The 72,089-nt window shown below is 38.9% G+C and overlaps 1 protein-coding gene across 1 annotated transcript; it reads right to left on the minus strand.

The window, feature by feature from the left end:
- Positions 1–6,429: 6,429 nt before the first annotated feature.
- On the minus strand, positions 6,430–10,503 carry LOC147613729 (uncharacterized). Its single transcript, XM_086781702.1, has 2 exons — positions 7,403–10,503; positions 6,430–7,175 (listed from the first exon to the last, which is right to left on the minus strand). The coding sequence occupies exons 1-2, from the start codon at positions 10,113–10,115 to the stop codon at positions 6,838–6,840; spliced, it is 3,051 nt and encodes a 1,016-aa protein (XP_086637828.1). The 5' UTR covers positions 10,116–10,503; the 3' UTR covers positions 6,430–6,837.
- Positions 10,504–72,089: the final 61,586 nt, after the last annotated feature.

Here is a 72,089-nt window from a genome sequence, read left to right on the forward strand (position 1 = left end):
ATTATGATGCAGCCTGCCACTCCATGGTCTATCAACTGAACCACTAGATGAGGACTCTCCTGGTCTACTCAAAGACTGTGATTACTGACTTGCATTTTGTGCAACCACATTTCCACACACATCAGCCGCAATAGCTTCTTTTTCAGCAGCATACCAGCTGCTCATCTCATAAAAAACAACATCCCTGCTTACCCTCAACTCACGTGTAGCAGGGTTATAACACTTGTATCCCTTTTGCTCAAGGGAATATCCAATAAACACACATTTTTCAGCTTTTGGATCCAGCTTAGTTCTCAGCTCATCTAGCACATGCAACACAATGCATCCAAAAACTTTTAGATGAGACAAATTAGGTTTTCTGCCAGTAAACCTCTCCTCTGGAGTTACATCATGTATAGCTGCAGTTGGAGTCCTGTTCATGATGTAAACTGCTGTAGAAACAGCCTCAGCCCAATAGCTATGCGGCATATTCTTCTCTTCCATCAATGCTCGCGCAATCTCAGCAATGTGCCTGTTTTTTCGCTCAGCAACTCCATTTTGCTGTGGATTGTCTCCGAATACCATTTTTCTTTAAAAATTCAGAGAACTCATTGGAGAAGTACTCTCCCCCTCCATATGACCTTAGGCGCTTTACATATTTCCCTGTTTGCTTTTCAACCATAACTCTGAAATTCTGAAAGTGAGTGAACACCTCACTCTTCATGAAGTATACCCACATTTTCCTTGTGTGGTCGTCAATAAATGTCACATAATACCTGCAGCCTCCCATAGACATGGTCTTCGTAGGACCCCATACATCTGAATGCACAACATCTAGTGCATTTCTGCTCACATTTCTGTTACGTGGAAATACATGCTTTGTTTGCTTTCCAAATTGGCATGCTTCACATATTCTCTACATACCTTCAACTTTAAACTTTGGCAACCCTGTCACAATTCCTTTAGTCTGCATAGACTTTATTCTCTGCACATTCACATGTCCAATTCTTTTATGCCAAATGTCTGTGTCTGCAACAATTCCTGAACCATTTGCAAACATTGTAGCACTCACTTTAAGCATGTTTACATTCAATGTAAACATTCTGCCCACTCTATTGCCTTTTGCAACCAACCTACACTTGTCTTTAAAGTCTTCAACATAACAACCATCAGGATTAAACCAAACCTGCAAACCCTGCTCAATCATCTGGCCAACTGAAACCAGATTCTTTGTTATGTTCGGAACATGAAGTACATCTGCAAGGTACTTCACTTTGCCATCTTGCATAGACAATGGCACATCTCCAACATGGACAATTGGATGAGCAGTGTCATCCCTTGTTTCCACAAAACCTGGTCTTTCAAGGTTCTTCATCTCCTTGAACCACTCCCTATGACTTGTCATGTGGTTCGAAGCACCTGAATCAATGTACCATACATCATCTTTATGTGCTGCTTCAATATTTTCAGACATGGCATTAACGACATGCTGCATAATAAACAACCTTTCATTATCCTCATTGTTTCTGCTCGAGGATGTATAGTTGTTTTGCTGTAATTTTCCATTTTGCATGTCAGCCTGCTTCTTATAACAATATGCCTGCACATGTCTAGGCTTACCACAATAAAAGCATCCACGTGTATCATTATACTACCTTTGCCAATTTCCACGACCTCTTTGACTCCCCCTGCCTCTGAATTGGCCTCTTCTGCCTGCCTGTTGTTGTTGTTGTTGTGAATTCTGGGACTGTTGTTGTTGTTGCTGGCCATAATTCTGATTACCTGTTTGGCCGCATCCACGGCCTCCTCTACCTCGTTCTCTTCCTGAACTTGTGTAGAAGGCTTGTTGCTCTGAACTGTTTTTGTTTTATGAAGACTGTTGGTCTTCACCCAAGCTCTTCTCTTCTATTATCAACATAGATACCAAATTTGTAAAATTGGGAATATTTTTCCGAGTCTAAATAAACGTCTTGAACGCCTTGTATTGTGGTCCGAGACCACGTAGACAGACTTCCACCTTCTCATCATCATCTACTGAAATAGCAATAGATGCAAGGGATTCCACAATACCCTTTATCTTCAATGCATAGTCATTCACAGACATACTCTTTTTCTCCACAGTATGAAGTTCATTCTTCAAATGTATCTTTCGTGCCTTGGTATTTGTTTCATAGAGTTTTACCAAGGTGTCCCATGCCTCCTTGGGGGACTTGGCATCCTGTATGTGCCCAATCATGGTGTCCTGTATACTGATAGTGTATACTGATAGAGAGCCAATACATAACTTTTTTGGCTCCTTGATTCCAATCCTTGAACTCTTTCACATCTGCAGCAGTCGGATTGATGTCCGGTATCTCCGGTGCCTCTTCATGCTCACCTTCTATATAGTCCCAGTAGCCCTTTCCAATCACTGAACCTCCATGCATGGAAGTTATTCTTATCAAGCTTCTCAGCAACAATTTGGTTTATGCCATCATTTGACATCTTGCTAGACACACAAATTTACTAGAAACAGCACTCTGGTTTGTCCTGCACAAACTATTATATTTTTTGCAGCGATACTGTAGTACACTCAAATGTCACAAACCAGTGACCTCAATGTGCATACATACACCCAATGGCAACTTGCATAGCCAATCTGTCTTCCTGCAGTTCTTAAAACAGAGTTCTACAAAGAATCGATGACTTACCCGCCGCAGTGCTTGAAATCGCGTGCTTTCTGAAAAACGGAGGTCCTGACGTGCCCGAAATGCATTTTCGGCCAAAAAATGCCGTTCGATAAGACAATATAGTTGCCCTATAGCTTTACTCCCGCGAAGAAAGCTCCTTAATCAAAGATCGTTTCCTGGTGCCTCCCGTAGAGCTCCCGACGACAAGGGTGTAATCGCCAACACAAATAGGAAAGAGTAGTTGAAGCTCTTACCCTTGTACCGTTTCCTGTGCTTCTCTTGCTTGCAACTCAGCCCTTAGCATGAACCAGGCTCTCATACCATGAAAAGATGCAGGGGAGAAGAGAGCATGAGCTCTTGAAAGCACACACACTTACAAAACCCTAATAGAGAATACATAAGGTGAGAGGCTGAAAATCTTCTTCTTCTTCACTTAACACTCAACACTCCATATACAAAGATAAGAGTACACACCATATGAAAGATACTCAACCAAATATATACTAGGGTTCTCTATAGACTGAACCCAACTACATGAGCTGGCGCTATAACTATGCCAGTCTCCAGAATGGCTGTCACATAGCCTGTCATCCCACTGTGGCCGCATATCACCCATGATCTCACCAACCATGCCAGTGCTGTAAGTGTGGGGCCTATCCCCCAGGCGGGTCATCAGTGTCCACCGCCTCACTAGATGAGCTCGATATCTCAACACTAACAATCTACACTTACTGGCAGTTTGGTGTAGAATTTGGTGCTTTTGACATCACCATTGTGTCCAGAGTGGTCAAAAACCCCTAAAAGAACTTTTGAATCACTTAAATATCGGACACTTGGAGAGACCTCCACGACCAAAAGAAGGGGAGAAGAGGCTCATGCAATTTGGTGCACATAGAGGCCTCCATTTGGCATGGAGGCCTCTATGCGTGCCAAATTGCATGAGCCTCTTCTCCCCTTCTTTTGGTCGTGGAGGCCTCTCCAGGTGTCCGATTTAAGTGATTCAAAAGTCATTTTTGAGAGTTTTTAGCCGCTCTGGATGCAATGGTGATGTCAAAAGTACCAAATTCTACATCAAAATACCATCAGAAGAAATGTATAGACTCAAGTGTCTACAAAGTTTAGCTTCGAAGTGCTTTTTCTTATCCAATGATGACGTAAGCCGTATTTAATAAAGTAACTCTACCTCATTTGAAAAAGATACCTGCATTGAATGTGTACTCAATCATTTTTTAAAAAGATGCCCTCATTGAATGTAAACGTGACTATTTTTTGAAATTTTTCAATGAATTAAGCTATTTTTTAACTTTACGTTTGCTCCTTCCTTATTGGTTGCGCTCTATTTCTCTCCTCTAAAAGGCCCTCCAAATGACCTTTGAAATTTCCTAATGCTTTAGGATTTCTTGAGTAAATCCATAAAATCAAACCTAATGAAACTTTTACATCAATCAATAAACTAACAATTATATAGTTTATGTTTTACAAAATTAGTATACATGTAAAATGCTTCAGTTTCCTCTTCTCCTACCGTGCTTAGTGTTTTATTTGTCACTTCAAAAAAAGTGTAGAATTAAGTAAAAGCCTTCCTCCACATTATTATCATCAGTATAATCTTTGAAGCATTTGAAGGTTTTATAAAGAGTTCACTACCATATCAAGGGGTAGGAGTGGTATGGGTTACCAAGGCCCATCATTTTTTCCCAAAAATATACTAGCTATATTTGGAGGAGTGCTTCACTAAGAGACTTAAAGAATGTGGAAAGAATGATGCCGACAATTGTGAGTAGAATATTGAATGATTTTCTTAACTAAAGCTATGTACTTCAAACCTAATGAGAATTAAATCTAATTGTTATAGCTATCATCTTTTGTAAAATTTTAAGTGTGCAATGCTTTAGGTTCATTTTCTAATACTCATACTCAATATTGTACCTTTACATTTCACTTCAATAATTTTAGTGACATTGAGGGAGAACCCTTACAACCTATAACCTTGGTGTTATCGTTTGTAACAACATTGCATGGCAATAATGATGTGTGCTATATCTCAACTACAAGAATAGTTATAGGTTTGGAGATAAATGTTATGAGCTCAAGGGATTTTGAAATTGTTGCAAATGTAGATGCCAACAACTTGTCTCATTTTGAATAAATTTCTTAATTAAAGTCATAAATCCAATCCAATGATGAAGCTTTTACATCAATTATCAATGTCTATTGCAATGTTATTATAAATGTAAAGTACTTTAACATCTTCTACTCATGCCTTGTGCATTGTACTCCAGTCTCACTTCAACACTTTTGTAGTACTGAATAATTTGCCTTGCAAATCTATGGTCTTGGTGCCACCCTCAATAATAGCCAAGTAGTAAACTAGTGTAACATTCAAAGTCTTTCACGGTTTTTATCTAAAGAACTACCATGGGTTTTTTGAGAGTCGGGGAGTGGGCAAGGGTAATAAAGACCATCTTTCCCCAAGTTTATTCTGATGTGAGCTTTGCCAACAAGAGACTTAACAAACATGGACAAAATGATGCCAACAATTGCAAGGCACATTTTGAATGATGTACTTGAACAAAACCATGTACTTTTAAAACGAAACTAGACCATGAATCATATCATCTACTTCAAACCTAGCAAAATTAAGACATGAACCAAATATAATCGTTGTATTTAATGTCTGATTTTTTTAAATATTATTTAATGTCTATTTTTTTAAAAATATTCAAAGTACTTCAATAATACTCAATATTATACCTTTGCGTTTCACTTCAATACTTTATTGCTATAGTGTAAAAACCCTTGCTACCTAGAGCCTCAGCAAAGTTACCCTTGGTGATAAGACCAACATTATACTTTTAATTATTCTGAAATTTTATTTGTGATTTTTATTGCAATTCTAATTATGTGTAAATACCAAGGCCCCACGTTTTCCCAAAATTGGCTTTCATCAAACCCTTGGAATAACAAATGAGAAGTGTACATGCTACGAAGACACTTGTTATAGTGCTTTAAGTTAACAAATAGTGATTTATCTCACTAATATTTTAGATTGAAGGTGTTGTCTAAAAATTGCTACGTTGAACCCAAGGTACCAACACCATGCCCTAGAAGCAAGCAAGAGAGCATGAGCATGTTCACCCACCAAAGGTCACAAGCACTAAAAACTACACACATTCCAACATTGAGAGGATTTACACATCTAAAGAGATGGAACCAAATTTTAGGTAAGAAATCCACTGACACAAAGAAAGAAGATTCCACCCACCTGCGTCTCATGCCAAGGAACTACCTCACAAGTGTGCAACATCAAACGACTGAAGAGGGTGGAATTTTTGGACCCAAAAAGCCCTCGAGCAAAGAGATGGATAGAGGAGACTCCATGTCCATGACTCTAGGTGGGCAAGATGGAGCAAAAACATCAAGATTCCTACCACTCTTTATGGTTCACACAATGATCTACAAAGGCTTTGAGCTTGTCCACTTAAATCACTCCGGACTTGTATAAGTTCTACAACTATAAAAAGTGTGTTGGAAGAATCACATGAATGTCACTGGAGCATACAACAGTCTTTTAGGTTGTAACTTGTCCCTCATAATATGACCTTATCACATGGCAAGGCCTTTTTTTCAACATAGTGGGTTCTAAAAGTTGTGGTAGGGGTGGTTACATTGTCGTAAGCTTTAAAAAAAAGTACCGGAAGGTGCTAAAAATCAAAAGAAAACTTGAAAGGTCTAAGGTCGGTCACCTTTGAAAAAAGATGTATGGCGGTTAGAAAATCGATTTTTCTAGAAGGGGGACGGCATTATATTAATGATGCAAAAGGTGTAAACCTTTTGTTTGACAAAGTACTAAGCCAATTGAAGAGAGTCCTAGCAAGAAATGTAAGGCAAACTACTTTACAGAAGGCTTGAAAGCGAGGGGCACACATGATACAATGGAAGCGTCTATATTTAAATAAATAAATAAAAACTCGATATGGTTAATTTTCGAATTTACTATAGTAAAAAGAGTAGATTCCTGTGGTGAAAGGACAGGAAATTTTGGTCAAAATGGGCTCAGCTTTAGGTACATACATGAGAGGGGCCTTTTTTATAATTTACAAAACATGTTAATAAATATAAGCAATATAGCCCAAAAAGAAAGGGGAAAAAAGGCCTCCATCATTTCATGCGATAATATAATTATCTCTCAATTCACGAGGACCTGCAGCGCCCCGTCAGTATCTGCGGCGCTGCGTCGCTGGCGGCGCCGCAAGTCCTCCAGCACGCGTAGCACCTTCCGCATGTGGGATAATTTCGACGGCGACGGCGGACCGCACAGACTAACGGCCAAATGCAGCGCCGCCTCCGCCACCTCTCCCGCCGTCAACCTGTCGTCGATCACGACCCTGCCGTTCCCGCCCGTCTCGCCTAGCTCCACTACGTCACCAGAAACCAGCTCCGTCGCCGGCCGCCCCGTCACCAGCTCCAGCAGAAGCACACCGAAGGCATGTACATCGACGGAAAACGGACTAGCCTCTCGTGCATCTGCATGTATACAGTTGCTCATTAACCATGTCTTCATTGCTATGCTCATCACATATATGTTACAGTGATCACAATCATTGTTAAACGGGATGTAACTGTACATATCAAGCAAGGGTACATATCATTTAATTATCGTGGTAGTTAAAGCTCAAACTAGGAGTGGATTTAATCTGCACATGAATTAACAGAACGTGCAATCAATAATCATGGATTAAAAAGAAATTTACCTTTGCATTTGCTGTGGTTGACAAGGTGGGCGCTCGCTGTGCTAGGAGGCAGTAAACGAGCAGTATATCCAGTAGACACCATGACATTATTGGAGCAGATACTCCCATGTAGAATTGGAGGTGAACAAAAGCTATGTAAATTCACTATGGCTTTGGCAATCCCTACGGCAATATTTAGCCTTTTGTCCCAGTCCAATGAACCCCCATGGAAACCGTGAAGCAAGCTGCTCAGCCTGGACCCTTCCACCAGCTCAAACACCATGATGGAGCTAGCCACACCACAGCATATCCCATAAACATTCAAGATATTAGGGTGCCTTACTCTCCCCATTGCTGCAAGTACAGACTCCAATCCATCATCTTTGCCGTTATTAACACTAATGGCATCATTCTTACCATAGCTTGTCATCAATTCCATGGCTGCAAACGGCACCCCCCTCTTGGTTGAGCTCTTGTACACTATAGAAGGGCCCCTTTTCTCCACAACATTCTCTTCCTGCATGGCTTCCAAGATCTCTTCTACAGTGGGCTTTACTGCTTGGAATAACTTAAGATCCCACTCCCCCCATTCTTTGCTCTTCATGGACCTCAGCTTCATCAAGCTTTTGGCCCCCCACTCTCCATGCTTGAGTTTCCAAATCACATTGCATAGACCCATCATTGCCATCACCAACCCTATCAAAAACAATACTTCAGTTACCCTTGCCTTCACTGACCCAGAGAAACTTGTTGAGCTGATGCAGGGCCTCAAGCTCCCACCGCAAAGCCCTGGGTTTCCCTCAATTGAGCTCACATTGATATCTATAAAAGCACCGGAAAGGGGGACTTCGCCAGAAAGATGATTAAATGACAGATTGACATACACCAGAGACTCCATTTCCCCTAGCTGTGGAGGTATTATGCCAGAGAGCTGATTATGGGACAAATCAAGTGTGCTCAGCATTGACATATTTGCCAACTCAGAGGGAATGGGTCCACTTAGCTGATTATTGCTCAAATCTAGGGAAACCAGCTTTTTGCACATCAAGAACCCATCTTTTTGAATTACCCCAGACAACATATTCCCATTCAAACGCAGCTGGCCCAGCTGAGGCAATGAACCATGCTCAAACGGAATATTTCCAACCAAAGCATTTTGAGAGAGATCAAGGTTCACAAGGCATTTAGAGTTCCCAATGGAAGAGGGAATGGTTCCAGTGAAGCGATTGCTTTGCAAGTGTAGAACTTGAAGGGCAGGCATATTCCAAGTGAAATAATCAAGTTCTCCACTGAAATTGTTGGAAGAGAGATCCAAATAGTAAACATAAGTAAGATTTCCAAGAGCTTGGGGCAAGGTCCCTGAGAAGAGATTTCCTTCTAAACGGACCCTCTGAAGGCTATGGCAATTTGCCAAGCTTTCTGGAATATGGCCAGACATGGAGTTTGTGAACAAGATGAGTTTATTAAGGTTTCCAGAAGCACAGATACCCTCAGGAATAGGGCCTGTCAAATGATTACTGGAGAGGTCTAACAGTGTGAGATTGTTTCCCATACCCAACCTTGCAGGGACACCTCCTGACAGCTCATTCATCCACAGGGCCAGCACCTGCAGGTTTGGCATCTCTGCAATGCTATCAGGGATTTCTCCTGTGAAGTTATTAGCGAAGAGATTGAGAATCTGGAGCTGTTGCAGGTTAGAAATGCCACTGGGAATGCTGCCCAACATCATGTTGCTGCTCAAGTCAAGAGAATATAGCTGGGTGAGGTTAGCTATGGCTGGTGGAATTGTCCCAGAGAGCTGATTATCAAAGAGAAATAAATACTGCAAGTTGGTTAGATTTGTGAGAGACCAAGGAAATTGTCCTGAAAGATTGTTATGGACCAAATCAAGGTGCTTAAGGCTGGTAATCTCTCCTAGCCCATGAGGTATACTACCAGTGAGCTGATTATACCCTAAGTAAATCCACTCTAATTTCTTCAAAAGCTTGAGCGAGGATGGGATCTCACCGCTAAGTTCATTACCAGCTAGTGTTAAGTGGACCAAATTACTAAGGTTGCCAATTGCATGTGGGATTTCTCCTTCTAAGTAGCTACCTCCTAAGTCAAGGTGCTGAAGCTTGGAGCAAAGCACGATGTCTTTTGGGATAGGGCCAATGAAAGAGTTTGTCCAAAGGCTAATGCTTTCAAGGTTGGTGAGCTTAGAGAAGCCAGTGGGGATTTCACCAGTGAAGTTATTGTTGGAGAGGTCAATGGTTCTCAAGCTTGCGCAACCCATAATCTGAACTGGGAGGGAGCCTGTGAACATGTTGTTAGCCAGGTCCAAGGTTTGAAGGGACATCAGAGAGCCTACTGCAGGAGATAGAGAGCCAGAGAGGTTCTTATTAGAGAGATTAATACCAGTAATTAGAGTATGCGAGGTATCACAAGTGACCCCATACCAATCAGTGCATAGCTTAGCAGCTCTCTCTTGTGTCCAGCTCTTCAAAGAGCCCGTAGGATCCATGATAAGAGCTTTGAGTTCAAGCAAAATCAGGGCATTATCTTCAAGAGAAGCTGGAGTAGCAATCCCTAGCATAATAAGAAGCAACATGATCACCATGCCCAAGATTGTGGTCAAGCTGGAGGCCATCTTACAAGAGCCTGAGGATGCAAGAGTTGAGAAAAACAAGCCTATAAGGTGGGAGAGGATTCTATGGATTATTGTTATATAAGTGGTAAGTAAGGAGAAGCCCATATAAAAGGACTCGGGAGGAGGTTTTTTAGTCCTGCACCATGGCCAGAGCTTTGGTCAGATATTGAAAAATGGTTGCAATGGGGACGACAGTGACAACAAGCCTAGACTCTACCCCTCAACAAAGAGGGGCAGAGCGAGATAGATAGATAGAGAGAGAGAGAGAGAGAGAGAGAGAGAGGGGCACAGTGTGTGCACTGTCTATGTGTGTGTGTGAGAGAGAGAGAGAGAGAGAGAGAGTGTGTGTGTGCGCGCGCGCGCGCCTTGCTTTGATTGTGAAAGCTCAAGCACTTGGTTGCTTGTTGCACAGAGCATGAGGAAATCGTAGAGAGAGGAAAAGAGAGTGTGAGGCTCCTGCCAAAAAAAAGTTGTTGGTAGTGGTCCACTACCATGGAAAGTAGAAAATTAAGAAGTCCGACGACCCCTGGCCTAGTCAATGCAAGTAAGTGGAATGAGGCAGGAAGAGTCAAAATTATGCTTTGGGTCACCGTGGGTATATGGTGAAAGATGGAAAGACCACAATGCATGATGATGAATACAACAAGGCTTTTTGGAATACAACAAGGCTTTCATATTTTAAAGGTAGTGACCTCGTGCATGCAGCATAAGTAAGGTGCCAATTCCATGTTTTCGTTAGGTGAGGTTTTAGGTGGAGATTGTTTCACACTACTTGTTGTTAAACATTGATGGATTTCTAGCTTTGTCTCAACCACCTACTAACATCCAATTCACCAAAAGCCATATCCATGCCTGGCCAGTACTGGCCATATTCTTTTCTCTTCTCTTCTCTATCTCTATATTATCTTAAGGAAGAGTTTCACAAAGCTTCCACGTGGCAAGAATTTGGAGGTTCGAGAAGGGGAGGAGGAGGTTTGGGTAGAATTTGATTTTGGAAGCCTCAAAAGACGTGCGAAGCACGGGTTCCCAACTAGTGTAATGTCACCTCTTGCCATATCGCCATGTTATTTTTGGCCCAACCTTTGTTGATGTAGCCATTCAAGCAACCAAGGGTTTGCTTGTTAGAATAGCTACGAGTTCACTACGCGAGCTCACTCACAACGATTTGTTTGTACGTGGGTGCACATTCTGGGTTTCTTTGAGCATGGAGAAGCGAAGTATACACCAAAGGTAGGAAGCCTTTTCATATGTGGCAAAGAAGGGAATGCACTTTAAGGGTTCTCACATATAAGAGGGTAGAGAACCTCCACAAATAAATAAGAGGGTCCTAGAGAAGCTCCAAACTTGTAACGTATACAAGGGTATATCTCAAGAGGTCATGGAGTGTCTTTTATTTGTACTAAATGAATCCCCCATTGCCAATACAGTAGCTCAAACTCATGGCCAAACTCCATGGTGAGAGCACATAAAATTGCAAAAAGAGTTGTGTGTAGTGCATTTGTTGTGGAATTTCTTTGAAATCTGACATGTCAAAACATTGCAATCGTCATATTACTACTCATGGGACTATCCTTTCATGTCATACTTAAACTCGTGATAGCATCCTAACTCAAATAGGATCACTTTTTCTTGTGTGAACAAAAGCACATGCACACAGAGGTCAAAAGTGCCACACTCCTTGCCATGCATGAAGAGGCTATAAAGTGCTTTTGTTAAAATGGATTGCATTCTTTGTGAAACACCAATGATATTGCTCAAAACTATCTTTGTGAAACACCACTGATATTGTTCAAAACTATTATTAGAAATAACTAATTGGCAAGGATTGCTACCCATCAAGAAGCCTCCCCTCTCCTACAAAAGATTTCCATTTGCAATTGTAGCTTTTACAAACACATGTGTGTAAGGAGTGCATGCATGCACACACACACACACATGTGTGTGCACTAGGGGGAAGGGGAATAGAGAGAGAGAGAGAGAGAGAGAGAGAGAGAGAGAGAATGGAGAGAAATTTAACTTATAAGGGACGTACATAGGGTTCCTATGTGGTCTCTACCAATATGCATACATGCATGCACCACACACACACATACGTGTGTGCACACACGTATCATACGTGTGTGCACCAGGGGGAAGGGGAGAGAGAGAGAGAGAGAGAGAGAGAGGGATTTAACTTATAAGGGATATACATAGGGTGCCTATGTGGTCTCTACCACTATGTATACATGCATACACACCCTTGCATATGCACCACACGCACACATACAAAACATAGAGGACATATGTGTATGTGTCTATTTACACATGTGCCAAACATACATGCAGAGAGAGAGAGAGAGAGAGAGAGAGAGAGAGAGAGAGAGAGAGAGAGAGGATGCACTCACCTCTACTTTCACCTCCAACCTAAAAGCACCTCTTTTGCATTGCCTCCTTGCATCTAACCTTAGGCCACTTCATCTTACCTTCTTGCAAAATGCAAGCTCTTAAGCATATTTGAGAGATATACTCACATCTTCGCTTCAACATTCCACCTAGAACACCTCTTTTACATCACATCTTTGCATTTATTGCATCCCACTTCCTCTTATCTTGCAAAATGCCACTTGTGAACAACATAGATAAACACCACCAAAAGAGAAAAATTCAATACTTTCTTGGACAATTCGAGCATGAGAGAGAGAGAGAGAGAGAGAGAGAGAGGCCTTTGTTTAGGATTTTATTAAAGGAGGAAGAGGGGTGGTGAGATATTATTTATTTGATTGCAAACAACATAGTGTGATGGGCAAACATGGTGGCATATCCATAAAAACCTACCAATGAATATCCTTAGAGGGGAGGCCTCTTTTAGACACTGTTCTCTAAATAACTTTTATTACAAAATATTTCTTCAAATATCCTTAGAGGGGAGTCCTCTTCTAGACACTGTTCTCTAAAATTGTTTTATTACAAAGTATTGGTAGTATATTAATGTTACTAAGAAACAATCTAATGCATAAGAAGAAAAGTGATGATCTAGTTACAACATAGACCCAATTTATAGCTTCAAATATATACCAATTATTGAGGAGCATAAAGGTTTAAGTAATAGGGTTTTGATCAAGAAGAAAAATGGGTGATTTCTATGTTTAGTTGAAGATACTTCTAGCTTACAAGGTAAGCGTTGAAGCTCCCAATTTATCAATAGCCTTTTACACTCGTTAAATCCAAAGGTAGCCAAAGGAAAAATGATGGTAGTATATTAATGTTGCTAAGAAACAATCTAATGCATAAGAAGAGAAGTGATGATCTACTTACAACATAGACCCAACATAGCTTCAAATATATGCCAATTAGTGATGAGGAGCATGAAGTTTTAACTAATAGGCACTTGATCAAGAAGCTAAATGGGTGCTTTCCATGTTCAATTGAAGATACTTCTAGTTTATAAGGTAAGTGTTGAAACTCCCAATTTATCAAAAGCATTTTACACTCGTTAAGTCCAAATATAGCCAAGTGTTAAATAAGTGTCTTATTTAGGAGCTCACCTCTTTTTCAACAACTAGATATATTAAGAGTCATGATCTTCTCTTTAATTTAGGGCATCATGTGACAAGCCAACCACTACCCACTTGAGATTCCGATTTCAACGATTGCTTAAAATATATCTTGCTTATCCTTTGCCATGGAAGTACCTTTCATTCATACCTAAAAACTTGGAATATTCTCCATGACACAACTAAGAGAACATGCATTATTTATCGTAATGTTTGGGACATGCCATACTTTATACTAATAAAGGTGGTAGGTTGCACATCCAAAGCTAAAATTTGAATATACTTGACTCTAAACATTTTGAAAGGATTAGACATTTCATTAAGTTGCACATCCCAAAGATGAAATGTGAATGTACAAATTGACCCTAATTTTAAAAAAAGGATTAGACTTTTAATAAGATGCACATCCCAAAGCTAAAATGTGAATGTACAAATTTACCCTTTGAAAGGGTTAGACTTTTAAGACATTCCAATTTATTATTACTTAAGTTTAATAGCATAATAAATAATTTATTATTACTTAAGTTTAATAGCATAATAAAGAATTTTAAAAAAAGGATTAGACTTTTAATAAGATGCACATCCCAAAGCTAAAATGTGAATGTACAAATTTACCCTTTGAAAGGGTTAGACTTTTAAGACATTCCAATTTATTATTACTTAAGTTTAATAGCATAAGTAAGTCATAATTTGCAAGTAGAAAAATCAAGACCAATCTCTCCCTCAATTTAGGTCACACATGACTTGACAAGCTAGCAGTTACTATGTGCATAAAATCCTCATTTTAATGGTTTCTAAAACACTATCTTGCTTACATTTTTACATGGGCATGCAAAAATGTAAGCAAGATATAGATATGCCTCTTATTCATAGCTCACATGTAGAATATTAGATTGGTTACAACTAAGAGAGTGTGCATTACTTATCTTAGTGTTTGAAGCACATCATAGGAGTTAAAACGTCAACAAAGTAAGTAGTTCATAGTATCAATTAAAAACATATAGAATGTCACTTTAGTGTAGACAAGACTATTTTTAAATGGGTCCACTAAGAGTGCTTATAGTTATAAGAGATGTAATTTTTATTAGTGTTAACATATTTGAATTATTAGTATCAAGTATAAACAATTGACCTTACAAGTATGTATACTTGGATAAAATGGCATGCACAGAGACACATGTGCATGCACGCCACACACACACATACAACCTTTTTTGTTATTAAACATGTACCCATATGTGATACGGATGTTTGTTCAAATTTATGATGGAGTTAATCTCAAATCGTCCTCCTCTACCCTTTCTCTCTTCTTGCTTGAGTAGTCCCATGCACATATCCACTTGAATTCTTTCCATTAGTATAATGGTATTTTCCCCCCAAAGAATAACTCCTTTATCAAAGCTTTGCTTCTATTAATCCTTGGTTTTGCTATTTAAGGATGTATCCAAGAAATATTTTCATAACTCCATTTTATGGGGTCATTTATTGACTTTATTTTTATTTTATAATATCATATTTTCCTTTTATTGTCATAGAGCTGAAACATATATGCCACCTTTCTTTTTATATCGATTACAATAAGTGGAGATTTTTTATCAAGGACTAATAGATCTTTGAGCATGATGGCTATGGTAGATCAAATTAATCCCTTAGTAAATAATTTTGAATGGGATGCAAATTTCTATTCAATTTGTCAACAAACCATTAGCCGGTTCAATGTTTGTAGCTATAATAAGCCTCCCTTTTTTGGTGCTAATATATTGACAATGCAAACTCTGTACAAATTTAAATGTTTATGTGTTGATTTTGTTGACCAACAATTGATACCTCTAACTTTATAACCTAGTAATTACATTTATGGAAGAAGACATTGAAAACATTTTTTTAAAATAATGCACAAGCAAGATTTGGCGAGCCATGATAATAATATAAAAGTTGTAATGTATTTTAAATTAGCTAGCCCCCTTTTAGAAGATAAATAATTGCTTAACAAATACCCTAGACTAAGTGGTCTCAAAGAAAACCCCCTTCCATAAGATGGAAACTCTTATTATAAACATATGCTATTTCATTTGTTCATTTTAGTGTGGTCATTACAAAGGCAATGCCAATTTTAAAGCTATGCTTGAGAATGAAGTTGAATGAAAGCTTCCATCTAGTATCACCTTATAACTATTTTAATGGTGACTGTAACTAGCAATGTTTTAAAAGCTCCCAACGACTAATATGATGCACATATATTTTAATATATTTTGAAAGAAATATTCCTCAAAAGGAAGTGTGGCTTATTATTATTTTTGTGTACAAAATGACTCAGCATTTCAAGATAATTTCATGAGTCACATGTCACTCCTTTATAAAGTCAAAATGTGTAGGTATGAAAGTCTAAATTACCTTTTTCCAAAATAAACATTCACTTGCCTTTATGTTGTGTCCGTAAAAAGAGCCTGAATCCATGGTCAATATGCAAAAAAAATCATTATCATATGAGATACAAACTTGTCAAACTATCTTTGTGACATTCTAAATTAATGCCAAGTATGATTACAACATAGCATGCTTAACATAACAACAATACTTTCAAGGTAGTAACCACAAGAAAAAGCACTTTCTCAACATTTACTGTAATAATGTACATTGAAAAAGAACCTCCTCAAACTTCCATAGAAAGGTCCAATCCCACGTTCTATTTTTGGGAGCTAACAATTTCAATATGGTATTTTTGACAAGTTCATCTCTTTTCTTTTTTGTAGTCCACTTGTCATGATATGGACTTGCTATCAAAACAAATAGAATTGAAATCCCTTAGTAATTTTCAATGAACCATACATGTCATTATCAAGATGTAATATATCACACTCTTACTTAGTAAACAACCTCTTAAGGATAGAAAGGTGTGCTACATCACAATCTTACTTATTAAAAGACCTCTTAAGGTGGAAAGGGCAGTCTAAAGTGCATCATGAATCCCTCAAATTTAAAACATTGAAGTTCAAAAGGTAGCTTCAAGGTTCTATAAACTCTTTCCATGGGCACCAAAATGTGTAATACTTTATTGACTTCCCCTTGTAAAGTTAAAATAGAGTGCTCATCAATGATTCAGTTCCAGTAGCACCCCCAACTTTCAAGGCTCTCTCTCTCTTAATTCCAAAGTTATGCGCATGAATGGTTGGAACATCACCCTAATAATAAATTGTGATCCTTGAAAATATTTTACCTTTTTCAAGTGCCTATCATCATTCTCAAAGGCTCCTAAAATGCCACAAAAAGACAACTAATTCCCACATATGATGGAAATATTGGGGAAAGAATGGAACTTTTCTTATGTGCCCATCTAATGTTGATTAAAGCAAGAATGACTAGGGGAAGAGGCATTATCGAGGTTGTTCATACAAACCCAAGAGTAATAGTATAGCCACACGGGGCTCCAATGGGCAACCAAGGATGGGGTTGTTCACATACAAAAGAAAACATGTGCGTGGTGCTAAACATTGATCACTATGAATGGATAGTCAAATTCTTGTTTGTATTAGGTAACCATCAACGGGTTGACATTGCAAATTGCCTAGAAACTCATGTGAATCTAGCTCATAACTTGCAAAATTAGCAAAACAATCTATAAAACTACCAAACATTTTTTATAATAGCTTCTCATTGTGATTTAATGAGGATTTAATACACGGCAAGTAAAGCTTCTGTAGAGGAGTATTTGATCATGTGAATTTTAAACTCAACCTACTAGCCACTAAAAATGTTGCAATCAAGGGCTCATGTGAATAGGTTTTATGGTGCCTAAACCATCACTCTTGCAACATGTGCAAGTGTGGTTCAAGATGTGTAAAATTCTTGACCAAAATTGGAATAACAAAACACAAGATACAATCCACCTCATATAAATATTTCACATGCCTCCCACTATAAGTTGAATGCACTAGTAGTTAATAAATAGGATAACTCTTCTAAATGTAAACATTGCAAATGTACATTCTTAAAATATGGTCTCATGTGCCCACACATGATATTATACAATTTTTTCGAAGAAACCCCTAGATTAAATTTGTAGCTTGGTTAGGAGCTATTCACACGAGCATACTGGTGGTGATGTTAAATTGATTGCCATTCGACTAGTTCACATGGTCTAATGCAATCTAGATGACCAACTAGTTCACACGGTGGTCTCATGCAATCTAGATGACCAATACCACCATTATGGCAACCAATTGCCATTATATTAGTTCACATAGTCTAATGCAATCTAGATGACCAACATCATTCAATATAATGGCAACCAATTGCCATTATATTAGTTCACATAGTTCACATAGTCTAATGCAATCTAGATGACCAACATCATTCAATATTGTCCCAGTATGAGTGATGGGATAGGTGAAATTGATTTCAAGTAGTTTTACCTCCTTGTTTTGATTCATAGGGCAATGGTCTGATGATTTTGTAGGGCTCTTTACTCATTTTTAAAGCATAAGGTATTTTCTTGCTTGTGGTCACTATGAGGTTGGGGTGGGCATTAGGTGTTCGTATAAGGTATTTTCTTGCTTATGGCCACTATGAGATTGGGATGGGCATTAGGTTCTAACATGTTCATATAGGTCAACCCTATACCAAGGGGATCAGGGGAATGTTGCAAGTTTGGGGACCTAGGAGGAGGTCTTCATAGATGCCTCATGCCCCTTCCCAATATTGAGCAAACTGGAAGGGAAGGGGTTTCATGAAGCTTGAGAATATAGCCCTAGATCTCCCACTCCTCATCCTACTTGTAAGCGGATATTCTATTTTTGCATGCCTCGGTTAGATGCATGTAATAAACTCTCTAGACAAGCAAGTGTTTTGTTTTCTCCCATTGTTATTATTATTGTTTTAATTTAACTAATTAAACCCATACACAATATTCAATGGGATTTCTCACCTACCTCTATGAACCCCTACTCCGAGCGTCTTCTTTTCCTTAGTTGGGAAGTGGTAGCAATAATACTACCCTTCGCTATAGGTGCGGGCTCTTATTCACACATTTTTATGTTTATATGGTAAATATCAAAGATGAACTGTGGTCAATGAACAAGATACCATGCATGTGGTGGCCAAGATGTCAAACCAAATTGTCAACCAACAGAGCACCATCATGGCTTTGGTTAAATTGATTTCTAGTAGCCATATGAATCACAAGAGCGATTGGGGTGGCCATATCAAAGATGAAATCTGGTCAGTGAACAACATGCCATGCTGAGGCCCATGCATGTGGTGGCGAAGATGTCAAACCACAATGCCAACCCCAATCGAGCACCATCATGGCTTCGCCTAAAGGGCAATCTCACAACCAAGTTCACATGGCGAGAGAGCGTTGACCGAGGCCTGAGGTTTGCAATCTCGAGCAAAATTGCTAATGTAATGATGACAAAAATGGTCAATTTTTGAGAGGGAAAATGTAATCGTGGGGCGAGATTATCGTTAACTTGGCCAGTAGAAACTGAATAATCTCGCATGGAAAGGCCACTTTAGAACACTCGTGGGCAATGCATGTGAATGGTCCTTTGGGTCCCTCTCAAGATGAGGCCACTTAATCTTGTGCCTTGTCATGTGCCTTAGTAGTAAACATGATCATGCAATGAAGATTCACATTAAAATTCTTTTAAAAAAATCCACGTCAGGCAAGGGGGGGAAGAGGCCGCCCAAAGAGATGACGACCGCCCATTTTCTTCTTCTCGGGCAATTGGTAGGTTTTTGTACCCTGTGGTATGTACTCCCATTTTGTACATGGAGAATCAAATGCATATGTTTCTGTGGACACAACTTGAGTGGGTACTGGACACAACAGGGCAAGCACAGTACTCATTCATGATGTACTACTACTATACTACTCTACTGGTTGCCTATCAGAAAAAACACACACACACACACACCCACACCCACACATGTATAATATAGATTATTATATTTATATGTAAGATAAAGTTCAATTGAGGAAATTCTCCCAACTGTCCGCATTTGCACCATTGCCAAAGCTTGTTTTCATCATCATGCTGTTGCATGGAAATGCCAGATCTGGTCCCCCCCTTGCTATCATAGTTCAATTCACACATATATAGTGAAGGTTTAATGATTGCTAGGTTTCCATATCCTTGCATCATTTCACCACCCCCCCCATTGGAATTATCCAAATCTTTTTTTTTTTCAAAAAAAGCAGGGATTTTGTATTAGAAAGAGAAAAGGGACTGACGATTATCCAAATCTTTTAAATATATATATATATATAATATTTGTACCTTGCTAATTAGTGATTATCGATGTTAAGTGGGTTGTTTTCACCAAGCATTCAATGCAAATCCTCTTAAAAGGCCTCGCTAGTCAAGTCCTCAATCTGGTTTCCATTAAGCATTTAATGTAAATCCTCTTGAGAGGCCTAAGGAGTCAAGGTTAATCATTGCAAGAATCTCTGCTGAGTACTGCAGCTCCACGGGTCTCAAGAAAAGCATGGATAAATGTACACTCTCCTCTTCATAAATTACACGAGTAAGCATAGTCTGCTGGCAAGAGTACAATGATTTAACAATTAAGTATAGGATTTCACCTGTCGACCTCACATTGAAAACCGACGATTTATCGAGCCACCTTCCAGAACTCGAGAAATTCACCACCTGCGTGTGATCTTCTTAAGGCTTGACCAGCTCGAAATCAGGGAATAAATGCATTAAAAACAGTTGAAAAAAACCCCAATTTAATTGTTTTAAATCCATTAAAAACAATTAAAATAAACTCCAATCTATCATTTCGCTCTTACACGTGAATTCTGCTAACCTACATTCCCCCATGCCAGCCTTGAATCCGGGATTCTTGATTAAACTAATGGTTTAAAGCTGTATCTCACGCAGACCATGGGCATCATAAAACAACAGGATGAGAAAAAGGCTGTTGGTAAAATGGTCAAACATTTTGAGTGGGTGCACCGTGTGATGGGGAACCGTCCCAAGACATCCCGAGAAAGCTTTCCAAAGAAGTTGGTAGGGCCTTAACTTGATCTAATAACTTCAAAGCTCAAGCCTCAGCTCTCTCTCTCTCTCTCTCTCTCTCTCTCACACACTCACACACACACATCTCTCTCTCACACACACACACACAGCTCTCTCTCTCTCTCTCTCTCTCTCTCTCCCAGTATCAACAATTGAAAATTTTTAAGTCACTCCATGCCACATGCCACAAGGATTAACGAGCCCTAAATCCTAAGCATTTAACACCATTATATCCTTTTGAATGGGCAACCTTGCCTACTACGATGGAATTGGATTTGCAATTGTTTTCTAGTTTAACACTAATCTTTTACAATAATTAAAAAAAATTTTACAGTTAAAGATGTCCGAAATGCTAAAAAAGGGGACATGAAGTGTGTCCAAATGCATCCTTTTATCATACCCTATAGGCATCAAGCAAATTTTTTTAATGTAAAAATTTCCACAAGTACATTTCAATGCTACTGAAGAAAAAAAACAAAGGTTTAATGCCGCACGAAATGGAAGTCTTTGAGAATTGACCTTGAAAAATAATTCTTTTTTAGTTTAACACTAATTTTTGATAGGCAATGCAAAAAATTCGACACTTGAAGACATTTGAAATGCTCAAAAGAGGGCATGAAACGTGTCCAAATGCACCCCTTGTGAGTCATATCCTATCGTATAGGCATCAAGCATAATTTTTGTATGGAAGAATTTCCACAAGTACCTTTCAATGCTAGTGACATGAGTCTCTAAGGAAAAAAACAAAGGTTTAACACCACACGAAATGGAGGTCTTTAAGAATTGCCCTTGAAACACTAATTTTTGACACGTAATGAAATAATTTTAATAGTTCTTTTATGTTTGAAATGCTCAAAAGAGGGCATGAAGTGTGTCTAAATGTATCCTTGGCGCTAAATGCATCCTTGGCACTAAATGCATCCTTGGCGAGTCAAAAGAGGGCATGAAGTGTGTCTAAATACATCCTTGGCGAGTCATATCCTATCATATATGAATTAAGTAGAATTTTTGTGTGGAAGAATTTCCACAAGTACCTTTCAGTGCTAGTAATATGAGTCTCTAAGAAAAAAAATGAAGGTTTAATGCCACACAAAATGGAGGTTTTGGAGAATTGACCTTGAAAAATTAAAAGACAAGGTTTTCACAAATTGTAAATTTTAGGGGTACAATTTTTTTTGACCAATAAGAAAAAAACAAACATTTTTTTCATCTGATATTGAAAGCATGCAAAAAGTTTCAAATTTTAGGAAATAGGTGACACAAGTTTAGGTAGGTTTTCTCATAATTATGAGTATTTAGAACTAGCTATATATTTTTTCTTTCAAATAGTTTACTTACTACATTTTTCATTTTTTTAACATACATACCTATTTCCATTCCATATTTATGAATGGGAAAAATAAAAAAGTATAACAAGCCTTCTAGAAGTGTGGCATGTTGAAATAGGAGAAGAGATATACAATCATAGAGAAACAAAAGGCAAGAAAATAATCTTTTATAATAAATTTTATATGTGCCCAAAAGGTTCCTCACGAGGTTGTCTTGAGGATCTGGCGGCTTAACCTAAATTTAGTAGTCTACAGTGGACTAATCCATGTACATAAACTCTCAAGTATTCCAAAAAAAAGTTTGGGGTTGAAATGAAACAACATATGAGCTTATGGTTCCAAGAAAGTACACGTAAATTAAACAATTGATGCTATTTAATGTGTTCACAAATTTATTCCAAAGTACTTTGCATATAAAGGAAATGCAAACCATATTCATATATTCTGCTTATGTAAAAGACTTTATGGACGATTTGTTGAGATACCAACCTCAACTAGTGTGAATATTCATGACGTGCCAAGATGATAGCTCCACACTTATGCTAAGATGATAGCTCCACACTTATGCCACTGGCATGAATGGTGAGATTATCATTGATATGTCGCCAATGGGTTACATGATGTGTGACAACTAATTTGGCTTACTAGATTTACATCATAGTTACATTGCCCACATATATAGTCGGGTTTACACTATGAACTCTTATCTTTATGTTATGGTTGTAGAGAAGAAAGAAGATAGAAAAAAATTTAGACATCCACTTCTCTCTTGTGTGCTTATCTACACTTGTGCGAAGAAAATTGCTTACAGGAACGCAAGCTCACCCTCTCCCCCACATTCTTCTCATGGTATTAGAGTGACAGTTCTCATAAACAAGCTCAAGAGGCAATCAAGAAAAGTGGTACACCGATAAGGCAAATTCCAACCCTTTCCCTTTGATTCCCTAGGAAATCTTTACATTTGGCTCATAGTGGTAGTAGAGTAGTCACACCAGGAGGAGGCACTATCATACCTTGGGGAGCCCTCTTCGGTGAAGAAAGAGCACAGTGTATGGTATGCATAAAGAGGAGAGGGCTTTAAGTATGTGAAAAATCATTTTGAGTCCTTTTGGGCCCCATTAAAGGCGTGCACGGTTTTCGTAGACACTCTGTGGAAGTGTCGACAATGTGACTGTTTTAGCTTGTGTAGTGCTTTAATGATTGTTACGCACAAACAATTGGGCATTCTCGTTGATGTAAAGTACCTCTATAGATTTTGGGATCTCCATATGTATGGTTCATGTATGTTGATGTGACTGGTTCACATAGAATGCCTCTATAAAAGGTGTACAGTACCGTAGGTGATTGTGTATGGCTGGGAGCTTTTACATGCTACTAGTCCTACTAGTCCTCTAGAGTTAATGTGATACCATACCTACCATGCAACTCATACACACCATAGAAATTGGGGGCTAAACTAAACCTTAGACTAACATGTATGCACTTTAAATAAAGTGAACTAATAGAAGGTGCACGACTCTAGTTTTGCATAAAATATTTACCATAAACCATCTGTAAAATACCATGCCACCACATACCAACCCAATCCACCTTGGTTTTGCCTAAACCATAATTTTTCAAACCTCAAAAAATTTACCCTTAACTAATTTAATTAATGTGCACACACACATAGTGGTGCATATTAATTTATTTTACCAAGGGATAATCTTGTAATTAAATAATCTGATATTTTAATCAATCATTACACTTTTTCTAGTTGTTTATTTTCTTTTTCCCCATTGAAATGTATTATCTTTCCTTTTTTATCTAATTTAATTTGCAAGTGTGTGCATACTAATGTGCACATGTGTACCCAAGGATCTTCCCAATGTAGACCTTAAAAATTTATTTTAAAAATGATTTAATATATTTATTTACACATTTTTCTCAAAACAATGTACACATACAATTTTTTATAATCAATTAAAAATTTCTACTTAGTAGAGCATCTTACATTCTCTTCCACTTGAAAATCAGAGATGTCCTCATCCTGGCGAATTGGGGATAATCTCTTACTATATAAGACCATATTAGAGAATTTGAAAAAATCCCAATACTTTGGGAATTTTATTTTCAATCTACTTTTTGGTATATCTTGAGTATAAAAACTTCAAAGTTGTTGGAGAATGTGTACTTAGAACCTACTTCTCAAGAGCTTTTCAATGATATGTCACATGAGGGGGTTTTGAGACAAAATCTTGAAAGGGTTCACCATACTCCCATTGTAAGGTCTTTGCAAAATGGGAATTGGGATTTTCCCAAATTCCCTAATATGGTGTTATATCTTCTTTCTTTAACCAGGTAGCATCTTCAACTAAGAAGAACTTCCATTTAATTAGATATTCCTTTAAATAAAATTTAATTTTTGAGGGGATTTTGTTTGACGTCTAAAACCGCTTCTAGTTTCCGAGAGAGGCAACATGCTCACCATCTAATATATGACTTAGATCTGGAACATATTACGTCTTCAATAAGCTCACATAAAAGACATTTTGGATCTTTGAGTATGGAGGAAATAAAAGCTCATAATCTTGATCACCAATTCTTCATGTAATTACATAGGGTCCACAATATATACCTTTGTGTACTTTTCCAAGGATAGTGAACATCTCGTGGGTTGCACATGAAGAAAGACTATATCACGTTCTTATAATTCTTTGAAAGTATGCTTATTCTTATAATTCTCTAAAAGTATGCTTATTTTCGGCATATTGCTTTTGTCTATCCTAAGTAGCTTTGATATCTTTCTTTAGTAACTGCTTTGATATCTTTCTTTAGTAACTGCATTTGATGATCTATTTCATCTAATATTTTATTTCACTCTGATGAGTGGGTAAGACTAATTCAAAGGCATTACATAATCTTGTCCGTAAAGTGTCTTAAATGAACTCATTCCTATGCTTCAATGAGACGAGATGCATTATAAGCAGACTCTATTAAACGAAGATAGTTTATCCATCTTTTGGGTTCTCATCTACAAAGTGCTCAAATGATATCTTTAATCACTTGGTTCACTCTCTCTGTCTATCCATCTATCTCTAGGTGATAAGTAACACTGAGATCTTGAGAGGTTCTCACATCTGCAAAGAATGCAATCTAAAAATGGGATGTAAATTTTGTATCTTAATCACTAACAATCCTTATGTGCAATCCATGGAGTCTGAAACTTATTTCCTTAAAAAAGACTTTAGTAACGTTAAGGGTTATATAAATCTTCTTTATTGGAACTAGATGAGTGACCTTTATCAATATCAATCAGTCTACCACAGCTAAGTAAAGGCAATCTAGTAATAAAGTCCATTCTTATGCACTCCCACTTCACCTACAAATATCTAAGGGATGCAACTTTCTTGGAATTTTTATCATTTTTGTCATTACCTTCTAGAAGACTAAGCATTGATGAACATGCTACAATATATCTCTTAAGTCTAGGCTAAAAGAAACTCTTCTTTATAGCTATAAAAGTCTTCTTTATAGCTATAAAAGTCTTCTTTATAGCTATAAAACTCTTCTTTATAGCTATAAAAGTCTTCATATAGCTAGGGTGTTTTACTATAAGGCTATCATGAGCTTCATTTAAAATTATTTTGTTAACATCTCAATCTTCAGGAACACACAATCGATTATTGAAGTACAAGCATTCACTTTGAATCTGAATCCTTGAATTTTTTGAATTTCTTAATTAGTCTTACTCTCTTGCTTAAGCAATGTGGTGATTAATAGGGGTGAAAATTTAATTTGATCCGATCTTCTTCTTGCTCTCAATCTCAAATAAGGCTAAGCATGTCTGTGACTACATTCTTCTTGCTTGATCTATACTTGTTCTCAAAATTAAACTCTTGAAGAGTTTGTATCCACCTTCTTTGCCCCATGTTAAGATCATTGTGGGTGAAAATCCACTTTAAACTCTCTTGAGCTGTAACCAAGGTAAACTTATGCTTGAGAAGATAGTGTCACCAAAGCTTCAAGGCGTGCACTACTGCAAGTAACTCAAGATCATGAACATCATATTAGTATACACTCAATGCCCACCTCTCAGCATGTATCTCACTTTGATATATAATGCACATTTGTTAGGCCCCCATTATGGAGGAGTAGCCATGGTGCATATGTCTTTAGTGCGAACCTCAGCTTAGATGTTGATGGGGTCATTATTCTGACCATTGATGATGGTTAGGAGATGGTCAAGGGTACGAGCGTTAGCTGGAGTCTGGGAATATTCCCTAGAATATGAGGAATATTTTCTCGGATACTAGGTCCATCATTAGTGGGCGGTGGTTGGTGGTTGGTGGGCCGTGTTCTTGATACGTGGGCGGTGACCACGTCTATGTAGTGTAACCGCCCTCATTGTATACGTGCCTACCACACCGCTCTATAGTACTATATATGGGCATGGTTGCCATAAGGTAAGGTATCCAATGCTTGTGAGTATCCACCCCCTTCTACACCTCGTACATACTTTATCCAGAGTCTGTCTAGATCACCATCTAAGCTCTACTTGAGAGTGCATGGGTGGATAGCACCATCACTTGTACCTCTTTGGTATAATCAGAATTTTAAATTCTCTCCATTGTGTATCTATTGCATTGTCTATTGTGCTTTGTCTTGCTATCTCTTTCCACTATGCCATATTCTTATACATCCTTTTATGGAATCTTAATTTTTGAGACTCATAAGCTATGGGACATCCTTCCTACATTAGTTTTCCTCCAGTAGCAAATCACTAACATCGGTAAGAACTTTGAAGGGCTTTCCAAACTCTGATAATTTTATCACTAGATCAGTCATCACCAAAGAAATAGCCAATTGGCAAAGGAAATGGCCCCTTTGTGAGAATGAATATTGGCAGTGTGGTCAAACCACCATTTATGTCAGAGCTTTTCAACGATCATGCCATGTAGAGAAATTTTGTCATATTTAGTCTAAAGTCTGAATCTAAGTTATGATCTAAGACTAGGCTGCTAGGAAAGGAATAGTGCTTTGAAATGTCTTCATGAAAATATACCAAGTGCGGTGCTCTCATAGAACCGCAACAAGTGGCTAAGAATCTTTGAGATCTTTTGCGTTGTCGTGCCATGGCACGCCTATGGTGTGAAACCATGCATGTGAGGTCATTAAATGCAAATCCAGATGCATGGGATTGAGTGCCATGACTTGAGTCATTTTATGATGCACAAGTATATATGTTCATATTGTGAATGAGGAACAATAAGCAGAGCTGAGGCTGAGCCAGGTCTCGAAGCCTCTGACAGTGTGGTGTGAATCGTGGAGTTTTTATGCTTATGGAGAATTTTGGAGATAGCAGAAACCCTGTGCCTTGATAGGACTGGATTATGCTTGTGGGTTTGACTGTTTTTACTGATTCCATGAAATGGTGAAATGCTCATAAGCCGTGTCTATCATGGTTGAGTTGATATTAACACTGAGACAGAAAACTTTTATGGTATATAATGGTCGTGGTCATGATCATATGCTTCTGATGGCAAGGTCATATGTGTAATAAGGATGCCAAATGAAGCTTCTTTTGATGTGGCGTGGGAAACACCCTTAGCAAAGTTGTGGTGTGAAGGAGTTTGATTTTTTTTATGGTTATCACTCTAAAATAGATGTAGGGAATGGTAGGCGCAGCGTGGAATTTCAAAATGGAATAAACGTGTTTTCAGCTGCAAAAGGTGGTGGGGGCGCCGATTCCCTTGCGAGAAAATGAGGAAAAACCAGAGATGTGAAGGGGGGGTGCATATCAGAGAGCCGTCTGCAGAAAAAAATAAAGACCAGAGGCGCCTTCGACCAGAGAGTTTAATTCCAGGCTGGCGGCGATTGTCCATGGCATGTAGGGGTTACAATTGAAGAGCAAGAAAAGTACTACCTAATGATATGCTTCATCATAAACTTGTATTCTACTATGCGCCGTCTGCAGCAAAGCGACCGTGTGGGAATTAGTAAAAATTCAAGAGAAATTTGCTTAAATACTTTCAGATAAGTGGTGGGCTTTTTTATTATTATTTTATTTGACTATCCTACTTACGATTTGGAAAATCGTAAAGCTTTAAAACCTTTAAAGGTTTTGTAAATCAAGAGAAACTTGGATATGAAGTGTTGTGATATCGAAGCATCAAAAATATGCGGATTCAAGACATCAAAAATGCAGTAAGGATTCTAGAAATTTGATTTTGTTTTCTACCCAAATGGATTTGGAATGCAAGTCATGGGATTTCTTAGAATCATGTGAATATGTAATAGTTATGCCATATATCGTCTTTTGTTTGTGAGATGTTAGTATTTAAGAGCAGGTTTTCAGGTGATAAAGAACATCATGAGATGATGAATTTGATGACACTGGATGTATGGAATGTAAATGGTCACATGTATGTTGGAAATATTTGAAGGTTATGTTATGCCTACATGTGATTGGTTTTGAGGAATTTGGAAAGAGGAGCCAGTGAATCTATGCTTGGAAAGGATAAGCACTTGGAACACAATTTTTGTGCAATCATCAGGTTGAATTCAAGGATGTATTGAGGTGAACCGACACATGAATATGTCATTAAAAATGGATATGTCCTATGCTTCTCGGAGAATTTTGTGTGTAAGTTTCCTTGTAGAATTTGGTACCTACTCTCACAGCTAGAAGTCCTGTACTTTCCCAGCGACACTATCCACGTCACGACAGCTCTTTGGTGAACCCGACGTGAAACTGCTGGGGTGAGAGTGTGGTGAAATACACAGGGAAGATATGGCTGAGAATTCTGAGGGTCAGGGGGTTCATTTTGATCCCGGAGTTATGCAGATGTTTCAGATGTTTACTATGTACATGCAATAGCAGCAAGCTGCTGAGAGGGGACAAATTTCCACGACCAAAGCACTACAATCAATTGTGAAAAAGGTGGATCAATTTGATGGAAAGGATATCACAAAGTACCTGCGCAATTACATAAAGGAAATGGAGCTAAACAGGGTGACTGAGGAGGATATGGTTCGAAGTTTTGAGCTGGTATGTGTTCCTGAAATAAGAGAACGCATAAGAGGATTGCAGACAGCACATGGTGGCAGAAATTGGGAGGAGTTCAAGCTTGCTTTAAAGGACGAATATTTCATGGAGGATTCTGAGCGAGTGACCAAACGAACTTTCTTGGAATGGGTCACAAAACCTAAAATGGGAATTTCTGCCACAGAGCTGCTAAGAGAGTTTGAGAAGTGCTATGCCCAGCTGTCAAGGATAGAGCGCACAACTTTGGACAGAGAAAAAACAGAGCTCTTCTTACAAGCAGCTGGGAAAGATCTCCAAGAAAAACTGGAAATTCTCCTTGAGGACAAGGATACAGAGCAGGGACTAAAGAGTGATTGGAATGATGTTGAGGATGCGGTCACTATGCTAGCAAAGCGGCAACGAAGGAGGGATAAAATGGTGATGAGCTTGGGAACTCCTATAACTGCTGTTACCCCTGAGAATCTACCAAAACCAGCTGCTACAATCCCAAAGGTAGAAGGGCCGATGGATGAGCTTATTAAGGGTATGCGTGACCTAAAATTGAAGATGTCCAGGATTGAAGAAAAGGGGTTACCATTAGGGCAGGCTTCTATGCAAAGGCCTCAAAGTAAAGAAGGGTTTACATACAGATGCATATGGTGTGATGACCCAGAACATGCAAAGAAAGATTGTGCTAGCTATAAAGAAGCCCTTAAAAATCAACTTGTGTTTTTCAAAGATGGGAAAATCCACCTTACAGAGACTGGTCTTCCATTGAGTACAAACTTTGGGAAAGGAGGGATGAAAAAGCTGGTTGAGGATGTGGCTGCTAGTCATGCCATCTCTATGGTTGAGGCAGCAACCTATGGATTAAAGGCTGGTCAATCAAAGCAGGGATCTGAGAATGATGAAGATTATGAGAATGAAGACTTTTGGCCATCAACAATGGAATTAATTGCATCAAAGAAGGTGTCTAAGCAAGCTTTGCATGAGGCAGGTGACTGTATACGTCTTGAGACTGGCTAGGAGGAGCCTGTGGATTCTTTATCTGTTCATGCCTACATTGCTAAATGCCAAAATAATGAGGCACAGGTAGAGGAGAAGCGTAAAAGGGAAAATGAGGAAGGAGGGCCATCAAAAAGAGTTACACGTGGAAGTGAAAAGAATGATCCTGGGCCATCACATATGCCTCCACTGCATAGCAGACTTCCACAGGAAGTATCAATGGAAGAAGTGCCAGCAAAAATGAAGCATGAAAAGGAGAAGGGTAAAGGGAAAAGTCCACTCTACAAGCTTCAATCTGATATTGAAGCCGCAACAGATATCAAAAAGGTGCTTGAAGAGAGGATTCTAAACAGCAGGGTGGAATTTACACTAGGGAAAGTCTTGGGGATTGCAAAGAAAGAATTTCATGATGAGATAATTGATATTATACGAAGGAAAAGGCAGTCCATAATTGAATCTATTCCAAGGGGAGGCAAGCACTTCCAAGACTCATGGAGTATAGGTACAACAAAAGGAAGAGAGAGAAAATGTGGTGGAATGTAATTACTCTGCTGATGGGGCACAACAAGTGCGCTTTGTGGAAGAGGATGATGAAAAAGAAGTTCTTACAAAGAGTCATTACTCCAGGAGCCATTGGGCAAGAGCAACCACTAAAACCCTTGTCAAAATAGGAGATTTGGAAGAGCCATACGTTGCTCTAATTGATCATGGGTCTGAAATAAATCTTATGGCTAAAAATCTCTACAACAAATGTAAGTGGCCAATGGATGTAGATCATGGGTGGATGATTAAAGCAGCTAATAACTCATCTGGAGAGCTCTATGCAGCATGTCCAAATGTAAGGGTAACAATAGGAGATGTGAAAGATGATCAGAACTTCTTTGTTCAGGAGATGTCATCGTATCCCCTCATCCTTGGGCAACCCTACATTACAGCTGTAAGGATGGAAACAAAGGTTTTGGATGATGGCTCGGCATATGCGAGAATAAGGAGTAAAGATGGCAAAAAAGCTGTTCAGTTTTTGACAGTTTGCATTAACCATGAAAGGAATCATGAGTCTCTTCGAGCACAGTCACTCCCAAAGATAAATAGAGAATTCATGAATTACAGGGAGATGAGGGATTTTGGCCAGGTGCCATTGTAAAGCGGGATTCCAATGGTACAAGGGGAAATGAGTTCTCGCAAGACTCAATCAATGTAAATAACTTTTCAGCAAATTTTCAGGGATTCTCTAGCTATGGGTCACTGGTCTTTGTAGAAAGCAAGGATTTGAAGCGTGGCATGCGTAGACATGTACAAAACGAACAAAAAAGTTTTGAGCAGTGTGGTCTTTTGGAGAAAAATGAGTTTATTTCAGGGGTGCTTGATGAGGTGTCATTTGTAGATACTATGGATGTGCTTTTTGATATGGGAAGAGCATGCTTACAGGGTGGAAATGAGATGATAGAGGTGTCATCTGTGGAGATGTATGATATAATCCGGGAATTTGAGGGGGTGGAATGCAAAAACATGAATTGCGAGATGGATGCTCATGTTGATACAAAGTATAAAACAGTTGCAAAGAAGGTGAAACCAGTTGCCTTGCCTTTGCCACCAGGAAGCAAGGAGAAAATAGATGAAGCTTCTATGCAACCAAATCTTAGAGATCCGAAGAAAATTGGGCATAAGTTTACACAGGAAACTCTAAAAGAGCTGAAGATTGGTGAGAAGGATTTTCTGTTGCCAGTTGAAAAGAAATGCTTTAAGGGAATGCTTGTGAAACATGGGAAAGCCTTTGCTTTTCAGCCGCATGAGATAGGCTGTGTTGATCCAAGTGTAACAGCACCAATGGTGATCTTTACTGTTCCACATGTGCCCTGGAACCTGCGGCCAATTCCAGTACCAAAGGCTCTCTTGCCAAAGCTGATGGAATTACTAAAAGAAAAGATCAGGATGGGAATTTTGGAGCCATCATGCGCTCCATATTCCAACAGATGGTTTACTGTACCAAAGAAAAATGGGACATTGCGCTTTATTCAAGACATGCAACCTGTAAACAAAGTCACAATCAGGAATGTGGGAGCAGGTCCGATTGTGGATGAGTTTGCAGAAGCATTTGCAGGAAAAGCTATATACTCTATGGGTGATCTGTATTCGGGATATGATCAGTTCCAGCTGGATATACAAAGCAGGGACTTGACCACAATGAGAACTCCTTTGGGATTAGTAAGGATGTGTACCTTACCACAGGGAGCCACCAACTCGGTGGCACATATGATGAATGGAATGAATAAAGTCTTACGAGACTTCATACCACAAATAACTATGCCATTTCTGGATGATGTGCCAATAAAAGGCTGTGATGAGAAAGACAAAGATGAGGATTTGGATTCAAAGGGGTGCCACAAGTTTGTGGCAGATCATATAAAGGATTGTGATATGATTCTATCCAGACTTGAAGAAGTGAATCTTACTTTGTCTGGACTGAAATCAGTATTTGGGGTTGGTGAAGTGCTAATAGTGGGACATCTTTGTAGTACTAGTGGACGCCGACCTTGTCTAGCCAAGATAGATGCAATACAAGGAATGAAAGAGACATGCATTAATGTTACAGAGCTGAGGAGATTTCTTGGAGCATGTGTCTTTTATGTTATTTGGATCCCACATTATGCACATGTAGCAGATCCTCTTTATCAACTTTTGAGGAAAAATCAAAAATTTCTGTGGAGTGCAGTACATATTAAAGCTATGCGAAAGCTGAAATGTTTGCTCCAATCATCACCTACTCTGAGGAAGGCAGATTATGAGTGTGGCAGGCCTGTGATTGTTACAGTTGATACTAGTCCTACTGGGATAGGATGGGCAGTAGGGCAAGATGATGAGGATGATCACAGGTATGTAATCAGATTTGGAGCAAAAGTATTAAGCATCCGATAAAGAAAATATCCGCAGATCAAGAGAGAGTTATGGGGAATAGTCACTGCTCTAAAATGTGAAAAAGAATATCTTATTAGGGCATCTGTACTTGTGGAAACTGATTGCTTGCCACTTCTCGGGATGATAGCAAGTTGTACCACTCCAGATATTGCTATGCTTAGGTGGATTGCTTATATCAAGTCACTAAATCCTGAGTTTGAGCATATTGCGGGAAAAGATAATCCAGTTGCAGATATGCTATCAAGAGCCAGGTATGAAGATGAAAAAGAGATGATTAGTGACATTGATGATGTGGGTACAAAGTTCTACACTACTGCATATGCAAAGGGGGACCATATTTGCCTATCAAATACACTTGAGTCTTTTACTGAGGAAATGTATGAAGGAGATTGGTTGCTTATTGGTCAATACTTGAGTACTCTGACAAGACAGGGAAGTTGGTCTGACTCAGAATTTAAGAGGATCCGCAGAAAAGCATATGGTTATTTCCTAAAGGATGGGTACCTCTGGAAGCATCCTAAGCAGAGGAATGCTATGCCACAGAGAGTCATATGTGATAAAGAGACTCAAGGGAAGCTTGTGAAAGAATTCCATGAGAGTCTCTGGGCTGGACATCGAAGTGTGTGGGCCACCTTTACCAAAATAAAGGAAAAATATTGGTGGAAAGGAATGTACAAGGATATTTCTCGATATGTGGAAACATGCATGATATGTCAAATGTACTCAAATGTGCGACATCGTGATGGCTTGCAACCAACCTACCCACGTGCCATGCACTACAAATGGGTAGTGGATCTAGTTACAATGCCTTTGGGAATTTGGCAGATGCAGTACATAGCACTTGCAAGAGAAGATTTGACAAATCAGGTAGAGGGGCGTGCTCTTAGAACAAAGAGTACGGAAACAGTATGCAAATTTCTCTTGGAAGATATGATTTGTCGGTATGGTTGTGTTGGGAAAATAACAGCTGATAGGGGTGAGCTAGATGTTGAAGAAGCAAGGGAATTCTTCTCTAGAATTGGCATCAAACTGTCTCTAACATGTGCTTACAATCCTGAGGGCAATGGTAAAAGTGAACGAGGACATCCTCCAATCATTAAAGCTTTGGCTAAGGCATGCAGAGAAAGAATGAGAGAGTGGCCAAGGCTGCTACCATATGCCTTGCGGGCTGACCATACAACTCATAGCTCAGTGACAGGATACATGCCTGCAGAATTAATGTATGGTCAGAAGCCAGTAATGCCAGTTGAAGAAGTAGTTCCAACTTGGAATGTATTGCCCTGGATGGAAGGATTGAGCAGGGAAGACCTCCTTGCATTGCGAATAAGGCAGTTGGAGAGGAGGCCTGAAGATGTAGAGCTTGCTAAAGCTCGCTTGAAAGATGCAAGGTTGAAAAATAAAGAAAGATTTGATAGAAGACACAGACTCCGGCCAAAACCTATTGAAGAAGGTGATTGGGTTCTAATGTATGATAGTAGCCTTGACAACCAATTCACTGTTCAAAGAAAATTTGCAAAAAGATGGTTTGGCCCTTACATTGTCAAGCATGTGCATGGAAATGCCACGTAACTCTGTGTGAGCTTGATGGAACAGAAATAAAGAATCTTGTGGCAGGCAAAAGAATCAAGATGTTTAAAAGAAGGCATGATAGTGATCCTTTTGATTCACAGGAGACTCAGGATGAGAGGCTTGACAGTGGTAGTATGGATATGGTTGAAGAGGAAGAGGATGATCTTCCCGGTAATGTAGAAGATGAAGACGACATCCAGTTATATGTGGATCTTGATGATGATTTGGCACATACCAGAGGATGTGCAAGTTTAGAGGGGGTGGATGTCGTGCCATGGCACGCCTATGGTGTGAAACCATGCATGTGAGGTCATTAAATGCAAATCCAGATGCATGGGATTGAGTGCCATGACTTGAGTCATTTTATGATGCACAAGTATATATGTTCATATTGTGAATGAGGAACAATAAGCAGAGCTGAGGCTGAGCCAGGTCTCGAAGCCTCTGACAGTGTGGTGTGAATCGTGGAGTTTTTATGCTTATGGAGAATTTTGGAGATAGCAGAAACCCTGTGCCTTGATAGGACTAGATTATGCTTGTGGGTTTGACTGTTTTTACTGATTCCATGAAATGGTGAAATGCTCATAAGCCGTGTCTATCATGGTTGAGTTGATATTAACACTGAGACAGAAAACTTTTATGGTATATAATGGTCGTGGTCATGATCATATGCTTCTGATGGCAAGGTCATATGTGTAATAAGGATGCCAAATGAAGCTTCTTTTGATGTGGCGTGGGAAACACCCTTAGCAAAGTTGTGGTGTGAAGGAGTTTGATTTTTTTATGGTTATCACTCTAAAATAGATGCAGGGAATGGTAGGCGCAGCGTGGAATTTCAAAATGGAATAAACGTGTTTTCAGTTGCAAAAGGTGGTGGGGGCGCCGATTCCCTTGCGGGAAAATGAGGAAAAACCAGAGATGTGAAGGGGGGGCGCATATCAGAGAGCCGTCTACAGAAAAAAATAAAGACCAGAGGCGCCTTCGACCAGAGAGTTTAATTCCAGGCTGGCGGCGACTGTCCATGGCATGTAGGGGTTACAATTGAAGAGCAAGACAAGTACTACCTAATGATATGCTTCATCATAAACTTGTATTCTGCTATGCGCCGTCTGCAGCAAAGCGACCGTGTGGGAATTAGTAAAAATTCAAGAGAAATTCACTTAAATACTTTCAGATAAGTGGTGGGCTTTTTTATTATTATTTTATTTGACTATCCTACTTACGATTTGGAAAATCGTAAAGCTTTAAAACCTTTAAAGGTTTTGTAAATCAAGAGAAACTTGGATATGAAGTGTTGTGATATCGAAGCATCAAAAATACGCGGATTCAAGACATCAAAAATGCAGTAAGGATTCTAGAACTTTGATTTTGTTTTCTACCCAAATGGATTTGGAATGCAAGTCATGGGATTTCTTAGAATCATGTGAATATGTAATAGTTATGTCATATATCATCTTTTGTTTGTGAGATGTTAGTATTTAAGAGCAGGTTTTCAGGTGATAAAGAACATCATGAGATGATGAATTTGATGACACTGGATGTATGGAATGTGAATGGTCACATGTATGTTGGAAATATTTGAAGGTTATGTTATGCCTACATGTGATTGGTTTTGAGGAATTTGGAAAGAGGAGCCAGTGAATCTATGCTTGGAAAGGATAAGCACTTGGAACACAATTTTTGTGCAATCATCAGGTTGAATTCAAGGATGTATTGAGGTGAACCGACACATGAATATGTAATTAAAAATGGATATGTCCTATGCTTCTCGGAGAATTTTGTGTGTAAGTTTCCTTGTAGAATTTGGTACCTACTCTCACAGCTAGAAGTCCTGTACTTTCCCAGCGACACTGTCCACGTCACGACAACGTGAGTCAATCCAGACCAAGAATTCCACAATACACACCTAAAGGGAAAGACTATGAACTTAAATTTAATTGGATTCCCATACAAGGAAAATTGAATTACATTTGTCTCATAGCACATGGAAAGAAATTTTCCACTTGCATTGGTATACTGTCTTTTTCTTCTAGCCCAAAATGGTGCCCAACTCACAGCTAAAATGGTTGACCCTATGTGGAGTATGTCACAGTATCCTTATCCCTTTGAGCTAACTTTTACCCTAACTTTGTTCTTTGCTTTTCTCCTTGCCCCACCGGTGTCCTGTCACCCTTGCTTGTTGTTCCTTGTAAGTATTCAGAGTCATTAAGAGGGATTTCTTAGGTATCTTTATTACCAAGGAGTATTTTAGCTATATAAGCTTAGGGGTCACCCCTTAATCGATATTTGTTAGATTATCCAAATTGTTAACCCCATTTATGGTGGTTAACTAGGAGGAGAACTTCGATGGCCCCCATTGAATTTTTTTCAAAGCATTTGCAGTCATTACAAGTGGGAGATGTTCTATTAATTTGGGTCACTTTGTAAAATTTCCCACCTAAAAGGTGTTTTACACTTAATGCATATCTTACAAATTTTTCTGCCCACACACAATGTAAACAAGGGATTGCTGGATCAAGGTAAGTGTAATGCTGACATTAAATTCAAATGTATACTATTAGTCTAGCATACACTAGTTTAGAGATTTACTCAATGGCCACCTGTGCCTGGATGCCTGATCACTTATTAAGTTTATATAAAAGATAACTCATCTAAGGAGGCTGGAAACTTCCCTTATGTAAGAGTTAAGACCACGACACATTAATAGATTTTTCTAAATCTTAAGTTTGATCTATTGAAGTGTGTGGCTACAATGTATTTTTGTATGATTGCTTGAGTATTTGGGAGAAGAGTTAATATTAGCATGCTGCTATGGGGACGCACGGTTAGAGCATGGTTACTACTCTAGCCCACATGATGGTAGTTCTAAGTAGCTTTCCAAGCATTTAGGGAAAAAAGAAAGGATAAGGTTGGTTCACTTAGAAATTTGAGTGGGATTTTGTCTGTTTTTTGGTTTTTGACTTATTTTAATGTTTTTGTTGATAATGTTGTGGTTGGATTTGTGTTTTTTATTAGTTAGTATGTTTTTTTGAGTCAAAAGTTTTTTTTTTTTTTGCTCTCTGTAAGGTACTGTACATTGCCATGTATTCAACTAATTAAGCCTTTATCACTTAATTAATTCAAAAATTCAAGCTCCAAAAAGGGAAATTAGCAAGGGTATATGGTTGAAAATTAAGCATTTCTAGGTTGAATTGCATGAGTTGTCTATGCTTGGCCTTAAGTTTCAAATAGAGAATCCAAATCACTACAGATGTGAGATACCCTTCTAGTACTTCAACCAAATTTGATCAGACTGCATACTGGCTATTTTTAACAGTTCTATAGACCCCTAATCCTAAGCAAGACACTTATCCATGACTGGCTATATTTAGCAATATATTTACCAGTTAAGGCAAGCCTATGCATGTTGGTGATCCTTGCCTAGGTCGACACCCCTGTCTAAATGGAATTAAGTTCCGACCACTTATGTGAAAATGACAGTTGGGTGTGAATGAGACGGGAATCTTCCTACTTGTCCATGCCTACTCTAGTTGCATGTCCGGGTGGTGGAGTTCATAGAAACTGAGCATACACAGTTGATGGCACTGTGGATTACCCCCACACCAAATTTGGTCTTGTTCCGACACTGTAAGATTAATTTTTTAGCAATTCTTGCTAAAATTAGCAAGAATTCATTGAAAATTGCATAAGCCTCATGCATAAGCTTTATGCATAAGTCTCATGCATGTGGCTTATTCATAAGCCTCATTCATAAACCTTATTTATAAGCCTCATGCATGAGGCTTATGCATATAGCCTTATGCATATGGTTAATGCATAACTCTCATGCAGTAGCTTCATGCATAAGGCTAAGGCATATTGTCACCTCTTGAGAGAAGCATAGCTCTCAAAAGGCTATCCATATAGAGCAGAAAAAACAGCAGACGCTAATCTTAAAAGCCCTAAAACTTACAATCTATAATGTTCATGTAAAAGCATAAGAGAGGAAGCATGTAAAAGAAAGAGATATCTTACCTTATGAGGCTTTTATGTGTCGATAACCTATAAAATAAAACCAAATAAAGAAAAAAAGTATAAGTAATGTGGAGTATCCAAGGGATAGAGAAATCACATTATAAAGCAAGAGGGGTTTATTTCAAAAATACAAGACATGGAGGTGGACCTTCTGTAGGAGGAACACATACAAACTATCTACAAGAGATGTTCAATTGGTTTTATCGCACAACCTTTGGAATGGTATTGGTTAGGGAGCAAGCCCAACAATCTAAGCTTGCGTAAGAGGCACGCAAGGCTACAAAAAGTCATGCTCGGTTTGAATGGTTGCAGACCAATGCTCCCCATAGGCATGGTGCTTTGGCGTGCACGAATGGGGAGACAAGGGAGGCATTGGGTTGTGCACGCACCAGCATAAATCTAGATGTAATAAGGCTAAGAAAATAAGCTTAGTTAGGTTTTTTTTTCCCTTAAAAAAACTATTAACAGCTCCTTCTCTCACTTCATTTTCATTTCACTTTTTTAGAGAGCTTGAGCTCAAGATCTACGTAAACACCCACGTAAGGACACCAGCACATCACCATGTTAGCATAGTCGTACATGGATATGGCACGCACCAAGAACACCGCACGTGTTACCATGCCTTCACAAAACACAGTGCAAGGCACCCAACGACCACATACTGGCAACACCATGGAAGAGAGTGACCCCTTGGATTCTAGGACACACCCAATGGGATCACCAGAGTCTAACCCTCCTCCCACAACAACACCAACGCACACACATGTAGGCCCTTCTAGTGGGAGCAAGCGTGTGAAGAAGACCCCACAATGCAGCCACCCCAGAGATCAAGAGAGAGAGGCCGATGATGAGCAGTTCGACTGGGTTGGTGAAAACATTCCCACATTGCGCAGCACCATAGGTGGCAAGACCCTACTACCAGGACAGGGTCCCCTACCTACCCGGGAGGAACTTGATACATAGGTACCACATCAACAGCAGGAGGAGGATTCAGACTATGAGAGAGACTAAGAGGAGGTTCTTGGAAGTGCGCGCAAGGGTAGAAAGGTCAAGCTATTCAAGCCAAGGAAGTCCCAACCTCGCCAACGCACTAACACAACACAGAGAGCTCCAAGGAGAAGGATGCGCCAAGGACATAGGGCTCTACGAGAAATCAAGTTTTATTAGAGGAACACTGAGTTGCTGATAAGAGGAGCCCCTTTCGCTCGCACAGTGAAGGAGATTCTCCAACGATATAGAACAGAGTTCCGTGTGTGTAGGGGATTTTCCTTGAAGCATTGCAAGAAGCCTCTGAGGCTTACCTTGTTGGGCTTTTTGAAGACACCAACCTCCTTGCAATATATGCAAAGAGGATTACCATATCTGCCAAGGACATGCAACTAGCTCGACACATTTGAGGCAAGCGAGACATGATCTAGAGATCTTAGATGTTAAACTTTTTTTTGAAGCAACTCTTTTGTTTCAAACCCCTCTTTGTAAATAAGCCTATCTGGCTTTCATTTGTAACCTTTTGATAATTAAAATTTTAAGTTTCTCTTACAATGTCTCGGTGTCATCATGTTTGTTTAACATGGAGTGTCTATCATGTGCCACTTTGTCACCCAAGGCATCAGAAATGCTCCTGGAGGACTGAGGAAGCTATGCCAGAACAGTGCAGATTTGGCCTCTACAACGGTGATGTAGGCTCAAAATTTGCACTGTTTTGGCACTTTTTCCCTAGCCACTCAAGATCATTTTTGATGCATTTATAATGAAGTTGAGCACACTAATTGTGAGAAATAGTAGTTTATATAGTGTTTATCATCCAATGCATCAGAATTACTCTTGGAGGACTGGGGAAGCTATGCCAAAAAAGTACGAATTTAAGCTCTGTAGCGGCGATGCAGGCTCAAAATTTGCACTGTTCTGGCACTGCTCTCCTAGCCACTCAGGATCATTTCTGATGCATTTATAATAAAGTTGAGTACACTAATTGTGAGAAACAATAGTTTATAAGATAAAAACAGCTTTAATCATATGTAAAATTACATTGTTTGTCATCCAATGCATCAGAATTGCTCCTGGAGGACTGGGGAGGCTATGCCAGAACAGTGCGAATTTAGGCTCTGCAGCGACGGTGCAGGCTCAAAATTTGCACTGTTCTGGCACTGCTCCCCCAGCCACTCAAGATCATTTCTGATGCATTGAAGTTGAGTACATTAATTATAAAAATAATAATTTACAAAATAAAAATACCTTTAATCATGTGTAAAAAACATTATTTGTCATCCAATGCATCAAAATTGCTCCTGGAGGGCTGGGGAAGCTATGCCAGAACAATGCAAATTTGGGCTCTATAACAGCGGTGCAGGCTCAAAATTCGCACTATTCTAGCACTGCTTCCCCAGCCACTCAAAATCATTTTTGATGCATTTATAATCAAGCTGAGTACATTGATTATGAGAAACAGTAATTTACAAGATAAAAATACCTTTAATCATGTGTAAAAATACATTATTTGTCATCCAATGCATCCAAAATGCTCCTAAAGGGCTGGGAAAGCTGTGCCAAAACAGTGCGAATTTGGGCTTTACAGCAGCGGTGCAGGCTCAAAATTCGCACTGTTCTGGCACTGCTCCCCTAGGCTCCCAGGGTCATTTCTGATGCATTCACAAAAACATTGATGGTACAAACTAGAAAAAACAATGATATACTTGATGAAAATAAGTTTGCAAAAATTGTATTGTATTCATAATAAGAAGTGATACATCATCTTTACAAAAGCTTTCTTACAATATTGAGCTTCCTTCTCTTGTTATTGGGTAGAGTGTGCTCAAGGAGTGATTGGGCTATTTCTTGAGGATCCTCTATACCTATGCTTTTGGCTATACCTATACGAGCAAGAAGCTTACCCCTAAATCTAGAACCAAAAACATCGAAGGCAAGGGATTTTTAAATCAGAACTATACATTTGGTGCGTTCAAGGCACTGGATGTAGGGGCGGGCATATTGTTGAATGTACTTAAGCAGCTCAACAGGCACCCATCGATCATTGGGGCAATGGGGAAAGGAGATGGAGTGGGGAGCCAAGTATTGCTCCATGTATGCAATCTGCGTCTCATAATGTTGGGACGCAAGGGTGAGCGACTTTTCAAAGTCGACTTCATGAGAGAACATGACAAAGAGCTCGCTCTTGCCCATCCACAGGGTGGTGGACAGGAACTCACAGAAGCTGTCAAAGTGGGTAACCATGTGGATGCAAAGAGATAGTGTGAGATCGTGCTTGGTTTCTATCCCGTGAAAATGAGAAAGAAGGCACCTTTGGCTATTTATAGTTGAAATTTAAAGTTTGGCCTTTTCACACTAGATCACTAGATAAAAAAATTACAGTTTGTAAAAATATTAAGATTTCAATTAAATAAAGATTGGTTAAAAAAGAGCCTGCTACAAAATTACAAGCATGTCATCTAATCTAAAATTGTTATAATGTCTTCATTTTTTACCCCTCTTGTGACATTTACTTCATGTTGATCTCCGTCTCCTTGTTGACTTGAAAGCTTATCATTGCCTTCACCTCGATCCTGAAACTCTTGCCCCTCACGTGCATCAAAACAGAGGCTATTTTCCCATATACTCAGTTCATCTTCAAGCTCTTCCACATATACTCAGTTCATCTTCAAGCTCTTCCACATGCTTACTATGTGTTGGTAGGGCTATGCACGTTGCTGCTAAAAATTCAAGGTCCCCCATTTGCCATGACTCTGAGACCATGGTTGTCCCCTCCTTATGCTTCCTAATCTGTAAAAATATAGAAAGTGGCACAATAACCAGAAAGTGCAAGGATTAATTCTAGACATGTACTGGAAACAGATATACCTTTCTTCTCATCAACTTGAAACTTGACTCTTCCACATTGTCAAAGCCCATGATGCTAAAGTGTTGATGCAGATCTGCTAGGCTCCAATGCTTGCTTGCTTGCCACTCGCTCAATCGATCCATTTTGCATCATCACAGCTACCTCAATAGGCATAATTTCTTCTTCTGAGGCTTGAAGTGAGATCCATGTCTCCTGCTTTTGCATCCATCTTTGGTAGTGCACACGCATGTACAAAATAGAGCGTGCCTTCAAGAACCTGAAAGACACTGTAGAATCTACTACATTGCACTTATACACATCACCTTGATGTGACCCCTCATTACCCTCCCAACTCTCTCCTAGTAATATCCTTGAATGAGGTCAGACCGTACCTCCTTACAAATATACATTGTTTTTGTTTGGTGCATTGGCATGGAATTGAACATGTGCACAAAAACATGTAAAGGACAAAACCAATTTAGCCCTACTGACCTAGATGCCTTTGAAAACTTGAGTGATGTCTTGATATCACTTACCATCTTAAACTTTAAGCATAAGATGGTCCAAGCATCAGGTTTGGGCCATTCGGGATTGTTAAGAGGGGGGTTGGGGATCTCTTCTAGCTTGCCAAATAAACCTGGTTTTTTATCTACAAAATATGAGTGAGAAAAGAAAAAGATATTGTTCTGTACAAGATCACTCGGGCTTTGAGATACAAACATTGCCTCTCCAATGGATGCATGCATTGATGCATGCATAGCATAGAAAACTCGAGTGAGGCTTTGGAGCGGTTGTTCCTCAACATAATTAGAGGGGAAAATATCTGCAGAGAGACATAAGAAAATGGAGAACCATAAGAAAATTTGAAAGAAAAAATCCAATATTAGCATGTTGTTAAAGCTATGTTTATGTTACACTGACAATTTGAAGGAAACCTTGGTCGTTGGCCTTGAATGTACAGGTCTCCAAGGGTATACACATGTTGCACTATGGCAACTAGTCCTTCCTTCTTAGTATGCTTGAAGCCTTGTAGACGCCCCTTCCAATGATGTAGCATATTCCCCAGTTGACGCACTCTCGATGTGGTCCTTAGAGCTTGGTTGCATGTAGTCCCAAGCCCCAACCCTGAATCTTGTTGGAGCCCACACTCCATTCTCATCTCTTGTGTTATGTAGCACAAGCTCTTCCACCTTCTCCCTAGGTCTTCTCACATTACTGGAAGAGGCCATGGTGGTAAGAAAAGAGAAGAAGGAAAAAGAAAAGCTTGTTTTACAATAGAGGAGTGGAGAGGAGAGAAAGTTTAGGGTCTTCAATGCAGCAATGGAAAGCGTAAAAGAGGGTTAGAGTTTGAGAATAGGCTTCCTGAACCTAGAGTAGACTAAAGAGGGATAGAGTTTCTGCAGCAATGGAGAGGGAGGGAGCTTGAGAGAGAGAGAGAGAGAGAAGGAGATTGAGAGGGAGGGAGCTTGAGAAGGAGGGAGAGCTTGAGAGGGATGGAGTTTCTGCAGCAATGGAGAGCTTAGAAAAGGAAGAAAGAGGGAGAGGGAGCTTGAGACTGAGACTGAGGGAGCTTGACAAGGAGGGATATCTTGAGAGGTGGGATAAAGATCCCTCATCAGATAACAATTCACTCAGATCATATCATTCAAATCCTTATCACAATAATGGTCCATTAGACCGAAATTTCTATCTGAACAGTCCTCCATGGGAATTTTCAATTATACAGATTTTTTATTTGACATCCCTTAACTTGATCCACTAGGTCAAGTGTTAACAGAGCAGCAATCTGTCAGCACAATCCACTAATCTCATAGTGATTTGCTGAAGTCATTAACGTCATTCCAGTTATGAACATCATCACAGGGACTCGTCCCATTCATCCTCATTGTGGTTTTCTCAGCTTATTACATTTCAACCAAAATTCAAGAATCATCATTTTTCAATCAGAATCCAAATCCACTCATCAATTCTCAACTAGAATTTAAAAATCATATTATTCGAATTCATCATCTGGATAGCATTTATGCTTATAATTTCAAGTCTTAGATATACTCGTATATACTGCCAGAGCTACAGTTATACACTCGGTATATACGGGTAGTCACGGTCCTTGGAATTATAAGGTAAATACCATTATGTCTAGGCCTCAAGCAAGTCAGGGATTCCATGCAATTGCGGTACTTCCATCTGAAGTGCAATTACTAATTTATGAATTTCAGTCTGAATATTAATTTGTATGAATTTCACCACACAATTACAACCTTTTACTGCTTCTTCATAAATTTTTGACATTTAATCCACATTAGCCAATTTGCTCTGATACCAGCTGTGAGGTCCCTGTCCCCACCGCGCAACAAATTCAGGGGTGCTAGCAGCATGGAAGTAGCACTTCTTGCGCGGGCAAGGTCCCTCACTCGTCGGGGCCTCACCCACGGATGTCCGGACAAGAGACTAATCCCTCGGTTCTTCCAAAACGGAACCCAAAAAAACTTCCCTTGCCCAGAAAGCACGTGCGATTCCTCCAGGATAATTTTTACTCTAACATAGTCAAAAGCCTTAACTAACTGAAATGATCTGACCAAACTCATAAATCCCATAGTCAAATCAAGGAAAAGATTGCACTTGGATCATAGAGACCAAAGCTTTTTTCCTCATTGAGAGGCATAGCCGTTGATTCTTTTCTATAGAACAGTTTTTATCCGGGATTTATTTCATCTATCGTACTATAACAGAATTGAGTCTCAATTTTAGGGATCCAATCCTAACCCCATCCAGTCCCCTGGGTTAGCCTAACCCCATCCAGTCCCTTGGGTTAGCCAACCGCATTGAGAGGCATAGACGTTGATTCTTTTCTATAGAACAATTTTTATCCGGGATTTATTTCATCTATCGTACTGTAACAGAATTGAGTCTCAATTTTAGGGATCCAGTCCTAACCCCATCCAGTCCCCTGAGTTAGCCTAACCCCATCCAGTCCCCTGGGTTAGTCCGACCACTGTATAGCGATGGGATCCAATTAAGAATTTGATTAGGTTTTGTCCCGGGTACCAGGGAAAAGAGTTCCCAGGTCCCCTAGCCGGATATTCATGCAAACTTAAAATTAGTCACACCACTTACACACCCAATATGAAGTTGCCTTTTTCAGAGAATCAGTTGTCTTTAAAACAATCATTAAATGAAACCATAGTATCACTGATCATAATCCTCCAAAATATCCGGTTGAATCCTAATTTCAATTTTTCCTTCATCGGTGTACCTATGGCATCATTGGCAACTAGAACGCTCACCACCTTTCCACTCAGGGGCCTTTTTGATAGTTCCTAGCTCATAGTAACCGGCAATATATTCACATATCAAAATCATTCGTTGAGGATCAGCAAGGTCAATCAACCAGATCCATGCCCGAATTCAGAAAATAATTCTTACTCCTTGTTCCAATATCTTCCTCGACGCACGCGTGGGTATCTTCCGCGAGCACCGTATGGTCAACACCCTCTAGGATCCTTCGCAGGTGACCTAGCGCTTCACTCATAGGCTGCTTGCTTGGTCCCTCATCCACCGTATCGGAAGCTCACCATTTTTAATCGAACTGAGCTTGGTCAAGACCTCCGCTGACCTTGCTACGCGAGATGTCCTCCATTGACTCTATCAGATTAGGTCTCCACGACCTCATTCACAAGACGATCAAAATGCTTCCCCAGCATTCTTGACATAAAACATTCGTTTAAAAACAGGTCATAAATACAGTTTCTATAACGAACTCTCGTCTTTCCACATTGTTCCACATCAATTCTCATTTATTTCATATGTATTCCCATTCTCATCACATCATTTTTCATTTCATCACATCTTTTCTCATTTATCGGCATCAGATCTCATCCACTCGCATCTACCCATATCCACATCTCATCACATCACATTCATTCACATCTCATCCATTCAGATCACATCACATTCACTCACATCACATCTCATTCATTTTCACTCACATCTCATTCATTCACATCTATCCCGATTCACATCCCATCACATCACATTCGTTCATATCCATCACATTCACATTCATTCATATCCATCACATTCACATCCACATATATTTATGACACATCACATCTCTTTCCATCATATCACATTCTTTCACATACACATCTATATCCATTCTTTAACATACAAATTAACATCCATTCTTCACATACACATTCACATCACATAGATGCGATGATATGTGATGCGAATCAGATAGATGGGGATGAATAGGTGGATGGATGTGATGAGAATAGAAGTGATGAGAATGAGAGGTAAATAGATGTGATGAGATGGGATGCGAATCAGATAGATGAGAATGAATGGATGGATGGATGTGATGAGAATAGAAGTGATGAGAATGAATGGATGGATGGATGTGATGAGAATAGAAGTGATGAGAATGAGAGGTAAATAGATGTGATGATATGGGATGCGAATGAGAGGTAAATAGATGTGATGATATGGGATGCGAATGAGATAGATGGGAAAGAATGGATGGATGGATGTGATGAGAATGAGAGGTAAATAGATGCGATGATATGTGATGGGAATCAGATAGATGGGAATGAATGGATGGATGGATGGATGGATGCGATGGATGGGAATGAATGGATGGATGCGATGAGTATAGGAGTGACGAGAATGTGAGGTGAATAGATGTGATGAGATGTAATGCGAATCAGATAGATGGGAAAGAATGGATGGATGGATGTGATGAGAATAGAAGTGATGATAATGAGAGGTAAATAGATGTGATGAGATGGGATGCGAATCAGATAGACGGGAATGAATGGATGGATGGATTTGATGAGAATAAAAGTGATGAGAATGAGAGGTAAATAGATGTGATGAGATGGGATGCGAATCAGATAGATGGGAATGAATGAGAGGTAAATAGATGTGATGAGATGGGATGCGAATCAGATAGATGGGAATGAATGGATGGATGGATATGATGAGAATGAGAGGTAAATAGATGTGATGAGATGGGATGCGAATTAGATAGATGGGAAAGAATGGATGGATGGATGTGATGAGAATAGAAGTGATGAGAATGAGAGGTAAATAGATGTGATGATATGTGATGCGAATCAGATAGATGGGAATGAATGGATGGATGCGATGAGAATAGGAGTGATGAGAATGTGAGGTGAATAGATGTGATGAGATGTAATGCGAATCAGATAGATGGAAAAGAATGGATTGATGGATGTGATGAGAATAGAAGTGACGAGAATGAAAGGTAAATAGATGTGATGATATGTGATCCGAATCAGATAAATGTGAATGAATAGATGAGATGTGATGTCATGTGAATCAGGATGTAAATGAATTAGGATGTAAATGAATGATATAGGATGCGAATGAATGTGATAACATGTGAATTGGGATGTGAATAAATGTGATAACATGTGAATGAATGTGATAACATGTGAATTGGGATGTGAATGAACGATAAGGGATGTGAATGAATGTGTTAGCATGTGAATCGGGATGTGAATGAATGAGATGTGATGTGAAATGGATGTGATAAGATGTGATGTAAACTGGATAGATGTTAATGTATGTGAAGTGATGAGATGTAAGGGTAGATGCAAGTAGGTGTGATCTGATAAGGATAAATGAGGAAATAAGTGATGAGATAGAAAAAGATGTGATTAGATGAGAATGGAAATACTTATAAAATGAATGTGGATTGATGTGGATTGATGTGTGGGTAATGTGGATTGATGTGGATGGATGAGTGGATAATGTGGATTGATGTGGATGGATGTATGGATGACGTGGATTGATGTGTGGGTAATGTGGATTGACGTATGGATTGATGAGGATGGATGTATGGAAGATGTGGATGGATGTGTGGATAATGTGGATTGACATATGGATTAATGAGGATGGATATGTGGGTAATGTGGATTGACATATGGATTAATGAGGATGGATGTATGGAAGATGTGTGGGTAATGTGGATTGATGTGGATGGATGAGTGGATAATGTGGATTGATGTGGATGGATGTATGGATGACGTGGATTGATGTGTGGGTAATGTGGATTGACGTATGGATTGATGAGGATGGATGTCTTAACCAAAATTTAAAAATCATATCAACCACATTCGAATTCATCATCATCTGGATAGCATTTATGCTTATAATTTCAAGTCTTAGATTTACTCGTATATACTGCCAGTAAAAGAGCTGCAGCTATACCCTCGATATATACGAGTAGTCACGGTCCTTGGAATTATAAGGTAAATACCATCATGTCTAGGCCTCAAGCAAGTTAGGGATTCCATGCAATTGTGGTACTTCCATCTGAAGACCCAATTACTAATTTATGAATTTCAGTCTGAATATTAATTTGTATGAATTTCATCACACAATTATTACCCTTTACTACTTCATAAATTTTTGACATTTTTGGCTTCTCAGTCGATCCACATTAGCCAATTTGCTTTGATACCAGCTCTTTGGATCCCTATCCCCACCCCGCGAGCAACGAATTCAAGGGTGCTAGCAGCGAAAGTAGCACTTCTTGTGCGGGGCAGGGTCCCTCACTCAGGGCCTCGCCCACGGATGTTCGGACAAGAGACTAATTCCTCAGTTCTTCCAAAACCGAACCCGGAAAAACTTCCCTCGCCCAGAAACCACGGGTGATTCTTTTAGGATAATTTTTACTCTAACGTAGTCAAAAGCCTTAACTAACTGAACTGATCTGACCGAACCCGTAAGTCCCATAGTTAGATCAAGGAAAAGATTGCACTTGGATCATAGAGACCAACACTTTTTTCCTCATTGAGAGGCACAACCGTTGATTCTTTCCCATAGAACAATTTTTATCCGGGATTTATTTCATCTATCATACTATAACAGAATTGAGTCTCAATTTTAGGGATCCATCAGTCCAGTCTAACTAACCCCATCAGTCCCGTGGGTCAGCCAACTGCCCAACCACTGTAGTGATGGGATCCAATTAAGAATTTGGTTAGGTTTTGTCCCGGGCGGGTACCAGGGAAAAGAGTTCCTAGGCCCCCTAGCCGGATATTCATGCAAACTTAAAATTAGTCACACCACTTACACACCCAGTAGAAAATTGCCTTTTTCACAGAATCAGTTGTCTTTAAAACAATCATTTAATGAAACCATAGTGTCACTGATCATAATCCTCCAAAATATCTGGTTGAATCCTAATTTCTAATTTTTCCTTCATTGGTGTACCTATGGCATCATTGGCAACCAGAATGCTCACCACCTGTCCACTCAGGGGCCTTTTCGATAGTTCCTAGCTCATAGTAACTGGCAGTATATTCAAATATCAAAATAGAATCTCCGTTGAAGATCAGCAAGATCAACCAACGGATCCATATAAAAGAGACATGGACTTATCCGTTGAGGACCAGCAAGGTCAATCAACAATCCATGCCCGAATTCTGAAAATAACTCTTACTCCTTGTTCCAATATCTTCCTCGATGCACGCGTGGGTATCATCTCAGCGACCCAGAGCCTGAGCACCGTATGGTCAGTACCCTCTAGGATCCTTCGCACATGTGACCTAGCGTTTCACTCATAGGCCGCTTCCTTGGTCCCTCATCCACCGTACCGGAAGCTCACCATTTTTAATCGAACCGAGGCTGGTGACCTTGTTATGCGAGACGTCCTCCACTGACTCTCTGTCACTTGTTGTTGCAACTTTATCAGATTAGGTCTCCACCCACACGACCTCATTCACAAGACAGTCAAAATGCTTTCCCAGCATTCTTGACATAAAACAGTCGTTTAAAAACAGGTCATAAATACAGTTTCTATAACGAACTCTCGTCTTTCCACATTGTTCCACATCAATTCTCATTTATTTCATATGTATTCCCATTCTCATCACATCATTTTCCATTTCATCACATCTTTTCTCATTTATCGGCATCAAATCTCATCCACTCGCATCTACCCATATCCACATCTCATCACATCACATTCATTCACATCTCTTCCATTCAGACCACATCACTTTCATTCATCTCTTCCATTCAGACCACATCACTTTCACTCACATCACATCTCTTCCATTCAGACCACATCACTTTCACTCACATCACATCTCTTCCATTCAGACCACATCACATTCACTCACATCACATCTCATTCATTTTACCTCACATCTCATTCATTCACATCTATCCCGATTTACATCCCATCACATCACATTCATTCATATCCATCACATTCACATTCTATCATATCCATCACATTCACATCCACATATATTTATGACACATCATATCTCTTTCCATTACATCACATTCTTTCACATACACATCTATATCCCTTCTTTCACATACTCATTCACATCCATTCTTCACACACACATTCACATCACATTCTTTCACATCCACATCCACATCCATTCTTTCACATACATATCCAAATCAATTCTTTCACATATACATTCACATCAATTCATCACTTATACATTTACATCCATTTTCATCACATAACATCCACTCATATCCCATATCATTCATTTACATCCTGATTCACATGACATCACATCTCATCCATTCATTCACATCTATCTGATTTACATCACAACTACTCCCCTCAAATCTCATCACCTCTATTCACATCACATCCATCCATCCATTCATTCACACTTATCTGATTCTCATCACATCTTGTTACGTCTATTCACCTCGCATCTCATCACCTCTATTCACATCACATCCATCCATCCATTCACATTTATCTGATTCACATCACATCTTATCACATCTATTCACCTCACATTTCATCACTTCTATTCACATCCATCCATCCATCCATTCACATTTATTTGATTCACATGACATCTCATCACATCTATTCACCTCACATCTCATCACCTCTATTCACATCACATCCATCCATCCATTCACATCTATGTGATTCACATCACATCTCATCACTGTTGAGATATCGAGCTCTAGTGAGGCGGTGGACACTGATGACCCGCCTGGGGGATAGGCCCCGCACTTACACCACTGGCATGGTTGGTGAGATCTTGGGTGATATGCGGCCAGTGGGATGACAGGCTGTGTGACAGCCACTCTAGAGACTGGCATAGTTATAGCGCCAGCTCATTTAGTCGGGTTCACACTATAGAGAACCCGTGTATGTATTTGGTTGAGTACCTTTCATATTGTGTGTACTCTTATTCTTGTATATGGTGTGTTGAGTGTTGAGTAGAGAAGAAGAAGATTTTCAGCCTCTCACCTTGTGTGTTCTCTATTAGGGTTTTGTGAGTGTGTGTGTGTGCTTGCAAGAGCTCAAGCTCTCTTCCCCCCTGCATCTTTTCATGGTATCAGAGCCTGGTTCGTGCTAAGGGCTGAGCTGCAAGCAAAAGAACCACAGGAAGCGGTACGAGGGTAAGAGCTGCAACTACTCTTCCCTATTGTGTTGGTGACTACACCCTTGTCGGGAGCTCTACGGGAGGCACCGGCAAACGATCTCCGATTGAGGAGCTTTCTTCGCGGGAGTGAAGCTACAGGGCAACTATACAGTCCTTCGGACTACAATTTTCGGGCCGAAAACGCGTTTCGGGCGCGTCTGGACCTCCGTTTTTCAGAAAGCAGGCGATTTCGAGCACTGCGGGTAAGTCATCGATTCTCTGCAGAACTCTGTTTTACGAACTGCAGGAAGACAGATTGACTGTGCAGACACTGTGGGTGCTGCAAAGAGGTCTACAGTTGCCATTGGGTGTATGTATGCACATTGAAGTCACTGATTGTGACATTTGAGTACTCCAGTACCGCTGTGCAGAAAATACTGCAGGTTGTGCAGAAAAACCAGAGTGCAGTTTCTGGTAAAATTGTGTGTTTGGCAAGATGTCTAATGATGGCATAACACAGATTGTGGCTGAGAAGCTGGACAAGAATAACTTCCATGCTTGGAGGTTCAGGTTAACGAATTTCCTGATGGGAAAAGGTTATTGGGACTACATAGAAGGTGAGCATGAAGAGGCACCGGAGATACCGGATATAAATCCGACTGCTGCAGATGTGAAAGAGTTTAAAGATTGGAACCAAGGAGCCAGGAAAGTAATGTATTGGCTTTCCATTAGTATACAGGACACCATGATTGGGCACATTCAGGATGCCAAGTCCCCCAAGGAGGCGTGGGACACCTTGGTAAAGCTTTATGAAACAAATACCAAGGCACGTAAGATACAGTTGAAGAATGAACTTCATACTGTGGAGAAAAAGAGCATGTCTGTGAATGACTATGCGTTGAAGATAAAGGGCATTGTGGAATCCCTTGCATCTATTGGTGTGTCAGTAGATGATGATGACAAGGTGGAAGTCTGTTTACGTGGTCTCGGGCCACAATACAAGGCGTTTAAGACGTCTATTCAGACTCGGGAAAACATTCCCAACTTTACAGATTTGGTGTCTATGCTGATTATCGAAGAGAAGAGCTTGGGTGAAGACCAACAGTCTTCACAAAGCAAGAACAGTTCAGAGCAACAGGCCTTCTACACGAGTTCAGGAAGAGGACGAGGTAGAGGAGGCCGTGGACGCGGTCAAGGAGGTGGCCGAACAGGTAATCAGAATTATGGTCAGCAGCAGCAGCAGCAACAACAGTCCCAGAATCAACAACAACAACAACAACACGCAGGTGGAAGAGGCAAATTCAGAGGCAGGGGGAGTCAAAGAGGCCGTGGAAATTGGCAAAGGCAATATAATGATGCACGTGAATGCTACTATTGTGGTAAGCCAGGACATGTGCAGTCAGAATGTTATAAGAAGCAGGCTGACATGCAAAATGGGAAAGTACAGCAAAACAACTATGCATCCTCAAGCAGAAATAATGAGGACAATGAAAGGTTGTTTGTTATGCAGCATGTTGTGAATGCCATGTCTGAAAATGCTGATGCAGCACAAAAAGATAATGTATGGTATGTGGATTCAGGCGCTTCGAACCATATGACGAGTCATGGGGAGTGGTTCAAGGAGATGAAGAACCCGGAAAGACCAGGTTTTGTGGAAACAGGGGATGACACTGCTCATCCAATTGCCCACGTTGGAGATGTGCCATTATCTATGCAGGATGGCAAAGTGAAGTACCTTGCAGATGTACTTCATGTACCGAACATAACAAAGAATCTGGTTTCAGTTGGCCAGATGATTGAGCAAGGGTTGCAGGTTCGGTTTAACCCTGATGGGTGTTATGTTGAAGATTTCAAAGACAAGTGCAGGTTGGTTGCAAAAGGCAACAGAGTGGGCAGAATGTTTACGTTGGATGTAGACATGCCTGAAATGAGTGCTGCGATGTTTGCAAATGGTTCAGGAGTTGTTGCAGACACAGACATATGGCATAAAAGAATTGGACATGTAAATGTGCAGAGATTGAAGTCTATGCAGACAAAAGGAATTGTGACAGGGCTGCCAAAATTTAAAGTGGAAGGTATGCAGAAAATATGTGAAGCATGCCAATTTGGGAAGCAAACAAAGCATGTGTTTCCACGTAATAGATATGTGAGCAGAAATGCACTAGATGTTGTGCATTCAGATGTATGGGGTCCTACGAAGACCGTGTCTATGGGAGGCTGCAGGTACTATGTCACTTTCATTGATGACCACACAAGGAAAGTGTGGGTATATTTCATGAAGGAGAAGAGTGAGGTTTTCACTCACTTTCAGAATTTCAGAGTTTTGGTTGAAAAGCAAACAGGAAAATATGTCAAGTGCCTAAGGTCAGATGGAGGGGGAGAATACTTCTCCAATGAGTTCTCTGAATTTCTGAAGAAGAATGGAATTCGGAGACAGTATACATGCAGATACACTCCGCAGCAAAATGGAGTTGCTGAGCGGAAAAACAGGCACATTGCTGAGATTGCGCGGGCATTGATGGAAGAGAAAAATATGCCGCATTGCTATTGGGATGAGGCTGTTTCTACAGCAGTATACATCATGAACAGGACTCCAACTGCAGCCATACATGATGTAACTCCAGAGGAGAGGTTTACTGGCAGAAAACCAGATTTATCTCATCTGAAAGTTTTTGGATGCATTGCATATGTGCATGTGCCAGATGAGTTGAGAACCAAGCTGGATCCGAAAGCTGAAAAATGTGTGTTTATTGGATATTCCCTTGAGCAAAAGGGATACAGGTGTTATAACCCTGCTACACGTGAGTTGAGGGTAAGCAGGGATGTTGTCTTTGATGAGATGAGCAGCTGGTATGCTGCTGAAAAAGAAGCTGTTGGGGCTGATTTGAGTGGAAGTGTGGTTGCACAGAATGCAGGTCAGCAATCACAGTCTTTGAGTGGACCAGGAGAGTCCTCATCTAGTGGGTCTGTTGATAGACCATGGAGTGGCAGGCTGCGTCATAATACCAGCCCTGCAAATGTGATTAGTACATCACGTAAAGGAAAAGAGAAAGTGGTTGAGCCCCTTGGTATGCCTGACATTTCTGCAGGGCATTCTCATGTTGATGGAGAGTCCAGTGGCTCAGATATGAGCCTTGATGAGGAGCTTGGGATCCCAGCTATGAGAACACCTGGTGTAAAGAAGGCTATGGAAGCCATGAATGAAAAGCTGCGAAGATCAGGGAGAGTGAAGAACCCTGTGCAGAGATTTACATATGATGGTTATGTGGCACATCACTATGCATATATGGCAAAGGTTGTGCAGGTTGTTGAGCCCACATGCATTGATGAGGCTGTTGGAAATGTGCATTGGGAGAAAGCTATGGATGAGGAGATGGATGCACTATATGGAAATGAAACTTGGGATTTAGTGCAATTGCCTGAAGGCAAGAAAGCCATTGGATGCAAGTGGGTGTACAAAGTCAAACATAACAGTGATGGAAGCATAAACAGGTACAAGGCTAGATTGGTAGCCAAAGGATATGCGCAGACATATGGCATTGATTATGAAGAAACTTTCAGCCCAGTTGCCAAGATGGCAACGGTGAGAGTTGTGATAGCAGTGGCTGCGTCAAAGCAATGGTCTTTACATCAGATGGATGTAAAGAATGCATTCTTGCATGGGGATTTGCAAGAAGAGGTGTATATGTTGCAGCCACCTGGTTATGAGGATGTGGGTCACCCCGAGCATGTTTGCAGGTTGAAGAAAGCCTTGTATGGCTTAAAGCAAGCACCAAGAGCATGGTCTGACAAGATTTCTGAATATCTTGTCACTATTGGCTTTCATGTAGCCAATGCAGATTTCTCATTGTACGTGAGACATGGTGATAGAGGAGTTGTGCTTGTTGTCATCTATGTAGATGACTTGATCATTACGGGGGACCATGATGCAGAGATCTTTGATGTAAAGATTCTGCTAAGACAGAAGTTTGAGATGAAGGATCTGGGGGAGCTCAGATATTTCTTGGGCATTGAGGTGATTAAGTCACCACATGGTATTGGATTACTGCAGAGACAGTATGGCTTGGACATGTTGTCCAAGTATGGTATGACAGGCTGTAAGCCTATTTCTGTGCCATTGGATCAGAATGGCAAGTTGAGTGCAGATTCAGGAGAGATCTTGGAGAATCCTACTATGTACAGGAGCATAGTAGGAAGTTTGATCTACATGACGATCACCAGACCAGATTTGAGCTATGCTGTTGGGTTGGTGAGTCAGTTTATGCAGGTTCCACGGAAACCGCATTTGGATGCAGTGAGACGCATACTGAGGTATGTGAGGTCTACTTTGCATTGTGGACTATTCTATGAGACTGGGACAGAGATATGTGTACATGGGTACACAGATGCTGATTGGGCTGGTAGTATCTCAGATAGAAGATCTACCAGTGGATTCATGTTTTCTTTGGGGAGTGCTGCTGTGACTTGGAGCAGCAAGAAGCAACCTACGGTTGCTCTATCGAGTACAGAGGCCGAGTACAGAGGAGCTGCTATGGCAGCATGTGAGGTAGCTTGGTTGAGAAAGCTACTTGCAGATTTGGGTCTATCAGTGGATAGACAAGTTGTCATTTTCTGTGACAACATTAGTAGTATACAGTTGGCCAGGAACCCAGTCTTTCATGCTCGTACGAAGCACATAGAGGTCCACTACCACTTCGTCAGAGAGAAGGTCTTGGCAGGAGACCTTGACCTTGTTTATGTCAGCACAGAGGATCAGGTAGCTGACATCTTCACCAAAGCATTGGGTACAGAGAAGCTCAGCAGATTCAGGGCTTCACTTGGTGTACATGAGATGGAGTTGAGCTCGAGGGGGAGTGTTGAGATATCGAGCTCTAGTGAGGCGGTGGACACTGATGACCCGCCTGGGGGATAGGCCCCGCACTTACACCACTGGCATGGTTGGTGAGATCTTGGGTGATATGCGGCCAGTGGGATGACAGGCTGTGTGACAGCCACTCTAGAGACTGGCATAGTTATAGCGCCAGCTCATTTAGTCGGGTTCACACTATAGAGAACCCGTGTATGTATTTGGTTGAGTACCTTTCATATTGTGTGTACTCTTATTCTTGTATATGGTGTGTTGAGTGTTGAGTAGAGAAGAAGAAGATTTTCAGCCTCTCACCTTGTGTGTTCTCTATTAGGGTTTTGTGAGTGTGTGTGTGTGCTTGCAAGAGCTCAAGCTCTCTTCCCCCCTGCATCTTTTCAATCACATCATCTTATCCATCCATACATTCACATCTATCTGATTCACATCACATCTATCTGATTCACATCACATCTCATCACATCTATTCACCTCACATCTCATCACCTCTATTCACATCACAGATTCACATCACATCTATTTGATAGAATTTAAACATAGAATTTAAGAGAATTCTAATTTTGATATATAAAGATTCTTTACGCATTTATTTATGCATAAAAATCAATATCAGTGGGAATAACACTTTTATAAAAATCCTTTTATGCATCTATTTATGCATAAATTCAATTTTAAGGAAAATAACACTTTTGAAATAAAATTAAATCCTTTATACATCTTTCTAGGCATAAAATCAATTTTAATGACAATAACACTTTTGAAAAAAAAAATCCTTTATGCATCTTTCTATATGCATAAAATCAATTTTAATGATAATAACACTTTTAAAATAAAAATCAATCCTTTATGCATCTTTCTATGCATAAAATCAGTTTTAATGAGAATAACACTTTTGAAATAAAAATAAATCTTTTATCCATCTTTCTATGTATAAAATCAATTTTAATGAGAAAAACACTTTTGAAATAAAAATAAATCCTTTATGCATCTTTTTATGCATAAAATTAATTTTAATGAGAATAAGACTTTTGAAAGAAAATAAATCCTTTATGCATATTTCTATGCATAAAATCAATTTTAACGAGAATAACACTTTTGAAATAAAAATAAATCCTTTATGCATCTTTCTATGCATAAAATCAATTTTAATGAGAATAACACTTTTGAAAGAAAAATAAATCCTTTATGCATCTTTCTATGCATAAAATCAATTTTAATGAGAATAACACTTTTGAAATAAAAATAAATCTTTTATGCATCTTTCTAGGCATAAAATCAATTTTAATGAAAACAAAACTCTTATAATAAAAATTTCTATTATGCATCTTTCTATGCATAGAAATTAAATTCAATGAAAACAACACTTTTATAATAGAAATTTTCATTATGCATCTTTCTATGCATATAAATTTATTTTTATAATTAATATAAGTGATATCCATGCATATTCATAGGTGAATATATACATTAAGTAAATTAGAATATTTTTTTTAGAATGCACAAACGGTGGGAATTACTCTTTTAGAATAACATAAAAATAACTTTCTTTTCCACAAAATTCAAGAAAATTTTGCCATAATCTCCTTTATATGGGTGACCATTTCTCAAATTTTAACATTCTATTTTCTATTTAAATTAACCCCAATTAGATGTAAAGGACTCTAATCTACTCAATTTTCACTTTCAAGAGAGTAACAATAAGAAAAGTTTAATTAATCTTTTTGTTAAACATTCTAGGATAAAGAAGGGCTGAATTGTATAAGGAAGAGAAGGGGATGGCCTTTTCGTCACGGCATAGCATCAGAATTTAATTTAATGAACTATAAAAAGCAAGAAGATTAAGAAAAAAATAGATTTAAAATTTAAAAGTAAGAAGAATTTAGCTTACATAGAGCTTGTAAGCTTTTCTTTGGCTTGAGGGATTGAGGGTTCTACTCTTGTTTGGATCAAGAGTAGTCACCAATTACTTTGGAGAGGATTAAGCGAAAAACAATTGAATTATCAAGAAAATTCAATGTAATTGGCTCTGGGTAGAAGTATAGTAATAGTGCATAAACACTATTAACCTTTTACAAAGGAAGAGGCTTCTATTTATAGGAAAAAATGAGTCTCTAACCAAGCAAACTGATTCTAGAATTTTTGAGATCCGTTTGGTCAATTTTTGACCATTTTGGGTCAGTTTAGCTTACTTTTTGGATCTAGTTGAAACAGGAGAGAGGAGAGATGAAAATATCTCATTATTTATGAGTGTAAAACTCCTCCACACATGTGAAATAGGCGCCTCCCTCATGAGGGGAGATCCCCACACTGAGGTGTCAAAAATGCATCATTTCCTCTAAATATCTCTTCTTTTTTAACTAATAAACCTTGTCCTTAGTCAACTCTTCATCATATGTGAGTATTTACTCATTTTTGGGGGATTTTCTTTTATTCTTCAATTTATCTTCTCCCTACATTTGGATTCATCTTATTGGTCCATAGGAACCTTAATTGGACCATAATCTAATTTTTTTTTTAAAATCTGGACCCTTAGGCTAAGGTCCTTTTTACCTATTTTCAATTAATTCCAATTGCACATTGGAAAGTTCTTTTGGAATTTCTGTTTCAGGGGAAACCATTTTAGACACTAGGAGGATTTTCATATCAAAAAGTATCTCAATTTTGAATCACCTCTCTCTAGATATTTTCTCTCTCTAGGCCAAAACAGTGTAAAACATGATCTTTCTTTTATTTCAGAGAGGGGAATAATTATAAGATCATAAGGAGAAGTTCTTACCCCTACACACCTCAAAAGTCGGAGGGAGAAATCTTACATCCTACCCTACTTTAAAAAACGCGAGATGTCCTCATCTCGCAAAATTAGAGAAAAACTCTTTCCCTTAAGATCCAACGGATTTTGGGGTTCCTTATAGTCTGGTGAACCCAACAGAATCCTGGGAAAAAGATCCCTTATATAGAACTCATCATCAGATAACAATTCACTCAGATCATATCATTCAAATCCTTATCACAATAATGGTCCATTAGACCGAAATTTCTATCTGAACAGTCCTCTATGGGAATTTTCAATTATACAGATTTTTAATTTAACATTCCTTAACTTGATCCACTGGGTCAAGTGTTAACAGTAGTGTGGAGCACAATCCATTAATCTCATAGTGATTTGCTGAAGTCATTAACATCATTCCAGTTATGAACATCATCACAGGGACTCGTCCCATTCATGGTTTTGCTCAGCTTATTACATTTCAACCAAAATTCAAGAATCATCATTTTTCAATTAGAATCCAAATCAACTCATCAGTTCTCAACCAGAATTTAAAAATCATATCAACCACATTCGAATTCATCATCTGGATAGCATTTATGCTTATAATTTCAAGTCTTAGATTTACTCGTATATACTGTAAGAGCTGTAGCTATACCCTCGGTATATACAAGTAGTCACGGTCCTTGGAATTATAAGGTAAATACCATCATGTCTAGGCCTCAAGCAAGTCAGGGATTCCATGCAGTTGCTGTACTTCCATTTGAAGAGCCAATTACTAATTTATGAATTTCAGTTTGAATATTAGTTTGTATCAATTTCATCACACAATTACAACCTTTTACTGCTTCTTCATAAACTTTTGACATTTTTGGCTTCTCTGTTGATCCACATTAGCCAATTTGCTCTGATACTAGCTGTGAGATCCCTGTCCCCATCGCGCAACGAATTCAGGGGTGCTAGCAGCGTAAGTAGCACTTCTTATGCGGGGCAGGGTCCCTCACTCGGGGCCACGCCCACGGATGTTCGGACAAGAGACTAATCCCTCGGTTCTTCCAAAACCGAACCCGGAAAAGCTTCCCTCGCCCGGAAAGCACGGGTGATTCCTCCAGGATAATTTTTACTCTAACGTAGTCAGTCAAAAGCCTTAACTAACTGAACTGATCTGACCGAACTCGTAAGTCCCATAGTCAGATAGGAAAAGATTGCACTTGGATCATAGAGACCAATACTTTTTTCCTCATTGAGAGGCATAGCCGTTGATTCTTTTCCATAGAAAAATTTTTATCCGGGATTTATTTCATCTATCGTACTATAACAGAATTGAGTCTTAATTTTAGGGATCCATCAGTCCAGCCTAACTAACCCCATCTAGTCCCATGGGTTAGCCAACCGCCCAACCACTGTAGTGATGGGATCCAATTAAGAATTTGGTTCAGTTTTGTCCCGGGTACCAGGGAAAAGAGTTCCCAGGTCCCCTAGCCGGATATTCATGCAAACTTAAAATAAGTCACACCACTTACACACCCAGTAGGAAATTGCCTTTTTCACAGAATCAGCTATCTTTAAAATAATCATTTAATGAAACCATAGTGTCACTGATCATAATCCTCCAAAATATCTGGTTGAATCCTAATTTCCAATTTTTCCTTCATCGGTGTACCTATGGCATCATTGGCAACCAGAACGCTCACCACCTGTCCACTTAGGGGCCTTTTCAATAGTTCCTAGCTCATAGAGTAACCGGCAATATATTCACATATCAAAATGGAATCTCCGTTGAAGATCAGCAAGATCAACCAACGGATCCATATAAAACAGCCATGGACTCATCTGTTGAGGACCAGCAAGGTCAATCCACATCTATTTGATTCACATCACATCTATTCACCTCACATCTCATCACCTCTATTCACATCACATCCATCCATTCATTCACATCTATCTGATTCACATCACATCCATCCATTCATTCACATCTATCTGATTCACATCTTATCTATTTGATAGAATTTAAACATAGAATTTAAGAGAATTCTAATTTTGATATAAAGATTCTTTAGGCATCTATTTATGCATAAAAATCAACTTCAGTGGGAATAACACTTTTATAAAAATCCTTTTATGCATCTATTTATGCATAAATTTAATTTTAAGGAAAATAACACTTTTGAAATAAAATTAAATCCTTTATGCATCTTTCTAGGCATAAAATCAATTTTAATGACACTAACACTTTTGAAATAAAAATAAATCCTTTATGCATCTTTCTATGCATAAAATCAATTTTAATGAGAATAACACTTTTGAAAGAAAAAATAAATCCTTTATGCATCTTTTTATGCATAAAATTAATTTTAATGAGAATAACACTTTTGAAAGAAAAAATAAATCCTTGATGCATAAAATTAATTTTAATGAGAATAACACTTTTGAAATAAAAATAAATCTTTTATGCATAAAATCAATTTCAATGAGAATAACACTTTTGAAAGAAAAATAAATCCTTTATGCATCTTTCTATGCATAAAATCAATTTTAATGAGAATAACACTTTTGAAAGAAAATAAATCCTTTATGCATCTTTCTATGCATAAAATCAATTTTAATGAGAATAACACTTTTGAAATAAAAATAAATCCTTTATGCATCTTTCTATGCATAAAATCAATTTTAATGAGAATAATACTTTTGAAAGAAAAATAAATCCTTTATGCATAAAATTAATTTTAACGAGAATAACACTTTTGAAATAAAAAATAAATCTTTTATGCATCTTTCTAGGCATAAAATCAATTTTAATAAAAAAAACACTTTTATAATAAAAATTTTCATTATGTATCTTTTTATGCATAGAAATTAAATTCAATTAAAACTACACTTTTATATAATAAAAATTTCCATTATGCATCTTTCTATGCATATAAATCATTTTTTATAATTAATATCAGTGATATCCATGCATATTCATAGGTGAATATGTACATGGAGTAAATTAGAATATTTCTTTTAGAATGCACAAACGGTGGAAATTACTCTTTTAGAATAACATAAAAATAACTTTCTTTTCCACAAAATTCAAGAAAATTTTGCCATAACCTCCTTTGTATGGCTGACCATTTCTCAATTTTTAACATTCTATTTTCTATTTAAATTAACCCCAATTAGATGTAAAGGACTCTAATCTACTCAATTTTCACTTTCAAGAGAGTAACAATAAGAAAAGTTTAATTAATCTTTTTGTTAAACATTCTAGGATAAAGAAGGGCTGAATTGAAAGGAAGATAAGGGGATGGCCTTTTCATCAAGGCATAATATCAGAATTTAATTTATTCAACTATAAAAAGCAATAAGATTAAGAAAACTATAGATTTAAAATTTAAAAGTAAGAAGAATTTAGCTTACATAGAGTTTGTAAGCTTTCCTTTGGCTTGAGGGATTGAGGGTTCTTCTCTTGTTTGGATCAAGAGTGGCCACCAATTACCTTGGAGAGGATTAAGCTAAAAACAATTGAATTATCAAGAAAATTCAATGTAATTAGCTCTGGGTAGGAGTAGAGTAACAGTGCATAAACACCATTAACCTTTTACAAAGGGGAGGCTTCTATTTATAGGAAAAAATGAGCCTCTAACCAAGCAAACTGATTCTAGAATTTTCCAGATCAATTTGGTCAATTGTTGACCATTTTTGGTTGAGTTTAGCTTACTTTTTAGATCTAGTTGAAATAAGAGAGAGGAGAGATGAAAATAACTCATTATTTTTTAGTTTAAAACTCCTCCACACATGTGAAATAGGTGCCTCCCTCATGAGGGGAGATCCCCACATTGAGGTGTCAAAAATGCATCATTTCCCTGGTGGCCATCCAACAAGAAACACGGGTGATCTGAGGCTCTAAGCTCTAATTTCTAGGTGCTCTTAGGGGACAAGTATGGTTGAAAAACCAGGCATCTCATTCAAATCTTCTACCAAAGAGAATCAAATGGCCACCCAACTTTACAAAAGTGTCTAAGTGTAAGTTTCGTGTCCATCTGACAAAAAACACATGAGCTCCTAGGCCCTGAGCTCTAATTTGTAGTAGGTGCTCTCAAGAGACAGGTGTGTGCCCATTCCATAGAAAACATATTATGTGCTCCTAGGCCTTGAGCTCTAATTTCTAGTAGGTGCTGTCAAGGGACAAGTATGTGCCCATCCGGCAAAAAACGTCTGTACAACCAAGCTTACAGCCTTTTCTTCCCAATTTCACATTTCTCTTCTATAGCCACACATGACCTATCTATATATATCTCTCTCTCTCATGTTCTTCATAAATCTCTCTCTCTCTCTCTCTCTCTCTCTCTCTCTCTAGCCACACAGGACCTCTCTCTCTCTCTCTCTCTCTCTCTCTCTCTCTCTGTGTGCAGGTAAAGCTTGAACGCCTTTGGCATCATAAAATTCAACACACAACAAGGGGGGTGCAAAATGTTGTCCGACCCCAACACAAACCGGCATCGACACTACGACAATATATATTCTGGCAAGCTAATTACCTCCTTATTGGCTTGGTGAATCTTGCTAAGTACATAGGTTAGCTCTACTAGGCTTGATCTTCCCCTTTGATTCACTCGCAAGGTAGAAGCTATCAAAGCTCCCTTCTTTTAAGTTAGGAAGCCCCTCGCCGGATGACAGCAGCTGAGACGAAACCACTAGTGAATCCGACCTTTACATTTCTGCCCACCGCCGATAGTGCCTCAGGACTTGCTCCTCCATTATGCGGGTGATGACAAACAGAGATGAAACGGCTAGTCAAAAAGCAAGCTAGTGCGACGTTAACATTGAAAGTTGCACAAGAGTCACAGCTCTTCGGCAAGATCTCAATGGCAATATGCCTAAGACACTTCGATAGTAAACCTTTCTAATAACATTACCCATGCTCCAATGGCATTACTTAGATAACAGGGCTAATATTAATAAGTCCCCAACCAATTGCAGCCATTAATCCCGAAGATGAATGAAAATACGAGATTCAAATACCTAGCAATTAAAACCATGTGACTCTCTATGATTACAGAGAGTAAAGCATTCCCTCTTGCACAAGTTTGAGCTTCGAATTAAGCCTTCCCCCTCAAACATTCCCTCCAACGATAATCCACGATCGAGAGGGATCACCCTTTCATCTAATGGCCAAAAATAACTAGACACTAGTACTGATCCTCCCTAGACTAATTGATGATAGAAAAGGTGCCAAACATCAGAGGCTTCATATAGCAACTATGCAGACCATGCTACCGCTACTACTCGAAGCCTAAATCTTGCTACCATGTTCATGCAAAAGTGATCCATGTGAGATTTGTTTGAGATTTCCCTACACCTAGACTACCTAGAAACCCTAATCAACCAATTTGTTTAGCATGGGTAGTGAAATATGTGAGTGTCATGATTGCCTTGTAGCAAGGCATCGTGTCGTGGAAGGAATTTTGTGCACATCAGTGCTTTTAAATTCTCAAGGGAAAAAAAAAGTTTGTCAATGTGGAGAAATCCATATGCTTTCTCATTTGGCATGCCTCCATATAAAAGACCCGAGTAGCAAAACGACAACTCCAATAACCCAATCTGTAGTAGTAGTCCCACATCCGAGGAGGACTGACTCACTCTCCCTTCAAAGGTGACTAGAGTTTAGAAAAACAATCAATTTGTAGATAATTTTCTATAGGAGTCATCACTTGAATCAATTAGCAAGTAAGCTTTCTAAAATTAGAATTACAAGTGGTCTTTTTTGTAAAATATTCCTTGTGCTTCAATTTGATAACTTGTGAAAATCCTTGCAACAACAACAGTTAAGGAGGACTTAGAGAGCAACATTGATACATGCTCACCTTAAGGAAGAATGCAATAAATTATGTTATCTAAACACAAATTTCAGATAGTATGTTAAATTAGATGTGTCATATCAATTGTCTTAGGTCTATGCTTTGATAGTAGATTTGCACGTTATTATTGGAAATAGGGTTGGAGGAATGTGCACACACACACACACACACACACACACACACACACACACGAGAAGCTCAAGGGAGCACATAATGAGATGATAGATAATGAACGTATGTTGTACAAATATGATAAGTATAGCCCAAGATGGTTGTATATTAGCACGGTGAAAAAACCTCCTAAAGAGGAAAAAAGTGCCCGAGTGGTTGGCCCTAGGGTGTTCATACACATCACTACCAAATATGGCTACAAATCCCCCCTCGAAGTGATGATGTGAACAAAGGGTGAGCTCGCACTAAAAGTACAGAGATGTGCCAGGCCCTTTGGACTATGAGAGGGAGCCCAAACTAGTCCCCAAAGGGAAGTAAGTTTAAAGCTTTTGGAAAATCTTTAAACTTTTCTCTTGAGAGAGACTTCATGTGAATAAATATGCCATGTTGTCTTGTGTTGGCACATAAGCTAAGTTGCTTTCCCCTTGCAGGGCATCTCTCCTTTATATAATGATAATGCATCTCAATGTGTGTTTTACGAGCATGAAAAACTTGATTCCTTCCAAACGACCATAGTGTCATGTCTGTCATTAAAGATGGTAGTGGCTAAGGACTCGTCAATACCCAAATCGGCAATAAGGTGTCTAAGCCAAACACACTGAACTGTAGTTCTAAACACTACCCTACTCAGCTTCATAGCTAGAAATGGCCATAGTGGGTTTCTTCTTGCTGAGCCATGATATACATGAATTACCAAGGAGAAAGAAAAAACCAGTTATTATGGACACTTGTGTGTCATAACATCTAGCCTAGTTTGAGTCTGTAAATGCATGCAACTAAGATAGTTAAGGAAACACTCGTTTGATAGAGACTGCTAATTCTTTGTGCTTGGCCTATGTATAGAGCTGCTCAATACTCAGACCCCATACTGAATGTCAAGCTTGGTGTTATATAAGAAGACAAGGCATCCAACAACTTCTTAATTCAGGCCAACATCAAAAGGATCACTTGCATCCAACAACTTCTTAATTCAGGCCAACATCAAAAGGATCACTTGCATCCAACAACTTCTTGATACAGGGGCCAACATCAAAATCATCACTTGCATCTTCAAGACTAAGTTACAAATGAGGTTCCATAGGTGTAACAATAGGTTTGTAGTCTCCAAGATTGAACCTCTTCAACAATGAACCTATGTATTATGTCTACATCTAACAATGCCATAAAAGCTCAAATATGATTACTATCAGGGCGTGTGTGAGCAGCATATCATCAATGTATAGCACGATGACCAAAATTTCATCTTTAGTCCTCTTAATGTAGAGGGTACTGTCTTTGTAGGATTGTTGTAAAAACCTTGTGCAACCAAGTATACGTTCATCTTCTCATCCATGCTCTGGGAGCTTGCTTAAGAACATACAAAGCTTTTTTAATCTTCATACTTTTGATTCCTGACCTTTGTGAACAAAACCACGAGCCTCAGACTCCATAGACATCCTTATGCAAATCTCTAATTGACGTACATTCCAACCTTTATGTACTACTAATGTAATGATACCCTGCATGGTAGTCATACGGTATGTGGGTGCAAAGGTCTTACCATAGTCAATGCCTTTTTCATGTGCATAACCCTTTGCAACAAGCCTTGTTTTGTATCGCTCAACACTACTATCAACTTTACGTTTAACCTTATAAGCCCATTTTCATGCCAATGGCCTTCTTACTATGAGGTAAATCCAAAAACTCACAAACGTTCATCCATTACTCTGATTGCTTTGCTTCATCAAAGGAGATAGGTTTCTCTTCGTTACATAAACTAGGAATAAGAGCTTGACGTGCATTAACATCATGAGATGCATGTTAAGAATGTACCATGTTCTTCTAGGTAAAGGAGTGGACAATTAGCTCTCATGTAGTGTTTGCACCAACCATTTGGGTATACTTTTTGACTCCTCAAATTTCTTTCTTTCTTCATACTACATCATCCACATTTGCCTCAACAATAGACTGATTTGTGAGCTGAAAAACATGTTGACTTTCAACCTGTGTGTGGAGTGATTTTCAACATTCCTTTGAGTACCCAACTGCTCTACATCAATGTGTGTAACAATGAAAGGAGAGTGTCAAATATGTCGTGAACATACATTTTGCTGTTTTTTTACACGAAAGCAAGGTATCAATTGCAGCTTCCACAAATACATCTCTACTCACAAGAATCTACTTGGTACCAGGATGATAGAGAAAGTAACCTTTACTTTTCGAGCTATACCCAACAAAAATACATTTAACAGCCTTATCGCCAAGCTTGGTGAAAATTTGCTAACGCATAAGTACATGAGCAAGATAATCTAAAATGCATAAGTGAGCCATAGAGGGCTTTCTACAATTCCAAGCTTCAAAAGGCATAATTGTATGATGCCAAGCTTTTGTAGGACACCCATTGAAAACATATGTTGCATACAGTATGACCACTTCTAGCCAAAAACCATTGTAATTCCTAAATTTTGACCACTTCTAGATAGAAATGATATATAGTACTGAGTAAGAGAGATCACCTTTGCCTATCAAATATGAATGTGGGTGCTTCTTGGGGCCATGGCCAGTATACTCTCCATATTAACCTACATAAACAACACCCTAAAGAGAACAATAAATCCATGAGCCAAACCAAAGCGTGTGCAACAAACAGACAAAAACCATTTACAAAGCAAGGAAGCCTGGCCTTCTGCATGGGCATCGTTTTTGTTATCTGAGCATTATCTTTGTGGGATTCTATGACCAGAGCATGAGGCATTACTGGATCAAGAGTTTTTCCATGGAAAAGCTATAGACAGATTCGATGAGAGGAGGAATGAAGGCATGGTTGGTCAGTGTCTGTACCTTAGCCCGGCATAAAACCCACGAGGGGTTCCTCGTGGGATGGTGTGGGGTACCTACATGCATTAATGTAGATGCATGTGGTGGTAGAAAAAAAGGGGACTCGAAGCATCACATGACTGGGGCCCAAAAGTAAGAGTGAAATTGAAACATCACCCTTAAACATTCTATTGCCAACATGAGTTAGATCCAAGTCCACTTCCACATGTGTAGGCATCCTAGGTGACAAGGATGGGGTTGATTTGCTCACGGCCACATTTTCTCAATATCACGAGTCCACTGAAATTTGAAATGTTTGTGGTTATATCCTCACACGAGAGGTGACCATCAAATTTTACCTCCATACCTTGAGTCTTGTACCCAACATCAACCATGGGAAATTCAAAAACAATATATTACCATCATACTTATGTGGAAGCTTTATTAAATTTTGTATTTCTATGACAAGACCATATGCAATTTGAAGAGAATTTTGTAGAGAAATTTTTAAATATCTCAACAATGCTTAGAAAGGAGATAGCTAATGGACGACTTGACACAATGCTTTTAGCACCTTTTAGCAGATGGTGTGAGGTTGTGTTGCAAAAGAGTGAGGTTTGTGTGCTTGAGAGTTTTCAAAATAGAACCATGAACAAAACATGTTCATTCGCACACATGAGACTCCATAAACTGCATGTATTTCATGGTTTTCACCACTAATCTACACTCACTTAATGGGTGAATCCTTGAGATAGAATGGACAATGGAGGACTAAGTCCTAAGGTAATGATGCCAAAAATGCTAAGATCGGATTCACTCATCACATTGCCTTAGGCATATGTAATTGAGATCTACCTAAGAGTTGTGATTGCTGCAACACTTCCAATGCTAGTGCACTAGCTCACGTAGATAGCCATTTCTTCTCCATTGTCATCCTGAATAATGGAGCAGAAAGTCCTATGACACTATCCTTGCCAAATGTGCCATAAATTTTAAGGTCAGATTCACTCACTGTATTACCTTAGTAGATAGTGGTTGAGATCTTACTGAAGAGTTGCGATTGTTGAAACTTCACTAGGTTAGAGGGACTATTGAAGGACACCTTAGCTATAAAGCTATTTTGTGTAGGATTTTTCATCTGTTTTGCAAGAACAAGTATAAAGAATGAGAGCCAATGGAAGGTCATTTTATTTTAATGCCAAAAGTTAGTCAAAGAGCTTCAAGAACATTGTAATACTTGCACTGCAAATGCCATCCTATATGTAAATCTTTGTGTCCCTACACCCATGATGTATCTTTTTTCCCCAATAACGCAGAGTAACAAGGTGTGCTATACATATTGGTTACCATATGCACTTGGTTTTAGAAGGAACCTATAGGAAAGAGTTAGACGATTTAAAGACCAAGGTTGAAAACATGGTTACAAACACATCAGAGTCAAGACCAAAGGAACAATATGGAGAAATGATTGATGATGAGCTTGTACATTTATTTTAAAGATTAAGTCCTAATCTTGACACAAAGAGGTGATGCTCTTAATTTTAATTTTGTTCCTTAGTGTTTTTACTTTCTTAAAGCTTTTATATATGGTTCTTGATTATGAAGATGGAAGAAGGAAGACAAAGAGGAGAGATGGGATGGAGAAAGAGGCTTGGATAGTATTCTCACCTTGAAGTCAAGCAGAAAATTTGATTTCATCCAGTGTGTTGTACTCCCATGACAACTATCTTTCTCTTCATTTGATAGATGCCATGTTTTTTAGATGACCACCAGGGATCCTAGATCTAGAGTTGATTTGGTGAATAAGATGCATCCTAGGTAATTGTTGGGTGTCGTTGACCATGTTAAAAAATTTCATGGTTGACACACAATGGCATTTCATGCTTATAATCCATATCTTTAAGAGCTCCAAAACACACATCCATTTTCACATCCACATCCACATTCATACATCCACATTCACATCTACATCCATACATCCATTTTCTCATCCACATTCATACATCCACATCCATACATCCATATCCACATCCACATTCATATATCCACATCCCCATCCACATCTACATCTACATCCACATCTATACATCCAAATCCACATCCATATTCATACATCCACATCTATACATCCATATCCATACATCCACATCTATACATCCATATCCACATCTATATTCATGCATCCACATCCCCATCCACATCTACATCCACATCTATACATCCATATCCACATCCATATTCATACATCCACATCCACATCCTCATTCGCACATCCACATCCACATTCACATTCATACTCATCTTATCACATCTTATCACATCCTTTTACATCTCATACTCATCTTATCACATCCTATCACATCACATACTCATCTTATCACATCCATTCTCATCTGATCACATCCCCTACACATCTTATCACATCATATACACATTTTATCACATCCCATTTTCATGATTTTCATGCTAATAGGGGCATACAATGAGTAAAAAAACAAATTCGATTAAATAATGAGAGAATTAATCTTGTGGAAAGCTAAGGTTTTAATGTGGTCGGATTAAACGTTGCAACTGTCTGCGCCTCTCTCTCTCTTACAATTTTGGCCGCCCCTCTCTCTCTCTCTTTCTTCGATCGCCTGTCTTGTCTTTTTTTTTTGTACATACTTTGTGTGAGAAGCACGCCGCTGTAGGAGCCTCTGCGACAGATGACATGGCAGCTATCCACTTTGCGAGCCAAAAGGGGCATGCACAGGTTGTGCGCTATCTGTTTGGCGGCAGGAGCCTCTGTGAATGCAGAGTTTTTTTATTTTCCATGCAGACGATGCAGAGGAGGCTTTTTTTATTTCCATGCAGACGATGCAGAGGAGGCTTTTTTTTCCGTGCGAACAATGAGGGCTCGCAGAGGGGTGGAGAGACCATAGAAATTCGACGAAGGATGATGTTATTTTTTTTCCATAGAAATTTTTTAAACAATTTTTTAAAAATAACTATGGATCGAGATTTTCCATTGATGCATTCAATTGTCGCCTATGATTTTCACAGGCGAGTAGAGCGAGTAGGAGAGCATTTAATAGCTTTTTCTAGATTGATATCGATAATAGGACTTTTTTCTAAATTCCTGCCAATTACTTGGCTTAAATTAAAGATTCTTTTCTGTGAGGACTATTTCTATATTGCTTCTCAATTCCTCAATTTCATTATATTCAATATTCTTCTTTTGAGTAAAAGAATTCATGGGATTTATAGAAATCATTTCTACCCATATTTCCTCTTATGGTAAAATAATCATAAATCAAATTTATACTAAAAATTCCTCTTCTTCCCATTTAATTTCTAGGATCCCAATTACCATGGGAATTCCTCTTTTCCCATCAAATATTTCTTATAAAATAAATTCATTTAAAATATCCATTATTTCAATATGCTAGAAATTTCTCTTTGTCTGTCTAAATGATAGAATTCCAAATGTCGTAAGAATTCTTCTTTTGACATTTAAATGTTTCTCATAGATAAATAAATTTATCTAAAAATTCATCTTTGAAATTAAATAAATTATTTCATAATTCCAATATGATAGGAAATTCTCTTTTTCCCATCCAATGATGGAATTCCAAATGTAATGGGAATTCCTCTTTTAACATTTAATTACTTCTCATAGATAAATAAATTTATCTAAAAATTTATTTTTAAAATTAAATGAATTATCCCATAATTCCAATATGATAGGAAATTCTCTTTTCCCATCCAATGATGGAATTCCAAATGTAAAGGGAATTCCTCTTTTAACATTTAATTACTTCTCCTAGATAAATAAATTTATCTAAAAATTCATCTTTGAAAATTAAATGAATTATCCCATAATTCCAATATGATAAGAAATTCTCTTTTCCCATCCAATGATGGAATTCCAAATGTAATGGGAATTCCTCTTTTAACTTTTAATTACTTCTCATAGATAAATAAATTTATCTAAAATTTTATCTTTGAAAATTAAATAAATTATGCCATAATTCCAATA

Source organism: Cibotium barometz, chromosome 43 (genome assembly GCF_041138505.1).
Source record: "Cibotium barometz isolate CiBa-2024 chromosome 43, ASM4113850v1, whole genome shotgun sequence".
Classification (NCBI taxonomy): domain Eukaryota; kingdom Viridiplantae; phylum Streptophyta; class Polypodiopsida; order Cyatheales; family Cibotiaceae; genus Cibotium; species Cibotium barometz.

Excerpts from the sequence above, each read along its gene's own strand:
- LOC147613729 (XM_086781702.1), bottom strand. The coding sequence starts at position 10,115 with ATGGGCTTCTCCTTACTTACCACTTATATAACAATAATCCATAGAATC. Across the intron at positions 7,176-7,402 it reads CAACCACAGCAAATGCAAAG|ATGCACGAGAGGCTAGTCCG; the intron begins GTAAATTTCTTT and ends GTATACATGCAG.